The sequence below is a fragment of the Camelina sativa genome, chromosome 11 (assembly GCF_000633955.1).
Source record: "Camelina sativa cultivar DH55 chromosome 11, Cs, whole genome shotgun sequence".
Lineage (NCBI taxonomy): Eukaryota > Viridiplantae > Streptophyta > Magnoliopsida > Brassicales > Brassicaceae > Camelina > Camelina sativa.
Window position 1 is genome coordinate 14,902,448 of NC_025695.1, and position 56,260 is coordinate 14,958,707.

The following is a 56,260-nucleotide window of genomic DNA, read 5'->3' on the forward strand; positions in this document are numbered from 1 at the left end:
TTTGACATGGTATAACTAAAAACAATAAAAAATTCGGAATTGTACAACTTGTCAAGATCGGTACAATCTGAAAACTTGGAACAACTAGTGCATTTTGGCGGCTACACATGTGTAAATTGGCGGCTACACGTGTGTAAATTGGCGGCTACACGTGTTTTTTATGTGTCCCAAACAAAATTTCAATTTTTGAAAAATTAAAATTGAAGCCAAGTATGCTAGGGCGGGTTTGCGATTTCTGGGTCAAAAAAAAAATCATTTCTCTCCCTCTCTTGCGATTTTTGGGTTCCTACAAAAAAATCATTTCTCTCCCTATCTTGCGATTTCTGGGTTCCTCTCAAATCTTGAAATGAGCTACGATTCTGGAGCATCGAGGACCTCATGTGGCAATTCCTCTAATCGAGTAAGGTTTCCAGGCATCCAAAAAAAATGTCATTGTGGTTCGGCAGTAGTTGAGATAANTCCAAACGCAAGAAGCTACACGCAACACAAGAACATTCAATGTTTAGTTGGATCCAGTTATACTAAGTTGTATATTTTGAAAACTAGTAATTACCTCCAAAGGAATGATGAAACTAGGAAAGACCCACTGTGGACCCACAACTCCATCAAAGTGTCCCATCAAATGAAAGATGTCTTTCATGTTCTCATCAAATGCCATTCGACCCCAAGGGAATGTTCTACACAAATCAAGATCATCCACAGCTCTAAGAAAGAAAGGCTCCACAGAGGGTGCATTCTTTCCACCCTTTTTCTTCCCTATGATGACGCTAGATAAAAAATACAGTACGGCCATCTTCAAACGATCCTCTGAAGGTTTCTTCATCGAAAGTAGCTTCGCTTTGACATCTCCATATTGTATTATTTGTCCACCTTTAAATTGCTTCCGAGCAAAATTTAAACTGCCCAAACCATCCTTGAATTTTGGATACTGATGGCAATATAACCCAGAAATGATTGCCATTTCTCTGAGAGAATACCGGATGGGAGTCCCATTAACAATGAACCAGCATTCATTTTTCTTCTCCAAATGCGCTGTGCGAAGCAACAACATCCACATACCCATCAACTTATGATTCGAATCCTTAGGCATATGGAAGAAATGCTTGAACTGTGGGTGCCCTAAGAACCAATCCAACTCCTCTTCCTTAAGATGACCGCCTAATAAGTTTACCGCCTCTGAAATATAACACTTTCCAGACATCTTGAAAGGCTTCGTATACTGGGAGTAATCAAAGTACATACTCAAAGGTTGCATTACATCGGATTCATCCTCAGATTCCTGCAAGACACATATCTAGTTATACCAAGTTTTTCTAAGTTATACCTTTTCTAAGTTATACCAAGTTATACAGTTATACTTTTTAGAACGAATTCTTATACGGTTATACCAATATAGGGAGAGATACTTACCGATGAATCCTTATCATTTGACTTCTCAATTGAGTCCGTTTTATCGGAATCACGTTCTGATTCATCTCCACGAGTTGCTTCTTCTTCGAGATCTGCTGGGGGATTCGATTTTTCCACATAGCTTGGGTTCTTTGTACGAACCATTATGATTCTTCCACACATGCACACAAAAAACAACAACTGATTTCAACTTCAACTTCCACAAACCAAATTGAACATAATCTGATGAAACAAACGTTTTGAGGACTTTGTTTCATCAGAATTGAACATAATCTGATGAAACAAACGTTTGTTCCAAGCTTTTCCACAAACCAAATTGAACATAAAACAAACGCCCCAAAATCTGATGACTTTCAACGTTCTGAGGAATCAACACATGAAAAAAATCGACAAAACCCCAAAATTGAAAACCAAATTATCGAAAATCGAAACCCATATTACCCGATTTTGAAAAACAAATAACCCAAATTCGAAAAACCCCAACCTATTTCAACTTACCCAGAATCGAGTTATCCTTAGTTGCACTTGAGGGAGAAGAATAATTAACGGGAATTGAACGAGGGAGAGTGGAGTCGTGAATGAAGGAATTCGAAAAGTTGGGTAGTTAAAGGAGAGATCCGATTTCAACTGGATTATCCGAATTTTGTGGGTTTAGGTGGGTATAAGGTGGTTGGATCTGTAAATAACAGAAATGATATAGGTTTATTTGTCTTTAACCACATTTTTGATTTAAAAAAAAAAAATAATTTGTTATTTTCGCAGGAGAATATGAGAATAAACTTTTAATTGCAAGGGTATACTAGATTTTGGTCCTTCTTCCATTCTCAAATATAACATATTTGATATTTTCTCATTTTTCATGAGAATGAAATCTTATTCACGTATTCTATACGTGGCCTCTGTTAATGAAAATATATATTAAAAAAAATGTAATTTATAGAGAATTCCAATGACAGCTTGCAGTTTTAGTTTTTTCCTCTGGTTTGTCTCTTGTAATTTTTAGGAAGCACATTCGTTTTATTTTATTTTTATTTTTATCGGAATAGTATTATTTCTGAACATTAGGGAGATTGTGTGTTTTGGTTCTCTCTTTTCTTGCGATTAATATACATCGATATCATCAACTAACAACGTACGAGAGGTAGTATTGATCATGTTGTGTTATTCTTTTTGTAATGATATATTTGTCCTATGAGGCTATGATTACGAATATAACGTTCCGTGACAATATAGATAGAAGATAAGAATTTACATCACATACAAAGTCTCTCTTCAACTAGAATTGACGATAAACTTATTAAGCAAATAATGCAAACAAATGTCTGAATCGTACATATCAAACACAAACTCAAATATGATAAAATGACCAACACTAATAATAATTCGTGAGAAAAAAATGAAAATTACAAGGACACGAGACTGACCAATTCAATAACCATCTCAAACGAGGAGAAAGTGTGCTGCAACAACTCCAACAACGTACGAAAGTGTTACGACGTTGTTTCTAACATTGAAAGCTCCGGAATCAGGCGAGGCCATGGCCGGCGGCGTGGGTCCCGGAGAAGGTGCGGATTCCATTCCGGATGGCATCGGCGGGGAAGCCATACCGGGAACTGTTACTGGGCTTGGGCTTGCTGCCATTGGGCTGGTAGATGGAGTCATTGGCATCATTGGTGGTGAAGCCATAGGCATAGGTGGTGGAGCCATGGGCATGGGTGGTGGAGTCATCATAGGCATGGGTGGTGGAGTCATAGGCATAGGTGGTGGAGTTATCGTAGGCATGGGTGGTGGCGTCATAGGCATAGGTGGTGGAGTCATCATCATTGGCATCGGAGACATCGCCGGAGGAGAGACCATGCTTCCACCGCCGCCGCTAGACATAGGCGGCATGGACATTGAGCCAGAAGGAGCCATCATGGGAGCTTGAGCTAAAGAGAAAGGAATTAAAACCATAGACAATGCAAGCAAGAGGAAGGTATGTGAACAAGAAGAAGAGGCCATGGTTATGTGTGTTTGTGTTGAATGGTGGTTTAAGTAAAGTGATATATAGAGAGAGATATGTGAAAGTAGTAGTGAAATGAAGAGTTGAATGAAAGAGAAAAGTGAAGGTTCTTTGTGTTATAAGGATATATATTATGAGATTATATGTTTTGATTTTTAGATCGTTGGATACATTGTGTGATACGTATCAGTCGATGGATAGGTATCATGAGATGCTGATTTAGTTTCCTCCACATATTGGAAAGAAAAAAAAGATGAAAATTCCAAAGTGAAATCTCTTTGTAGGTACAGATAGAATAGTCAATATATATGCAAAATGGGGATATTATGATTACAATGCCTTATATTTTTAAAGATTCTTTATAAATTTATATTATACAACTTATCTTGGAACGATCAATCGCATTCACGGGTTGGTTTTTGAAGGGGCCATATCATATTTGTCAGAACAGGTCATTAATGATGTTAGCCATTGATATGCTAGAACGATGTTGTTTTCTTGATAATTTAACAGAAAATTATAACCATATCAAGTTATTTTACAGTAGTATCAGAAAGATGACAAATTTTTCATAGGAAAAGATAAAAGAGCATAATGCTATGTTACAAAACAAAAGACAGAAAACAAAAAGGGACCATTGCTGTTGTATTTGGTCACACAGCCTAATAAAGCTCCACGGCCAATATTATGTCCGCACCCACTAACCGACATTTTGGTTAACCCCATACAATTTCCTTTGTCTCTCACGAGCACTCGGTGTCCCTCATTTACTATTTATCCATCTTTACAATATACCATCACAAACGCACATGTTCTATATATCCATCCCCACCCACGTACATAAATATTATATACATATATCATGTTCGTATCTTACATGCATGCATAAAATAGGATTGATTTGAATGTCTAATCGACGAGGATTGTTGTCTTATATTACCACAAACTCCAGCTTTCTCATTGTATATTGTTGTAAACCGAATTGGTTTTAATTTGCAACAAGGTTGATCCTCTTGAAGAAGCAATGCTCTAAAATATATCTACAAGACTACGATCAATTCACAATAGTCTAGTGGTTGAAAGGTTTCATTATGTTAGTTTGAGAAGTAAGGTTTGAGCTTGTTTTTTTTCACACTATAACCTCAATGGCTGACCACTATAAAAGCATTAAACAACAAGATTACCATTTTTTTAATCTTGTAATTACTTTATGTTTTAGTTTGAAATTTTCCGAATATAAGATGAATCGAGATCTAGACCTAGCCGTCTAAGCACACACTAGGCGGCACCCGAACGCCATTAATCAACTAACTACACATAGTCCAGAAAAATCACGGGAAAATAACTTGAATTCACTAATATCATTAGCCGTGTTCATAAAAAAATATTTCAAGAATTACGTTTGGTATACTTTGGTTTACAGGTGTGCGTATAAAATAGAGACCGTGAGCTCATTGTATATGGGCCTAAAGACGCATAAGGCCCATATAAACGAGCGGGAACATTTATGTGCGAAAAACTCGAAACAAACATCACACGTACCGCACGTGCCATTCTCCCGCTCCTTCTCCATTTGCGCCCCCAAATCTTAAATTATCAAATCCCTAGCTTCTCTCTCTCTCTCCACCCTCAGATTCACAGCATTTGCAATGACTCGGAACCGCGTCAACTCGAGAGTTCTACAGCCGTAAGAGAGCTCATAGCTCTAGGTCTCTCCGAGTCAGACGGCAACGACGAGCTTCGGTATTATCGGCAAGCCTTTGAGCTCTGTAGTCTCTTACTCTCTAGTGGCAATCCAGAATCCGTTATAGATCTCTCTTCAAAGTGTACATACTTCCAAGGTTCTCCTAATCTCGTACAATTTCTCTGCTCGGTCCCTAATTCTCCTATTTCCCTTGCTGGAGATGGCTTCACTGTGACTCTCTCGTGTGAGTTTCTCTCCGCTCCGGCTAGTTTCGCCTTTCCTTTGGGTCTGCCGGAAAATGTTCTGTTTGACCAATTAAGGCGTTTTATGGATCCGAGATCTCCGAGGCCAAAGCAAATTAGTGTTGGGCATATGAGAGGTACTAAATAGTGTTTTGGTATCTGCTATTGTGGTTTTAGTAGTCGTACTTTACATAGAGATCTTAATTCTCAATTATGGGTTTATCTATGGAAATATTTCAGAAAATGAGGAACAAGAAGAGCTACAGTTAATGCCATTGCTTAAAAGAAGCCGAAAGGATGAAGATGATGTAAGTAAAATCTCTTAATAAATATGAAGTTTCTCACGATTTAGTTTAGTTTCAAACATTTAGGTAGGGATTGAGTTATTCTGTTTTTGTTTTTTTTTTCTTTAGGTGAATTACTCTGTAATTGATAGCAGAACTGTTGCTGGTGGATCTATGCTTGGGACTATTATAGCTTTAGAATCCCAAGCTTCGTTGAAGTTAAATGCACATAACCGAGAAATAATGGCTTTTGATCTTAACGCTCAGCCTGGTCCGCAGACTGAAATTTTTGGTAGTGAGATTGTTGCCAATGCTTTAGTGGATGTCAATCCTACGCGTCCCTTGGAGCAAAGCAAGGAAGATTTGCCATATCCTCAGGAGGGTGGATATTGCGAGCAACTTGAAACTGAAGATTTTCAAATTGCTGACAACGAAGTATCATTCCAAGACGGTGATGATAAAAACAGGAAAGATCTCTTCCCTAAGGAGGAGATACAAACTACCTGTTTGCAGATTGTGGAGGATACTGAAGATCGCACTGTGGACATCTGTAGCACCCCTGTCAGAGATCTACCGTTGAAGCCTTCTGCTACAGAAGCTAATCAAGATAAATCTTTGGTACAGAAAACTCAGAATCAATGCAAATCGCCAGGAAACAGCAAAACGCACAGCTCTTCCCCTGAGAAAAAACACACCAGAAAAAGTAAAGCTATCCAGAAGTCGAAGCAGAATTTTAACTCTCTTCAACATAAAGATCAGAAGGTAGACATGTCTGTTTCCTCTAGCGTGAGTCCCTTGCAATTTCACTTTTATTGTGGCCTTTATATAAAGCTTTCTACGTTAACACTTTGGGACTGACTTTTAGCACTAATGCACACTAGATTAAAAGTTCTCATATTTGTGGTTTAGGATCAGTCAAGACATAACACAATTCCAGATTTTGATTCTTACACTATTGTAGAGGAAGAAGGTTCAGGTATGTCTTTCCATACTCTTGCATCTACATTCCCCATTTGTTGAAACAACTTGACTGGTTATCGACTAATCATTGGTGAAATCCAAATGTAGGTGGCTACGGGATTGTTTATAAGGCGAAGAGGAAAACTGATGGAACATATTTTGCCATTAAATGTACGGGAAAGAAAATGATATGTAGCTAGATTTTTTCACTGCATGAGTGTTTTTTGTTGGAAGACTTGCCTCATGTGTTTTCCTTGCAGGCCCTCATGCTGGTGCTCAGAAGCACTATGTAAATAATGAAATCAGAATGCTAGAGCGTTTTGGGTAAGTAACGAAGTATGATTAGGCATGAAGGACCACATTTTTCAACATACAGATCTGAAATTGCTGAAAATGTTGTTTCATTTAGGGGGAAAAACTGTATAATAAAGCATGAAGGCTGTCTCAAGAATGGAGATTCTGATTGCATCATCCTTGAGCACCTTGCACATGACAGACCTGATTTATTGAAGAGGGAAATAGACGTGTATCAGCTACAGTGGTACGGCTACTGCATGTTCAAAGCTCTATCGAGTCTGCATAAGCAGGTAATGCAGATTTTGGACTGAATTATTTTAAGCATTCAAATTTCAATCACGCAACTAACTAGTTCTATTGTTTCTTTTCTGCAATCTTGAAGGGTGTTGTTCATAGGGATGTTAAGCCAGGAAACTTCCTCTTCTCTAGGAAGACCAATAAAGGCTATCTCATTGATTTTAACCTTGCCATGGTTAGCATTTTATTTAGCACCCGTCTCTTACCAAAATTTTACTAGCAACTGTTTTTGGTTAGTGTTTCTTACAATAGAATTTGAGGTAACGAAAAGACCTGCATATTCAATTCTAAGGTCAGTGTCTAACAGAGACACTGAAAAACTTGAGGAGCACAAACGTTTATGTTGATATTTACCGTTACGTTCCCGTCCCCACCCACCGATATTAATCTCTCTTTTTTTTTTTTTTTTTTTTTNTATGGCTTAATTAGGATTTGCACCAGAAGTACATCAGAGCAGGTAAACTTCGCCTCTCATGCATATCTGTCGTACTTGGCTATAAATATGGAAACTAAAGCTATCTCTCTTAATCTTCTCTAGATAAATCAAAAGAAGCTTCAGATCTTCCAACCGCCAGCAAGAAACATCATACATTGGTTAAATCACTTGATGCGAGAAATCGAGGGACCAACAAATCTTCTCAGAGAACTTTAGTGCCCAATAGGCTCATGAAAGCCGTGGGAAAGATCCTCAATAGCCAAGGGGCAGAAGGGTCTGGCTTAACTTCAGCTAAAGATGTGACCAGCATAAGGAACAACCCTTCAGGCGAAAAGAGGAGAGAGCCTTTGCCATGTCATGGAAGAAAAGCGCTTTTAGATTTTCTGCAGGAGACAATGTCTGCTCCAATTCCAAACCATGAAGTATCATCCAAAGCTCCTACATCTATGAGAAAACGGGTAGCTGCTCTTCCTGGGAAAGCTGAGAAGGAACTTCTTTATCTGACCCCAATGCCACTGCGCTCTAACGGTCGGCCTGAAGCAGGTGAGTTCTGGTGTAATCATTGACTCTTGTTTTTATTTCAGAGTTTAATTTTTACCGCATGTATATATATTTTTTATGACTTTACTAGGGGCAGTAATTCAGAAGAAAGACGGTCCTTGCTCAGGAACCAAAGGCTTCCGAGCTCCAGAGGTACATCAACTGTAACTATAGCTCACTTCCTTTAATACTAGTTAAATCCATATGAAAATCTTGTGTTCCTTGAGACTAAAGTTGTAGGCCTGAGCCACTCATTAGCACATCTAAGATGGGAAAGCTAATTCTCTGGTGCTGTTCTTGGCTGAATTGGTTTGTGCAGGTTTGCTTTAGATCTTTGCACCAAGGAACTAAGATAGACGTGTGGTCTGCGGGAGTTACTTTCTTATACCTCATAATGGGAAGGACACCTTTCACTGGTGACCATGAACAGTTAAGATCTGACTTGACTGAACACACCATCTCTCGATTCCACTCTTTTTTCTTTCTTTCTTGCTGTCTTACAACGACCTTGGGATTTTCAGGAATGTAAAGGACATTGCACAACTACGAGGCAGTGAAGAATTATGGGAAGTTGCCAAGCTGCACAACCGTGAATCCTCTTTCCCTGAGGTAACATTTCATCTTGCCACCCTTCTAAACTCTCCATTCATTGATTGCTGCATTTGTTTGACATAATATGCATGCTCTGTTCTTCTTTACCGCCAGCATTTGGATTAAAATATCACATGAAAGGGTTAACACTTTTAGCGTTCTATTGCTTCTATACTTCACTCCCAGAACATGATATATCTTAAAAATGTAAATTACTGACAAAGTGATTAGATAGATGATCGTGAGAGATGAATTTAGGAAGAGTTTTGTGTTGTTGTTTCAGGAATTGTACGAGTCAAGGTACTTGAAAGGTATGGATTTGAGAAAATGGTGCGAACTCAACACAAAACGCAGAGAGTTTCTAGAAGCAATTCCACAGTCGCTCCTTGACCTCATTGATAGATGTTTGACAGTTAACCCGAGGCGACGAATCAGCGCAGAGGATGCTCTCAAGCACGAATTCTTCCAACCAGTACATGAAACCCTAAGAAACCAAAGGCTCCTAAAACAGCAGCAAACGCAACCGCAGCCTTCAGTGGTTGCTGACGCAGTAGCCAGTAGGCCAAACTCTAAATTAACATTACAATTGTAAAAGTACATAACAAAAACATTATATGAAAATCTTCACTCCACAGTTAGCTCCACAGACCACACCACACAACTCTAAAACTGAGAGAGTATTTTAGCAAAGTAGATAGTTTTGTATGTTAGTGTTTTCACTGTATTATTGTTTGTGTTAAAATCCTCACAATCACAGTATAGGGAAACAAGACCTATGTATTGCTCATCTTATCTCTCTCACTAAAAAGGACTGGTACAGGAAGGCGAAGTTTCTTCTCTTCTCTCGCTCTCTCTCACTCTCTCACTCTCTCACTCACACTAATCACTATGTATTGCTGATTTACTTCTCTTAAAATAAAAAACCTTCGACTCTTCCCTCTTGGTCTTCCATGGCTGCTTCTTCTTCTGGCAGCCGGAGATACGACGTTTTCTCAAGCTTCAGTGGGGAAGATGTTCGCAAGACGTTCCTCAGCCATCTTCTTAAGGCTCTCGACGGCAGATCAATCAAAACATTCATCGACCACGGGATCGAGAGAAGCCGCCCAATCGCCCCCGAGCTTTTATCGGCGATTAGAGAATCGAGCATCTCAATCGTCATCTTCTCTAAGAACTATGCTCCTTGCTGCATTGAGAATATCTCCTGGCTGCGTGTACTAACGATGCGTGGTTGCCAGAGGTTAAGAAACATCTGCCCAAACATTTTCAGATTGACAGATCTTAAGAAGCTTGACTTTACAGACTGTGGAGGTGTGGTCACGGCATTGAGTGATACCCCTGTGATGGGAACAATGGAAATCACTTTTCTTGTAGACCAATAGATGGGAAATATTTTAAGTTCCTGAATCTCAAACTGGATGTATTTGCGAGTGGACTCATCCTGCGATCATGCTTCAAGCCTGCGGACTTACTAGGTGGGAAAGTGCCTTCGTATTTCCAACATCGAGCTTATGGAGATTCCCTAACAGTCACTTTACCTCAGAGTTCTCTTTCTCAAGTATTCTTCCGATTTAAGGCTTGCGTCGTGGTTGTAGCCGAGGGCAATGATTGGTATCCATACTTGGAGGTAAATGTTGGGTTCAATGGCACACAGTATTGGCACTCATTTTTTGAAGATGCAAAACCGAAGTTGTGTAAGACGGATCATCTGTTTTCGTGTTCCTTCAAGTTCCAGCCTACAGATCGTCCATCTAAATTAGCTTTCAACGATGTAAAGTTTTAAGTTTTCTTCCTCCACGAGGATATAAGAATGCGGTGTACGACTCTTGAATGTGTTTCCATCTCGAGATGATAGTGATGGAAGCTCTGAAACAGAGTAGAACCAACAGTCTGGTGAAAAAGGTGGTTTTGTAGAGACTGGGAGAAGCAAGAAGCGGATGTGGGTACGCCTTTTGCCATAATTATAACTGAAAATTATAAAGCTATGTCTTGACTCATTTTTCTTCGAGGATCAATACCACACAGACTATTTAACAGAATTAGTCGTTTGATTTATAATGCAGATGGCTTTGGGAGCATCTGAAGAATGTATCAACTTACCCTGTGGCCATATTGTAGCGAACACAGGATTAGACGCTCTAAATCTGGAGCTTTCGTTACGGCAGGGAGACGCATCATCAGTTTCCCTGGAGGGGGAAGCTTTTTATGTTGATTCCGTGATAACTGAGCAACAAGATGCAGTTATTCCCATCTTGCATAACTTGTTTTACCATTCTGGTAACTGAAGCATCTTATTATTATGTTTTGTGCTGTTTTGTTCATAGTTTTTGACACAAGCCATTTTTGTTCTGCAGTTGCTATATGGAGAGATTTCAGAGAACCAAAATCTTAATTCTCCAACTCTGGAGCCTGAAAGTGTTTGTAGTTTCGTCTTTAGCTGAATGCAGAATCACTATGTGTTTGCTTTGTAAATTTCGTTATTCGTGAAAGAATATATGTCTCAAAAAGCCACACTTTAGCATATCTTTGGCATGCTTTTTGTATTGTACCATACATCTATCTATTTTAAAACGAAAAGGACATTGAATTTGTGAGCTTAGGGTTTAGCAAATGTTGCTTATCTCTTTAAAATAGTCTTGCTGTTTTAAAAACATAGATATCAATGTGTATATTAGCAAATGTTGCTTTTCTCTTTATTATCAGTGAACAAATCAGGCTTTGGGTAAACAAAAATGTGCATGTGCTGACACTAATTTTAAATAGCAAGATCCCCGTCATCAGCAACAATACCAGAAGGTCAGATGCGTTTTTAGCTTAACCAGCCAGGTATGTGACCAACATAAGGAATAATCTTTTAAGTGAAGGAAAAAGCTTTAAAACTTTCTGCAGGAGACAATGTCTGGCCCAATTCCAGACCATGAAGTATCATTCAGCTATCCTACCTCTATGAGAAAACATGTCGCTGCTCTTCCAGGGAAAGCTAAGAAGGAGCTTCTTTATCTGACCCCCATGCCGCCGCACTCTAAGTCTCTTGTCGTCGATCTAAAGCAGGTGCATTTCTGGTGCAATCGTTGTTGGCTCTTGTTTTTGTCACAGAGTTTAATCCTATTTGTTTTTTTTTCTGACTTAACTAGGGGATGTGAATCAGAAGAAAGAAGGTCCGTGCTCAAAAACCAAAGGCTTCAGAGCTCCAGAGGTATATCAACTGTAACAGTCACTCACTACTCTTGAAGTTTTAATTATATGGTAAAGAGTGAAAGTGGGTTTTTCCTTCGGAGTTACTAGTTATTATATAAATCGTGTACCTTGACTCCTTGAGATGAAAGTTGTACGCCTGAACTACTCACTAGAACATTTAGCATGGGTAGCTAATTCTCTGAGGCTGTTCTTGACTGAATTTTCTTCAGATCTTTGCACTAAGGACCTAAGATAGACGTGTGGTCTGTGGTAGTTACTTTCTTATACCTCATGATGGAAATGACACCTTTCACTGGTGACCCTGAACAGTTAAGATCTTACTTGACTGAATACACCATCACTTGATTCCACTATATTTTTCTTTCTTGCCGTCTTACAACGACCTTGTGATTCCCAGAAATGTAATGGACATTGCACAACGACGAGGCATTGAAGAATTATGGGAAGTAGCCAAGCTACACAACCGTGAAACCTCTTTCCCTGAGGTAACATCTCATCTTACCACCCTTCTAAACTCTTTATTCATAGATTGCTGCATTAGTGTGACATAATTTACATGCTCTGTTCTACTTTACCGCCAGCATTTGGATTCAAATATTACAAAAAGGGTTTTCCTTGTTAGCGTTCTATTGCTTCTACTCACTCCCAGAACATGATATATCTTAAAAATGTAAATTACTAACAAAGTGATTAGATAGATGATCGTGAGAGATGAATTTGGGTAGAGTTTGTGTTGTTGTTTCAGGAATGTGTAGAGAAGATTTCTGGTAAAACCTCAAAAGAAAAAAGTGAAAGTATAATAGAAAATTATTGTTTTAAAAGAAAGAAAAGCTAAATAATTGTAGGAGTATATATTTGTGATTGTAAATGAAAAGAAAAATAATTATGGTCATTTTTTTTGATTAAAAACTATGGTAATTTGAATTTCTTTTTCAAAGGTTTGTTATTAAGTGGTGTTCTCTAAAATAATTTGAAGAACAACTCTACTGTCAACCACTAAATTGTCTGTATATGCAAAATACGCATGTACGTACCTCTCACTTGCTGGGAAATGAGCAACGGTTTTTTTAATTCATTCTACTGTAGTTTACTTTAGTCCAATGGCTAAAAGTCATAAAATATTATTAGAAATTATAAATATTATCCAATACTCACAAATGAAAGCTCGGTCCTCTCTGCGAAAGTAAGACGAACTTTCTCGTGGCTTTCGGCCATGTATTATTACTGATTGACTTCAGTTTGCTTTCCCTTGAGAATTTTTTTTTGTCTCTTCACTCTCCTCATCATCTTCCATGGCGGCCGCTTCTTCTTCTTCTCGCAGCTGGAGATACGACGTTTTCCCAAGCTTCAGTGGGGTAGATGTCCGCAAGACGTTCCTCAGTCATCTTCTCGCGGCGCTCCACGGCAAATCAATCATCACATTCATGGATCACGGGATCGAGAGAAGCTGCCAAATCCGCCCTTCACTTTCAACTGCGATAGCTGAATCGAGGATCTCAATCGTCATCTTCTCTAAAAACTATGCTTCTTCAACGTGGTGCTTGAATGAATTGGTTGAGATCCACAAGTGCTTTAATGATTTTGGTCAAATGGTGATTCCAGTTTTCTACGACGTTGATCCGTCAGAAGTTAGAAAACAGACCGGTAGATTTGGCGAGGCCTTTGAAACCACGTGCAAGGACAAAACAGAAGATGTGAAACAAGGATGGATACGAGTTCTGTCAGATATAGCAAGTATAGCTGGAGAGCATCTTCAGAATGGGTACTTTTTGATTTCTTAAACAAACGGTTTATTGTTTTAGGAGTATTCATTCGTTGTTGACGTTTGACTATCCCTTAATTTTAGGAGTGACGAAGCAAGCATGACTGAGAAAATCGCCAATGATGTTTCAAATAAACTGGTTACACGATCTAATGATTTTGGCGGCTTCGTGGGGATTGAAGCTCATTTAGAGGCATTGAATTCAATGTTGTGCTTGGAATCCAAGGAAGCTAGAATGATAGGGATTTTAGGAACTTCAGGGATTGGTAAGACTACCATTGCAAGAGCTCTTTTCAGTCAGCTCTTCACTAGCAATTTCCACCATCGTGCTTTCGTAGCTTATAAGAGAACCATCCGAGATGACTATGGCATGAAGTTGAGTTGGGAAGAACAATTTCTGTCGGACATCCTAGGCCAGAAGGACTTTAAGATATACCATTTAGGAATGGTGGAGCAAAGGTTAAAGCACAAGAAAGTTCTTATCGTTCTTGATGATGTTGATGATCTAGAGCTACTAAAAACCTTGGTTGGACAAACTCGATGGTTTGGATCAGGGAGCAGAATTATTGTGATCACCCAAGATAGGCGACTTCTCAAGGCTCATAAGATTAATCTTATATATGAAGTGGAGTTCCCATCTAAAGCTCTTTCTCTTAAGATGTTATGCCGATCTGCTTTTGAGCAAGACTCCCCACCCCGTGGTTTTATGGAAGTCGCAGTTCAAGTGGCCGAGCTCACGGGTAATCTTCCTTTGGGTCTCAGTATCTTGGGTTCGTCTTTAAGAGGAAGGGAAAAAAAAGAGTGGATGGAGATGCTCCCTGAGCTACAAAATGGTTTGGACGAAGATATTGAGAAAATATTAAGAGCTAGCTACGATAAGTTAGATAAAAAATGCCAAGAGTTATTTATTTACATCGCGTTTGCATGTTTGTTCAATGGTGCGCAAGTCAGTTACATCAAAGACTTGCTCGAAGATAGGCTTAGCGTTAGGCTTACAATGTTGGCTGATAAGTCCTTCATTCGTATAACATCACCATATGAAACTATAGAGATGCACAGTTTGCTACAGAAGTTGGGCAGAGAAATCGTTCACGCAGAGTCCATTGATAATCCTGGAAAACGTCGATTTCTGGTGGATGCTGATGATATTGTCGATGTATTTACCCATAATACTGTAAGTTATTTGCGTATTCTCATAATGTGTCGTGACTTTTATACCAGTAGTAATTAATCTGTCATTTGTTCATTGATCAATTTTTACGCATTGTTTCCACTTCAGGGCACGGAAACTTTGGTTGGAATATATTTCAACACATCAGATATCAGTGAGCCATTTTTCATACATGAAAAGTCATTCGAAGGCATCCATAATCTCCAGTTTCTAATAGTTTGCGATTATGGCTGGGGGAGAAAGAATGAAGCCAGATTGTATCTACCTCAGGGCCTCGTTCATTTGCCCCGTAAACTCAGATTGCTAATCTGGAATAATTATCCACTAAAGTGTTTTCCATCTAATTTTAAGGCCGAGTTTCTCGTTGAACTGGAAATGGAGGATAGTAAGCTTGAGAAGCTGTGGGAAGGAACTCAGGTACTAAATTCCAAATTTTATTTCAAAGTTTCAAATGGTGTTTGCTTAGTTGTTAATGTTTTCATACTTTTTTGTTAGAAAGCCTTAATGAATCTGTTTGTTTTCAGGCACTTGGAAGCCTCAAGAAGATAAATATGCGTAATTCGAGATATTTGAAAGAAATTCCAGATCTATCTTTAGCCATAAACCTTGAGAAATTATATCTTTTTGGATGCAAGTCCTTGTTGACACTTCATTCCTCGATTCAGTATGTCATTAAACTGAGGAGGTTAAATATGGGGAATTGCACAAAGCTAGAGAGTGTTCCAACTCATGTCAACTTAAAATCATTGAAGTCTCTAGAGTACCTCAATCTCAGAGGATGCATCCGGTTGAGGAATTTCCCTCAGATTTCGTTGTACAATTCAACCGGTTTCTTTTGGTCGGAATTAATATCAACCGTCAGTTATCTTGAGCAGTAAGTCTTCTGAGGAAAGGAAAGTAAAGCTCCTTCTCCTCTCTCTCTCTGTATGTTTTTACTGATTTACTTCAGAGTGCTTTCTCTTATGAATTTTCATCACTTCTCTCTACCGTCTCCCAGGGCGTCTTCTTCTTCTCGCAGCAGATATGATGTTTTCCCGAGCTTCAGTGGAGCAGATGTTCGCAAATCATTCCTCGGCCATGTTATGAAGGAGCTCGACTACAAATCAATTAAAACATTCAAAGACCACAGGATCGAGAGAAGCCGCTCAATCGGCCATGAGCTTTTATCAGCGATTAGAGAATCGAGGATCTCAATCGTCATATTCTCTAAGAACTACGCTTCTTCCACGTGGTGCTTAAATGAATTGGTGGAGATCCATGATCAGTCTTGTAAGACATTGTTGGGGAGGAGATCAGTGATTCCGATTTTCTACGACGTTGATCCTTCGGAAGTTAGAAAACAGACCGGTGAATTTGGCGAGGTCTTTAAATTGACATGCGAGCGCAGACCAGAGGAGGACAAACAAAGATGGATACAAGCTCTCGTAGATGTAGCTAATATGGCTGGAGTGGATTCTCGAAACTGGTATATTGTTTTTTCTGTTCCATTATTGGTTTATTTAGTACTATATATTTGCATAAACTTCCGCTGTGCTTTTAGGGTGCCTCTCTAATGACGCGTTCAACTATTGTTATTAGGTGTGACGAAGCAACCATGGTTAAAAAGATAGCCGAAGATGTTTTAAATAACATTATTACACCATGGAATTTTTTTGACGAATCGGTCGGACTTGAAGCTCATATAGGCAACGAGTTCAATATCAAGAAGAGAAGATTGTAGAAATTGCTGGATCTTCAGGGCAATTCGAGATGACTATGTCATGAAGTTGTTGCACTGGGAAGAACACTCAAAATGGACATAAAAATAGAGCAATTAGGTGTGGTGGAGCAAAGGCTTAAAGCACAAGAAAGTTCATATATATCGTTCTTGATGGTGTTGATCATAGGTCTGTTTAAGACCTTCGTGGGAGAAACTGTATGGTTTAATTGTGTTAGGAAGCAAAACTATCATGTGAACTGATTACGAATAAGTATGGACGAAATGTTGATATTTTTAACTTTGTAAATTTACCTTCAAACTAGTCGATATCAAAGATAAATAAACAAAATACGGCAAAAGATTATCTTAACTTGTTAACATTTGTTTTTTTTAAACTTTAAAGAAAAAACATACTCATACTTTTAAAAAATCTCACCAGTCAATACGAAAAGGCGCAAAAGCAAAGCACAGTCATTTTAGTGAATTACAGACGAAATTATATTAAAAAAAAAAAGTCTTCGCGCAAGTCTTCTTCTCCGAGTCTCACACTTTTACGAAGTTTCTCTTTTTATCTCCTTCTCCATAATACTGATTTTTTTTTTTGAAATTAATGTTAAATTATATTCCAAAAGAAAAATACTCTATTACAACTAGTGCAGCGGTTTCATAGATAAAAGAAAATTGATACAGAACAATTAGAACAAACAGTTTGGAGAAGTCTAAATCCTAGACTGCAACCACTGCGGGAAAGCATCATCGTACCGCCTGTCTCCCAGGATGCCAACCGCTAAGAGCTTATCTCGAATTTGTCGATCAATCAGGGTAATCAAAGTGCCAGCTGAAGTAGGTGCCTCCCCATGTCGCCTCCTATTTCGTTCCCGCCAGAGATTGTAAACCGTAGCCTGGAAAACATACTTTAGGAGAAACCCCTCCACACGATTAAGTAGTGGATCAGAAATGTAAGCAAGAATCGTAGACCAGTCAGTTGTGTATCTTGTCTTGAGAAAACCCTTCACAAGAGAGGACCACACTACTGAAACGAAAATGCAGTAGAAAAACATATGGTCACGAGTTTCTAATGCCAGATTACAGAATCCACAAGTCCCCGCAGCTTCCCCATTCCAGGTAACCATACGAGCACCCGTAGATAGACGATCCTGGACAGCCAACCATACACAAAAGGAAAATTTAGGTGTACCGTGTGTAAACCAGACCCCCTTATGCCACGCTACTGTAGTAGAGATCGTTCTAATATGGTTTCAAGTGTCTTTTGTAGAAAATGATATGCTCAAATTTACCCTAGAGCTACTCTCTCAAATTAAGAGATCAATTGTAGTACTTATGGATCGTATCCACAAGAACTATAGATCACACAATAAATTTAATAATCTTTTAATTATGCTAAACAGAAATATTAATTTAAAAGCAATGTAAAAACAAAATTCAAAAGTGTTGTAAATTCAGGAATTAAAAACACTAGGCCTAGGGAATTTCTCAAGAATTTATGAAATATTAAATCAATCAATAAATTAGGATTCAAGCAATTAAGATCAGATCTAGAACTCTAAACTTTTTTGTAAAATAAATCAGTTCTCACTGCAAATATTATCTAAATTTAAAACCAGAAAGTCCAAATCTCTTTGCAAAATTCTAGGTAGTAAATCAGCTTTAAAAACAAGTTTAGATTGTTCACAAAATCACTAAATCAAATCTCTTTGCAGAAAGTAATTTTGCTCATCAAAAGGTTTTATCAGGAAAATCAATTATATTCTCATATCAATTTATTTTCCTAGGTATTAATTCTAGGTGATCAATCAAGAATTAATATGAAGAACAACCTAAGATGAAGATCTAGAAAGATAAAGAATCCTAAAAATAACAGATCTAATAAATCATAAAAATCCTATGAAAAAACCCTGAACCTAACAAGAGATCTACTCAGACATAATTGCAAGAACACAAATCATGAATAAAATAGATAACACTAAGAGATTAAAAGAAGTAGAAAATGAGTTCTGAATCTTCTCTAGGAGTCTTGATTCTTCTCTCCAAAATCTCTCTAAAATCTTTCAGGGTCTTCTCTCAAAAGTTGCAGGAAAAATAAAGCTTAGGTCTAGACAATGACCATAAAAATCCTATATATATTCCTAAAACACGAATGGGGACTAATGATGCAAATATGGAAACTTTGGGCAGATTTGTAAATCTTCAAAACTTGTGGGAAAACTTCCAATTTATCTTGTGGATACTGCATCGATCGACACCATCACTTATATCGGTCGATGCCTTCTCTGAATTCGTCTCCCAACTTTGCAGCTTCAGCCTCAATGCTTGATTAAGCTCCAAATCTTCCTATTTTAGCTCCATTAAGCTCTCATCCATGCTAATTCCTATAAAGACTCAAAAGACTCTAAAAAAACCAAAAAAACTCTATAAATAAGACTTATATCATGGCTAAAAACACCTAAAAACCATGATATATCAACTCCCCCAGACTTAGTCTTTGCTTGTCCTCAAACAAAACATAAACTTAGACCTGTGAAAGAGGTTTAAAAACACGGAAACTCATTTTCTTTTTAAAGTAATGCCATGATCATCCTAACCATAATCCATATGCTTAGCAGATAAATCCAAATCGAACCACCATGTACTTCTACGTTGACTTTCATAACATCCCAAATTCAAACCAAATTCTAGTACTTCCTCCATTAAGCCTTCATCGGTGGGACTCATCAATTTGATCAATGTCAAGAACCTTCTAGACTCATTCCCGTACAATGCCATAACAAGCAAGATAATATCTTTAACACATGTGGTACTCTTTCTCTCTCCCAGACTTATTCTATTTAATCTTCCTTTGAGCTTTGCTTTTCTTATTATCCTTTTTTTTTTTAATCAAAGGTGTAGGCGAATAATGGGGTCATCGGTAATTTACCTACCCCTCGTTTCCAAGCTTTGTGTGATCATTTGACTCAAGAGTAGAATAATGAGGTCACAGGTAATTTACCTACCTCTCTAAACTGATCAAAATCATTTCATCTTTTATTCACTCTTTTTTTTTTTAACAAAGCTCTCAGGAAAAATATTTTAGACTTTAAATAAGGGAGATGAGTACCAATTTTTTTTCTTTTGAAATCTTACTTGTCAGGTATGAACAAGGAGTCAAGTTCTATGAACATCAATCTCTTTGATGAGGTAAAAATAAAAGTATGGAAATTACCTCAGGCTTTTATGGATTCTGTTGGAAATTTGGATGTCTCTGGTTCATTGGTCAGCCTTTCGATTTTTCATTAGTTGGATTCTGGATTCAATCTGCAGCATTAATCAACCAAGGCAGTACACTAAAAACAAAAATCATAGTTCCCAACAAAAATTTTGACTCAATAAAACAATTTTTTTTTTTGAATAAATACGTAGTTAGTAACTGCCTCCCCCAGACTTAAACAACACTGTCCCTGGTGCTATCAAGTAAGAGGTTGGCGAAGAAAAATAAACAAAAACGAATAAGTATTGAAATTGTGAACAAAATCGTGTTACCAATCTGAATGTTATGTGTCGACAGATGTTGATGGTGTGTCGGTCGATGCACTCTGCAGATGTAGAGAGTTCGAACATTACTCCTGAGTTAGCTGCGGTTAATTTGTGTTTTTCTCATTCCTTAGATGTTAGCACTGCTAAGAATCACTCAAACACAAGATTAAACGCAACATGATAGATAGAAGTTCATAATTCAATACAAATTTAAACTGACTCAAAGCAAAAATAAAAATGACTCAAAGTGGAAAAGAAAAACCTAAGAGTGGGTTGCCTCCCACTAAGCGCTTGTTTTCAGTCATTAGCTTGACTGTGTCGGATCTCAGGCATCCGGTGGATCAGAACATGGCAATGAATTCTTCCGGGAGAATGTTCTCTTCATCCAAGGTGGTGTATAAGCTTTAGGTGCATGAGATCTGCCAAGGATGTGAGGAACAAGACCTGGGCAGGACTTAGGAATGGGTGGCTTTCTTTTAAGTCCTGCAAAATCATCAANGAATAAATACGTAGTTAGTAACTGCCTCCCCCAGACTTAAACAACACTGTCCCTGGTGCTATCAAGTAAGAGGTTGGCGAAGAAAAATAAACAAAAACGAATAAGTATTGAAATTGTGAACAAAATCGTGTTACCAATCTGAATGTTATGTGTCGACAGATGTTGATGGTGTGTCGGTCGATGCACTCTGCAGATGTAGAGAGTTCGAACATTACTCCTGAGTTAGCTGCGGTTAATTTGTGTTTTTCTCATTCCTTAGATGTTAGCACTGCTAAGAATCACTCAAACACAAGATTAAACGCAACATGATAGATAGAAGTTCATAATTCAATACAAATTTAAACTGACTCAAAGCAAAAATAAAAATGACTCAAAGTGGAAAAGAAAAACCTAAGAGTGGGTTGCCTCCCACTAAGCGCTTGTTTTCAGTCATTAGCTTGACTGTGTCGGATCTCAGGCATCCGGTGGATCAGAACATGGCAATGAATTCTTCCGGGAGAATGTTCTCTTCATCCAAGGTGGTGTATAAGCTTTAGGTGCATGAGATCTGCCAAGGATGTGAGGAACAAGACCTGGGCAGGACTTAGGAATGGGTGGCTTTCTTTTAAGTCCTGCAAAATCATCAACAGAAGAAACAGGCGCTCTACGATAATCTTGTGGCTTAGTTAACTACAAAACAGTTTTTGTACCTTTGAAATTCTTATTGATGATAGGAGAGAGTTTGGGTGAAGAAGATGCATACCTTTGACTTACATGTGGGTTTTTGGCTGTGGAATGGTGAGGTTTCAGCTTTACAACCGGTCTAGGACTTGCAGCTAAGGAATCAACTCGAGAATCTTTGGTTTTGGACAAGTCCGGACGTTCTCGTGAAGGTGTGTCGATCGATGCAACAGCTGCATCGATCGATGCTGAGCCTGCAACTCGTGTCTCTTCAACGATTCTGCAACTTTCCTCAGCTATCCGTGTTTCCAGTACAAAAACATCATCTACCAGCGACTTGCCATGGATCAGAACCTCATCATGGTCTCTAGTACTGATTATATGATCTCCACTCTAGTATTCAAGCTTAACAACTTGCTTACTCACTTTCTCAACAGTCTCCAACTCTTTGACATACCCAACAGTAATGTCTTCATGAAGGTCTGTAATCGGATCATCATCAGATGCAATTTCCACAGAAAATGTCTGACCATCAATAGTGGGAACCCTTCTCAGCTTGTCCATCTCAAAGTTCATGACCAAATCATCTACATTCAAGGCTATGTGTCCCTTCTTAACATCAATGATAGCACCAGCTGTAGCCAAGAAAGAACGTCCTAAGATGAGAGGATCACTAGGCTCATTGTCATAATTCAACACCACAAAGTCAGTGGGAATCATGCAATCTCCAATCTTGATTAGAATATCCTCTAAGACACCTTCAGGAATCCTTCTGGACCGATCAACTAAGATAAGAGATCATAGTTGGCTTGAAATCTGTCATCCCAAGTCTCACAGCAACAGAATGTGGCATCAGGTTAATACTATAGCCAAGATCGCAAAGAGAGTGACCAAACTGTGCTGCAGAGATAGAACAATCAAGTACAAAGCTTCCATGATCTGGTAACTTCTGAGCAGTCCTGCACTGAATTACTGCACTCACTTCTTTAGAAACAACCACTTGCTGCTTCTTTTCTTTCTTTCTCTGTGGAGGCTGCTGCAACAGAATTGAGCTGACATCCTTTGTAAGCAGTGCTCCTTCCTCAGGACTCAAACCATTGGTGACCATCCGCTTCACATACCGCTTAATCTCAGGAGAAAACTTGACAGCATCAATCAAATGCATCTCAATCATTACCTTGTCAATCATAGCCCTGCATCTAGCTTCTTCAATCTCCTGTTTGGACCTCCTAGGCTTAGGAAAAGGAACCTTAGGCTTATAGGCTTGCTCTGAAGCAGGTGGAGCTTGAGGAGAAACTGGAGCTGGTCGTGGGGTGTGTCGATCGATGCTGATGTTGTGTCGATCGACACTTGATGGTGACTGCATCGATCGATGCTCTTGTGAAGTGTCGATCGATGCTCTTGTGAAGTGTCGATCGATGCTGGCTCAACAGACGTATCTTCGTCTCCTTCCTTCACCAAAATCGCATTACAAGCATGGTTGGGGTTCTCAGTTCTTCTAGAAAGAAGTTCCTCTTGTCTTTTAACAGACCCAGCAGTCTGAATCACTTGATTCTCTTGCTTCTTGACATGAGTGTTTAATGCTTCAAACTTTCCATTCAGCTCCGTGTATACAGAATCAATCTTTCCATTGAAGTCCACTGTTAACTTCTGTTGACCTTGAAGAATCTGCTGAATCATTGATTCCATCTTGCTCTCTGAATTGGGTGGAGGGAGGGGTTGGTAAGAAGAAGATCCATAGGTCCTTGTGAAGTTGCTGTTTGGATTTCCTGAGAATGAGTTCTTCTAACCAAATCTCTGATTTTGATACCCAACTCCATATAAATAGTTGACATCTTCTGTAATCTCTGGCTTTGGCTCAAAAGTCTCAACATCTTCAGCAAAATGGACAGATTTCTTTCCCACAAGAAGATTGTGCACTATATCCAACTTAGCATTCACCGCAGCAAACTAATTTGAACCATTGCCTTCATGTGCTCTTTTCCGCTATAAGTCTACATTCTTGGTACTCTTGCTTGATGCTAGACTCTCTATCAACTTTTCAGCCTCATCTGGGTACCTTGTCTTGAAGTTCCCATCATTAGCAGCATCCAAAGACATTTGATACCTCCAATCAATCCCGCTGAAGAAAATACTAATCAGTTGCACCTCTGAGAACCCGTGATGCGGACAATCTCTCTGGTATGATTTGAACCTTACCCAAGCAGCTTTGTAAGATTCAGCTGGTCCTTGTCTAAAGGTGGAGGGCTTAATCCTCAGCTCATCAGACATCGCATCATCATAGAAGTAGTTCAAGAATGTCACCTTGATGTCATGCCAGGTTGTCAGAGATCCCGGTTTTAGTTGCCTTAGCCAATGAGAAGCTTCCCCAGCAAGAGAGTAGGGGAAGAGCTTGCAGTAGAGATAGTCCTCTGTGACTCCATTAGCCTTGATGCTTGTGACTATATCCTCAAAGTGTTCAATATGGTCTAGAGGCTTCTCATGTGGCAGGTTCTGGAATGGTCTTTGGCCGAAAAGAGCGAAGTAGGCAGGCTTCAGCTCAAAATCATTCCTTGGGAATGGAGGAGGGACAATTGCGGAGCGGTTCTCATAGAACAAGTCTGGTCTGTTGAAGTCCGCAAGAGTTTTGACAAGCTCTCCATTGTCATCCCGTCGCCTTTGGCATTGCATCGATCGATGCCAAGGTTGCGTCGGTCGATGCCTTCCTGGTTGCGTCGATCGATGTCGTCGTTGCGTTGCTCGACGCCACATGCATCATCCTCAACCACGACAAGTTCTTCCTGAATAACTCATCCGTCAGCATCAAGTTTCTGGCCTTGTTCGTTGTACACATGACCCTCTTGATCTCTCAAAACTCCAGCCTCATCAGGTCTCAATATGAATGTTTTGACCATCTTCACTGACTTGGCTGCTTTTGTTTTATCACGCTCTAATTGTCCTAACTCTTGGTTTGTAAGCTTTACAACTGGACCAATAGGATTTTTCCTGGTGCTAGGCCTAGGCATGTACCTGAAACACACAAGAGAAAAGAAACAAAAGCGTGTGAGTAAAATAGAAAAATAAAAATCTAGACAAAATCAAAGACTTTAATCTAATGGTGAATCAAAAGAGTCCCCGACAACGGCGCCAAATTTTGATATGCTCAAATTTACTCTAGAGCTACTCTCTCAAATCAAGAGATCAATTGTAGTACTTAGGGATCATATCCACAAGGACTCTAGATCACACAATAGGTTTAATAATCTTTTAATTATGCTAAACAGAAATATTAATTTAAAAGCGATGCAAAAACAAAATTCAAAAGTGTTGTAAATTCAGGAATTAAAAACGCTAGGCCTAAGGAATTTCTCAAGAATTTATGAAATATTAAATCAATCAATAAATTAGGATTCAAGCAATTAAGATCAGATCTAGAACTCTAAACTCTTTTGTAAAATAAATCAGTTCTCACTGCAAATATTATCTAAATTTAAAACCAGAAAGTCCAAATCTCTTTGCAAAATTCTAGGTAATAAATCAGCTTTAAAAACAAGTTTAGATTGTTCACAAAATCACTAAATCAAATCTCTTTGCAGAAAGTAATTTTGCTCATCAAAAGGTTTTATCAAGAAAATCAATTATATTCTCATATCAATTTATTTTTCTAGGTATTAATTCTAGGTGATCAATCAAGAATTAATATGAAGAACAACCTAAGATAAAGATCTAGAAAGATAAAGAATCCTAAAAATAACAGATCTAATAAATCATAAAAATCCTATGAAAAAACCCTGAACCTAACAAGAGATCTACTAAGACATAATTGCAAGAACACAAATCATAAATAAAATAGATAACACTAAGAGATTAAAAGAAGTAGAAAATGAGTTCTGAATCTTCTCTAGAAGGAGTCTTGATTCTTCTCTCCAAAATCTCTCTAAAATCTTTCAGGGTCTTCTCTCAAAAGTTGCAGGAAAAATAAAGCTTAGGTCTAGACAATGACCATAAAAATCCTATATATATTTCTAAAACATGAATGGGAACTAATGATGCAAATATGGAAATTTTGGGGCAGATTTGTAAATCTTCAAAACTTGTGGGAAAACTTCCAATTTGTCTTGTGGATACTGCATCGATCGACACCATTACTTGCATCGGTCGATGCCTTCTCTGAATTCGTCTCCCAACTTTGCAGCTTCAGCCTCAATGCTTGATTAAGCTCCAAATCTTCCTATTTTAGCTCCATTAAGCTCTCATCCATGCTAATTCCTATAAAGACTCAAAAGTCTCTAAAAATACCAAAAAGACTCTATAAATAAGACTTATATCATAGCTAAAAACACCTAAAAACCATGATATATCAGAAAACGTTGGTTTGAAAACATCATTTTTGCCAAGCCAAACCATTTTGTCTGCTCCCTGATTCAGATTCCGCTGTGAATACAAAGCCTCCTCCACCTCATTAAGCAGAGCAACCCGGTGTCTCCGACGGCGACGACAGGCCCACTCTTCAGCCAGAGTACTCCGCCGTGAAATCCCCAAATCAATAAATCCCCTTTCCCCCACCACCTCATATAGTTTGCCTATATCCGACCATCTATGAAACCAAAATGATGTAGTCTCCCCATTCCCTACGACAACCTTACAAAAAGAAGCAGCCAAACCCTGATATTTAAGGGGTTTTTTCCAAATCCATGAACCCAGACTTGTAGTCTTTATTAGACCAAAAAGATCCCTGTTTTAGTAAGTTCGCCCGAACCCACTGTACCCACAGTGAGTCTCCCTGAGAAACTAGCCGGCCATATACATTGTTGATTTCTCCATACTAATCTGTAGTCCGGAATACTTAGCAAACTCATCAAAAACGTCAATGATGCCTTTTATTCAACGAGGACGACCATCAGTAAGAACCATGAGATCGTCCGCAAAGCTTAAATGAGTTAAACCAAGATTCTGACAACGGGATGATAACCAAAAACCCGTTCGATAAGACATCCATACAAATCACGAATAAATACGGCGATAGAGAGCAGCCTTGGCGAAGTCCTCGTGTACTTCTGAAAAAGCCAGCAAGTTCACCGTTTACCTGGACCGAGAAGGAAGCAGTAGTAACACAAAGCATTAGCCAATGAATAAACAAAGGCGGGAACTGCACATCCGTGAGAGTTTTGGACAGAAACAACCACTGGACATAATCAAATGCCTTAGAGATATCAATCTTAATAGCACAGCGACTAGATATAGAGTCATTATGATAGTCCTTCACCAATTCTGTTGCCAACAACACATTTTCGAGCAATAACCGATCCTGAACAAACGCCGACTGATTTGGAGAGACAAACTTCAGGAGAACTATTTTAAGTCTATTGGCGAGGATCTTAGAGATAACCTTATACAACACATTACAACATGAAATAGGTCGGTAATCCTTCATTTGCCTTGCTTCCGAGGTCTTTGGTATGAGAGCAAGAATAGTGGCGTTTAGACCCTTAGGCAGAAAACCTTTTGCGAAAAAAGATTGAACAGCTAAAACAACCTCTTTACCAACCAAAGACCAGGTTGCTTTATAGAACTCAACAGTGAAGCCATCAGGGCCAGGAGATTTATCATTAGGCATGAAAATTCCTCAACCGGATGCAGGAGATTTATCATCAGGGCCAGGAGATTTATCAGTTTGGTTGTTTGTTGGAGACTCATGTGAAAGAAGGTAAGGCTCTTACGCTGGGAAATAAATTGTTTCCGGACTGGTCGGTCATGAAAAACTATGAACATAGTAGTCGAGGTCGCATATGGGTGCTTTGGAGAGGAAACGTGAAGGTGGATCCGTTTTACAAGAGTGAACAGATAATTACGTGTTCGGTGAAGTTAGAGGATCAATCGGAAGAGTTCTTTTGCTCTTTTGTGTATGCTTTGCATACGATGGAGGCAAGGAAAGCATTATGGCAGGAGCTAAGAGATCATTTTGCTTCCCCTTTGTTCTAGCATAAGCCATGGGTTCTTTTGGGTGACTTTCATGAAACTCTTGATATGGCAGAACGTTCTCGAGTTGATAGTAGTCCATTGATCACAGCGGGGATGCGTGATTTCCAAGCTGTTGTCAATCACTGTTCGTTGGTGGATATTGCTTCTCATGGACCCCTTTTCACTTGGTGCAACAAGCGGGAAAATGACTTAATTCTCAAAAAATTGGATCGGGTCATGGTGAATGCAGTGTGGGACAATTTTTTCCCACATAGCTATTCTGTGTTTGCTGCAGGGGGCTGTTCGGATCATTTGAACTGTCGCCTTAAGGTACAGGGAAGGGTTGAGCCTATTCAAAAGCGTAGACCGTTTAAGTTTGTTAATGTGTTGATTGAAATGGAGGAGTTTCTGCCACTTGTGAGTAACTATTGGCGCGAACAGAAACTCTGTTTTTGTCTACATCCACATTATTCCGTTTCTCAAAGAAGTTAAAAGGGCTCAAGCCCCTGTTGAGAGGTTTAGCGAAGCAACAGGTTGGGAAATCTTGCGCGTATGAAGAAGGAGGCTTTCGACAGCTTATGTCAGAAACAACAAGCTAACTTGCTGAATCCTTCTCCGCAGACTATGGCGGATGAAAATGTGGCTTATACGAGATGGAATTTTTTAGCTAGTCTGGAGGAGAAGTATCTTAAATAGCAGTCAAAGCTGCATTGGTTGCAGGTGGGAGATAGTAATAACAAAACCTTTCACAAGGCGGCTTCATTGAGGAAAGCACACAACATTATCAAAGAAGTGCAGTGTCCGGATGGACGTGTGGTAGTGAAAGAGGATGACATTAAAGTAGAGGCAGAACGGCATTTTAGGGAATTTTTACAAGCTATCCCCAGCAGTTTTGAGGGGGTTACAGTGGAAAAGCTGGAGAGTTTGTTAGTGTACCGTTGCTCTGAGGGTGACAGTCACGCACTTACGAGAGAAGTTTCGGGGGATGAAATTCAAAAGGTCTTGTTCTCCATGCCTAATACTGATTTATCTCAATGTTGAGAACGATTGCTATTGAGAATTTGAATTTTAGTATCTCTTCTCTATGGCTTCTTCTTCTGGCAGCCGGAGATACGACGTTTTTCCGAGCTTCAGCGGCGAAGATGTCCGCAAATCATTCCTCAGCCATCTTCTCAAGGAGCTTAACCGCAAATCAATCAATACATTCATCGACCACGGGATCGAGAGAAGCCGCCCGATCGCCCCTGAGATTTTATCGGCGATTAGAATCAAGGATTTCAATCGTCGTCTTCTCTAACCAGTATGCTGCTTCCACCTGGTGCTTGAATGAATTGGTTGAGATCCACCACTGTTCCAAGGAATTGGATCAAATAGTGATTCCAATTTTCTACAACGTTGATCCTTCCGAAGTTAGAAAACAGAGCGATGTATTTGGCGAGGTCTTTGAAGAGACATGCAAGGGAAAAACAGACGATGAGATACAAAGGTGGATAAGAACTCTCACTGATGTGGCTAATATGGCTGGAGAGGATTCTCGAAACTGGTATTGTTTCGAATATTTTGTTTGATTAGGCTTAAGACTGCGATTGTAGAGTGTTCCTTGTTGACTATTTGAGTATTGATTTTTTTTTTAGGTGTGATGAAGCAAACATGATTGAAAAAATTGCCAATGATGTTTCCAATAAGCTCATAACACCACCATCGAGTGATTTTGGTGATTTTGTTGGTGTTGAAGCTCATTTAGAGAGATTGAATACATTGTTGTGCTTGGAATCTGAAGAAGCTAGAATGGTTGGGATTGTAGGACCTTCGGGGATTGGTAAGACTACCATTGCAAGAGCTTTGTTTACTCAAATCTCTACTCAATTCCACCATTGCGCTTTCGTAGCTTATAAAAGAACCAACCGAAACGACTATGGCATGAAGCTGTGTTGGGAAGAACGGTTTTTATCAGAAATTTTATGTCAAAAGGACATCAAAATTTTGCATTTAGGTGCGGTGGAACAAAGGTTAAAGAACAAGAAAGTTCTTATCGTTCTTGACGATGTGGATGATCTTGAGATGATAAAGACCTTGGTGGGACAAACTGGATGGTTTGGATTAGGGAGCAGAATCGTTGTGCACTCAAGATAAGCAGCTTCTCAAGTCTCATTGTATTGATCTTATTTATGAGGTGGAGTTCCCATCTGAAAATCAGGCTCTGCAGATGTTTTGTCGATCTGCGTTTGGTGAAAACTCTCCTCCTAGTGATTTCATGAAGCTAGCTGGTGAAGTTACAGTCCTTTCCGGAAATTTTCCTTTGGGTCTATCGGTCTTAGGTTCTTCTTTAAGAGGGAAGGACAAGGAGGAGTGGGTGCAGATGCTGCCTAGGCTCCAAAATGGTCTAGATGGTAAAATAGAGAAAACTTTAAGAATTAGCTACGATGAGTTAGATAGCAAAGATCAAGACTTATTCCTTTACATTGCGTGTTTACTCAATGGTCACAAAGTCAGTTATATCAAAAAATTGATTGGAGATAGTGTTAACATTGGGATTAAAATGCTTGCTGACAAGTCCCTAATACGTATAACACCACTGCATAAAACAGTTCAGATGCACAACTTGCTACAGAAGTTAGGTAAAGAAATTGTTCGTTCAGAGTCTATTCACAATCCTGGAAAACGTCGATTCTTGGTGGATGCTAAGGATATTATTAATTTATTTACGGAAAACACTGTGAGTTCTTCTGCATATGATTGACATGTCTAACTCTATATGGAAAATTTCATAGAATGTTTCTTAAGATATTGTCTTTCTTTTGGGGGGATTTTTTTCAGGGTACAGAACATGTGTTAGACATATATTTTAACACATCAGAAATCCATGAGCCAGTGTTGATAGATGAACATTCTTTCGAAGGAATGCGTAATCTCCAATTTATAAAAATTTACAAGGAGTGGTCACGAGAGACTAGTGAAGGGGTATTGGATTTACCTCGAGGCCTCGTTTATTTTCCCCGTAAACTCAGATTGCTATATTGGGACGAATTTCCATTGAAGGGTATACCTTCTAACATTAAGACAGAGTCTTTGGTTAAGATTGGACGGGTCTAGAAAGTTGAAAGAAATTCCAAATCTTTCAAAGGCCATAAATCTCGGGAAATTGAATCTTTGGGGATGTGCATCTTTGGTTACACTTCCTTCCTCGTCTATTCGAAACCTCATTAAACTTAGGAAAGTGACCATGGAGGGATGCATAAAACTCGAGACTCTTCCAAATGACGTCATCTTGGGATCTTTTGATTACCTCAATCTCAGTGGATGCTTAAGGTTGAGAAGTTTTCCAGGGATTTCAAGAAACATCTCGGGCTCATTCTTAAAAGAACTGCAATAGAAGAAGAAGATTCTGTCAGCATTGAGAATATCTGTGGGATCACTAACCTCGATTGGAGTGGTTGTCCCATGAGATGTATGCCTTCCAACTTTCATCCAGAATATCTCGTTGAACTCACAATGAGAAATAGCAAACTTGAAAGGCAATGGGAAGGAGTCCAAGTATTTTTCTCTAAAGTTTCATAATTAGGTTTTGTATTCAAGTTTGTCTCTTTTCTTCACCTCAAATTTCAATTAATGCATTCTTTTCTCAATTCTGCTTTCAGTCGCTTAGAAACCTCGTGTATATGGATTTGTCAGGAAGTGAAAACCTGAAAGAAGTTCCAGATCTTTCAGAGGCCATTAATCTTGAGAGATTGGAACTCAACGATTGCAAAAGTTTTGGTTTTTTTCCCTTCCTCCATTGAGAATCTCAATAAACTCAAGGTGTTGCGCATGAGTGGATGTGCAAAACTCGAGTTTCTTCCTACTGATGTCAACTTGGTATCTCTCAATTATCTTAATCTCAGTGGATGCACAAGGTTGAGAAGTTTTCCTCGGGTTTCAAGGAACATATCAAGGCTCTTTCTAGATGGAACTGCCATAGAAGAGGACCAAGACTGTTTCTTTATTGGTGAAATTTGTGGGCTCACTGAACTTGTTTGGAGTGACTGTCCAATGAATTATATGCCTTCTATTTTTCACCCAGAATATCTCGTTGAGCTCACAATGCCAGGTAGCAAGCTTGTGAAGTTGTGGGTAGGAGTCCAGTTAAAGTTATCGTAAAATCTTTGCTAATATTATTCAGCTATATGATTTGTTTGACCAGCAGACTTAGTTAAGAGTAGATTTTTTTTAGTAAAGCCTTATACTATGGCAAGTTCAATAACCTTAACATAATTGCATTACAAAAATCAATTAACACCAAAATTTGCTAATTGATAACAGTATGTTTTATTTCTGTTTCAGTCGCTTAGAAATCTCAGGAAGATGGATTTGTCAAGAAGTGAAAACCTGAAAGAAATCCCAAATCTTTCTAAGGCCACCAATCTCGAGTATTTGGATCTAACCGAATGCGAAAGTTTGGTGATTCTTCCTTATTCAATAAGGAATCTCAACATACTGAAGAAGCTGAACATGAAAGGATGCACTAGGCTCGAGGTTCTTCCAAATGATGTTAACTTGGTATCTCTCTATCACCTCGATCTCAGTGGATGCTCACGGCTGAGAAGTTTTCCTCAGATTTCGACAAGCATTTCACTGCTCTATCTAGACTACACTTCAAATGAAGAAGTTCCTTCTTGGATTGAGAATTTCTATGGGCTCACTACTCTAATGATGCGTGGTTGCAAAAGGTTAAAAAACGTTTCTCCTAACGTTTTTAAATTGGGAAGTCTTACGGTGGTAAACTTTTCAGTTTGTGGAGGAGTCACAGCATTAGGTAGTGCAAGTATGGTTGCAACAGTACAACTAAATCCTCGAATAATATATCTATGTGGCGAACGCTTTTACTCGCCGTATTCAATCTTAACAGTGTGTGCAAAGAATTGTGAATCGCTCCAGATTGTATCTCACTCCTTCCTCAATCCAATGAGTGGTCTTGAACTCTATAATTGCTTTAGTTTGGATCACGATACGCGGGAACTCATCATACAATCGGATTTCAACTATGTCATCTTACCTGGTAGAGAAGTGCCAACATATTTCACGCATCAAGCTGGTGGAAGTTCCCTAGATATCTCTTTACCTCAGAGCTCTCTTTCTCAACAAAATTGGGGATTCAAGGCTTGCATCATGCTTGAACCTCCTACTGAGCCCAATGATCGTTCTGGAAACATCGGAGTGCGCTGGTACTTCAGAGGCAAAAGCAGTGTACATCATTTTTACGTTGACGTGGACTCATGTAAGGTGGATCATGTTACATTTAAGGTCTAACATCCTCCTGTGCTTTTTCACTACCAAAGGAAGACGAAAAGCCCAAGTGGCTAGAGATTCTAGCAGCATCATCTGGAGATGGAGAAACATTCAACAGTCGTACACCGCATCCTTTTATCCTCTCGAGCGACAAGGGACAAGTTTGCGTGCAGCGGTTAGTAAGAAGCGGAAGCTGGTATGCCTTTTGGATCAAAATTATGCCAAAATCAATACCATAGGGTGAACTATTTAATAGAATGCAGATTACATCAGGAACATCTGAAGAATGTTCGAACTTACCAGACCAAATAGTAGCAGACAGGGTCTTTGTGGCAAGAACCTTGGGCTTATCACAGGTTCTGTCTGAGTCATCTGCGTTCTCAATTCCACGATGTTTTTCAAGACTACTACTTGGAAGCGGGCTGGATCCACGAGTCAGAAGGAAGAATTTGATTCCTTCATGAAGGACATTGAGAAAGACAACCCCGAAGCTCGGAAATGGTTAGACCAATTCCCTCAAAATCAGTGGGGACTAGTGCATGATGATGGTCAGAGATATGGAATCATGGAGATAGATACAACATCTCTGTTTGCAGTTTGCAAAGCATTTGGTCTGGTTGATCATGTAGTGACAGGTTCCATGTTGCTTCTATTTGATGAGCTGAGATCCTCTTTTGACAAGTCTTTTAGTTGTAGACGTAGTTCACTTAACTGCGGCGATGTGTACACCAAACCTGTCTTGGACAAGTTGGAAGAATTCAGGACATCTTCCGTGACTCACTTTGCAACGCGTTTCAGGTGGCAACTCCATCACAAAAGGATGAATGGATAGTTCTGCTGAGCAACTGCACCTGCTCGTGTGGCGAGTTTCAACGCTGCAAGTTCCCATGTTTACATGCTCTAGCCGTCTGCAAGAAGCTGAAGTTCAACCCTTTGCAGTATGTGGATGACTGCTACACTCTTCAACGGTTAAACAGAACTTGTGCCGCCACTTTTTCTCCTGCTCCAGAAATATCAGCTTGGCCAGAAGCTTTTGGAGTTCCGAGATTGCTTCCTGCTGTAGTTCGTGTCGTTAGGTACCAAACGCAAAACAACTCCCCACGCTACTAAGAAGAAGAGCTGAAAGATGGATTTGAGTTGAACCGAGGAGGGCATTTTGGTTGATTATATCAACTGATCAGTTATTATGTAGTATCTTTTGATGTCTGAGAAGTAAGAGTAATCCAGCTCAGGTTGTATAACGCAATTTGTTATCTACTTTTTCCTTGTTGGATAAGCTTGAAGAGGAAGACTTCCTAATCAAGTTATGATTAGAGAAGATAAAGTTCAAGAGAAGATAAGCTCAAATAATATTTAGGAGTTATCTAAATATTGGTGTTTTCCTGATAGGATTAGAATATGTGTTTTGATATAAAAAGCTAGGTTGAGTTGTGTTGAGTTGTGACATAAGCTATGAGTTTTGAGAGAGAGTTTGAGAGATTGTGTTTAAGAGATTGAGAGACACCAAAGTTTTGAGTTATTTTCTTTGGTGATGAATAAAGAGAGTTATTCTTTATTATAAGTTCTTAAACCATCCTTACAAACTAGATTTGGTATCAGAGCAACATGTTCGGTGATCGTGAGAGAGAATTATGATGGAAGTTGCCATTGTGACTAAAAGAAGAGAAGGAAAAGCTTCTTCGATTACAATCAAAAGTATGAGAGATATTAATGTTATCAAAAAAACAAAGGAGGAAGGAAGAAAAGATCTTTCAGAAGGAGAAGAAATTTCAAAATCTGATTTAGAAGAAGAACAAGAAGACGACCTTGTTGAAAGCTACAAGGAAGTTCGTGAGGCACTGATTAATATTGGAAAGGAGAATCAAGTTTTGGTAAAAGAAAAAATCCGCCTTGATTCACTTGTTGAATCACTGCAGAATGAGTTGAAGGATGAGAAGAAAATCAATCAAAGGAGTCTGACATTGATGCAAGACAAGCTGGCTCTTGCTGCTAAAGTAGACAATCTAGAGAAGGATTTACGTAATGAAAAGGAAAATATAGCCCGACTACAATCAGAGCTTGATCAACAATACAAGAAGATTCACATGTTTGCTAGGACTAAAAAACTTGATAAAATCTTGAGTTATGGAAGAACAGAGAAGTCTAACCGAGGATTAGGTTATATTGGACAAGAAGGATCTAACACAGGACAAATCAAGTTTGTGTCAAGAGGTGTCGCTCAACAAGTACAAGACAAATCAGAGAGTAATACAATAAAAAAAAAACTGGATGTTACTTTTGTGGACAGAAAGGACACATAAGAGCTTACTGCTACAAGTACTGGGAAAAAGTATACAAACTTAGACGTCAAGGAAAATTTTCGTAGAATGGATATCGTAGTCAAATATGGGTAAAGAAATCTGATCTGTATGCATCAAAAGGTATGTCAAGAAAATCTGATCTGAATCAGGATACATCAAGAAGGTCAGGAAGTACAGGAGATTTTGGATTTCGGTGCAATATGACAATTGTGACAAAAGAACATGGGGCTACTAGTAGTGGATATTCTCGCTATATGACAAGAACTCCTACAGCAGCACCTATAACTGCAGCAAAACCTGCAATAGAAAATGAGAGCATGACAGGAAGCATCGGTGATGAAAAATTTGCTGGAAATTACAAAGCATTGTATGAGCATTGGCTTAAATTGATTGAGGAAAATTCAGTGCTGTCTAAAGAGAAAGCCATGTTAGAGATTCAAATTGTTAAAGCACAAAAGTATGCAATAGAGAAAGAAGAAGAAGCATTACAAGTTAGAATCGGACTTCAAGAAACTCAAAAGAATTTCTTAATAGTGGTACAGACAAATTGGATCATCTTCTGAACATTGGGAAAACAGATGGACATGGTCTTGGATTCAAGGGAAAGCCTTCAAACTCAGATTCCTATTTTGTTTATGGTGGAAAAATCACATCTGCAACATGAGCTGCTACAGAGACTACAACTGGTACAGAGACCGTGAATCAATAACAGATGAAGAAAGGAAGGAGATTTTTCGATTGCTTGGAAATTTGGGTCAATGTCTGTTGAAATTAAATCAGTCCCGGAAAGAGTACAAAAAAGAGGAGTTAAAATTATTGTGTAATGATGCTTCTGAGAGACAGAGGATCTCAAAGATCCTTTCGGAAATTGATGGGAACGTGTGTTTGTGGACCACTAATCCGATTGGAAGGCTTCAAGAAGAAATTGTTCGCAAAGTTCATATAAGCGAATAAAGAGATCGTGTTCGTATCTTGAGTCTACAGCTGCTGAAATAATAAGAAAAAAGAGAAGAATTTGAGGCTTGAAATTCATGTTGTGTCATTGCTTGGATTAATGTGTTATTGAGACACACAATCAATGATGATGAAGAAGAGAAAGATATGCGTGATGGTGATAAATGTTTGATCAAAAGAAAAGAAGAAAAATCCTTTCGGAGATCATTACAGAAGTGTTCTATGGTTACTAAAATGAGATTTGAGATAGAACAAAAGGAGAAGAGTTTTTCACAAAAAGGACGTGACACTACCAAAGTTTCACACAAGCGAGATTCGAGAAGTTGTTCAGAAGGAAGTGGTACCTAGTATGAAGTTCCAGCGTGGTTGTGAGCTTCTTAATATCCACTAACTGAAGAAGCAACTCCAGGTAACTCCCGTAAGTCAATGACCTCGCAGAAAAGAGAAGAAAAGATTTAGGTGAGTTCATTATGTGAGGTAGATTCATGTGAAAGGAAGAAAAACAAGTTGTTTACACAAAGAGAAGGAGAAATGGAGTTACCTGTGGAGTTCTGAAGCTTATGAGAAGGAAATTCTAAGCTTCAGGTGGAGTGTCTAGTGGTAAAAGAATCCGAGGAAGTGGATTAGTTAAGGTTCTGGAATTGCAATAAGGAGATATTGGAGCAGCAAAAGAACACGGATGGTGATTCAACGGAGAAGCTGCCGAGAAAGAAAATCAGGGAATCAAGAGTCAATATTTCATACTTTAAACAAAAAAAAAAAAGAGCTGGTAAGAGGAGCTTGAGAATACCTGAGAGTACAGAGGGTAATGGTGATAGAGGAATCACCGGAGATACAAGGATTTGTGGTAGAAACTTGCATCTGATTTCACTAGCAAAGAAGAAGATAACGTGTCGTATATACACCGCAGGTACCATTTTAATGGGTTCATGGAGTTACCTAGAGGAGTTTTTGGAGCCGTGAAGGAGAGTGATCGGTTCCAGGTGAGTTTCTGTGAGGAGGATAGTGAAATCAAAGACATGATTTCACGGGTTTATGAAATCGTAAGTGATAAAGTGTGAAGGAGATGATCACTGTTTCAAAGGTTACCAAAGCTCATCAAAGAAGAAGAAGAAGACACGTTTGTTCATCCGAGAAGCTGTCAAATGAAGAATCAAAATTCTGAAAAACTTCAGAAAATTTGTAATCTCAGAAGAAATCAAACTGAAGTCGTCATAGTAGAGATGAAGAAGAGTTTGATAGGTACCGGAGTTGCAGAGATCAGTATTCGGTTTCGCCATGGAGGAAGAGAAAAACGGCGGCTTCGTCGGGTAAAGAGAAGCCTTAGAGGATTCTTAGGTGTTGGGTGTAGAGTCGGAGAAGTCTCCGGTGAACATGGAGGTGACCGGAGTTGTCGTCGTCAGAATAGCGTTCAATTTTTGGTCATTGGAGAAGAAGAGTCTCGTCGGGTCGTCTCCATCGTTGGAGAAGAAAGAGAGGAAGAAAGGTTCATGGGCTGGACTTGTGAAGAAAGAAGTTGAAGTTGACAAAAGCGAGATTGTGAAGTTATGGGCTTTAATCACATTTCCTGGCCCATTCAAATTAAGCTTATGGTATTCTCTTCTTGGACTAAAGAGATGTTCGCCCAATTCTGAAGCATGTATCCAAGTCGGCGATGACTTGATATTAAAGGAAGAGGGACAAAGCAAAAAGACAAAACGCAAGCATAAGAGAGAACAGAGCCGTAAGAAACACAAAGAAAGAGACGGTGACATTTTCTGGATGAGAGATCTCATTGGTGTTGAAGGTTTGAAAAAGATAGACTTCAAGGTTAAGAGGGAGAATGTTGGATAAGCTTGAAGAGGAAGACTTCCTAAGTTATGATTAGAGAAGATAAAGTTCAAGAGAAGATAAGCTCAAATAATATTTAGGAGTTATCTAAATATTGGTGTTTTCCTCATAGGATTAGAATATGTGTTTTGATATAAAAAGCTAGGTTGAGTTGTGTTGAGTTGTGACATTGTGTTTAAGAGATTGAGAGACACCAAAGTTTTGAGTTATTTTCTTTGGTGATGAATAAAGAGAGTTATTCTTTATTATAAGTTCTTAAACCATCCTTACAAACTAGATTCCTCTCCTTCTTTACGAACTCTTTCCCAATTAACGTCTCTGAGGTATAACTTCTTTAACAAAGTTTTTTATCTGCAAATTGAAGAAATCGAATAGAAAATAAAAATTTGATTTATAGATTTTGTAAACAAGAAATATAGATTTTGGGACATGAACGTTAAGTTTAGGCGGGAATCTTGAACTTTTGTTTTGAACGGACTAAACTCTAATGGGCTTCGTTCTTTCGGCCCAATTGTACTTTTCGAAATGTTTATATTCGTGAGCGAGTTTTTTTACTTTCTCTGAAAAATCCAAGCTTTTGGTCTTCATCGGCGTCACATCACCGGAAGAAACGGTGAAATTACTGCTTTTTTCTGAGAAATCCAAGCGTTCCCATTTCGAAAAATTCCCCCCTTTTTATTTTCCAGGTGCGCCATTAGCTTGAGTATCAGTGTTTAGGGTTCATGTTTTCTGAATGGGTTTATCTGTTTCTATCCATAAAATGCTTTAGCCTTCCTTTTAGATATGGAGTTTTGGGTTTTTGTATGTTACGAGTTTAGGCCTAAAAAGTTTCTTTGAATTCACTGCAGGACTGTTGTGCTCATGGCGATGGAAACCTTGAGAGAAAAGGTTACGGTGTTGTGTTACTCGAATGGTTCTATTAAGTATGGTCCTGATGGCGTATACTATGAAGGATCTACGCCTAAGAAGATCAGAGTTAGGGGTAAGACTGAGTTAAGCACATTTTTGAATGGCCTTTATCCAATTTTTGGATTAGATGAGCAGAGATCAAAGATTGAAATCTTTGGTAGGTTTACCTGTCGTTGTTACACTACATATCTCTACGTAGTACCTTTCCCCGTGGTGAACGACTCTAGTTTAGAGGCTATGCTTGAGGTTCCAAGCAATCATCATTCTATTAAAGATGTGGAGTTGTATTTGGAAGTGAAATCGACATCTAATGGAGTTAATGATCCTGCTGCTTGTTCATCTCCATTGGAGAGTCCGGTTAGTTCCTTGAAAAGACAGAGAACCCAACATCCGCAAGTAGCTACTGGTTCTGTGACACATCCTCCATCTGTTTAATTATACCATGGGTTAGAGGTTCAGGGATTGGATACCAATAACGGGTGAGCAGATGCTGCTTTTAGAAACGGTAGCACTCATGGAGATGAAGATAGAGAAATGATGGAAGCAAACTCAGGTTTGGATGGGGTGGAGCAGGTTGTTAATTTGACAGCAAATAATGTGTCAGATTTAGAGGCATCAGCGAATGCGGGCTTAAGTAAAGGTGAGGAGTCAAGTGCTTCAAATCCGTAGCCTCTGTCCAGTTTGTGGGTTGATGATCCTGAGTTGCGTGTAGGGTTGTGTTTTAAAGACAGAAGTGTGTTTTGGAAAATTTGGCGACATGCTTGAAACTTCAGAAATGCAAGCAGCAAAACAGGAAGTGATCAAAAAAGTCTTTGGAGATTGGGATCGGAGTTTCAGAGTATTACCCAAATTGATGGATGCGTTTCACTCATCTTATGGGCTACTTGTGGACTGGCAATACGATCTTTTTCCAAATCCTGAATTTGCATCCTTTCGTGGTGTGTTTTGGGCGTCCATCGAAGGTTTTCAACACTGTAGACCTCTGATCATAGTGGACACTAAAGACTTGAACGGTAAGTACCCTATGAAGTTGATGACTGCCTCAGGAATGGAAGCTGATGATTGCTCTTTCCCGCTTGCATTTGCGGTTACCACAGAACTGTCTTCAGGTAGTTGGCGTTGGTTTCTCACTGAAATCAGAAATCAGAGAGAAGGTGACACAAAGGAAAGACAGTCATTTGGCCTCATCTCCAGTCCCCACCCGGACATACTCGCTGTTATTAACGAACCTGGGTCCCGTTGGCAAGAACCCTGGGCTTATCACAGGTTCTGTCTGGATTATTTCCGCTTCAGGTTCCATGATGTTTTTCAAGATGACTACCTGAAGAGCCTTGTGGAAGAGGCTGGATCCACGAATCAGAAGGAAGAATTTGATTCCTACATGAAGGACATTGAAAACAAGAACTTAGTAGCTCGGAAATGGTTAGACCAATTCCCTCAAAGTCAGTGGGCTCTGGCTCATGACAGTGGGAGAAGATACAGAGTTATGACGATCGAGACAGAAAATGTGTTTGCGAAAGCTTTCAGTCTCTTGTTCTGCCAGTGACAGCAACCGTACTGCTTCTGTTTGATGAGATGAGATTGCTTTTCAACACGGGTCTTTGTGATAGCAGTGGTTGGGTTATCCGCGGAGTTATGTACACCAAACCCCGTCATGGACAAGCTCGAAGAGTTAATGACAGATTCCATCACTCAGTTTATAATGCCGTTAGAGAATGATGAATGGATCGTTCGGCTGAATGAATGCACCTGCACGTGTGGTAAGTTTCAATCAAAGAAGTTTCCGTGTCTGCACGCTCTAGCAGTCTGCGAGAAGCTGAGAATCAACCCTTTACAGTATCTAGACGACTGTTACACTCTCGACCGATTATACAAAACTTATGCTGCCACATCTTCTCCTGTTCCGGAAGTATCAGCTTGGCCAGAAGCTTCTGGAGTTCCAACATTGTTTCCACCTGTCATTCTGCCACCACCTAACGTAACAGGTAAGTCCAATTGCAAAACTACTTTTCAGACTAGTAAGACGAAAATCTGAACCCGTTAGATGGATTTGGTACGAAACTGAGTCAAACCTGAAGAGCTTTTTTGCATGAATTCTGCTAACTGATTGGTGATTATGTAGTATCTTTTGACTTTCAGGCCTTTCGGCAAGTATGATTGAACCGGTTTTGGTTATACATCCTAGTGTCTTAACAAAGACATTTGTGTTGCTGCTTTTGTTTGTGAAAATCAACGAGAGTTTTGCGTTTTGCTAGTTTTGCATTTTGCTGTGCCCTGAGCTAACACTCGATTCATCCTGAATTTGATTTGACAGTCTTAATAAACCAAGAATCATGAATGAAAACTGAACTAAAATCGGTATAAAGATTAGTAGTTGCATTGTATTGTTTCTAATTTCAATATTAACTTCGAATTTACCAAAGGCAAGGATAAATTCAATACAAAAGATAGCTTTAGTCAACGCTAGAATTCAGAGCAAACTCAATTACTTATTAAAAGAAGGTTCCTTAGATTCATAAACAGGAAGTATTGTAGTGTCGTTATCAAGTCTGATATATCTTTCTGACGCCATTTGTTTATCTGTGTTTGTTTGATCTAGTAAATGACAAAACCAAGGAGCCTCCTAGTGATGAAGAGTTGAGAAATGCAGTTGTTGATATCTTGAAAGTGGTGGAATTTATGTGTCTCAGAAGATAAATTGATATCTAAGTCTAACAATAGCTTTGCTATTTCCCTGCCAGAATGCGTTCGCTGACATCCTCAAGCGTCTTGGTATGAGTTAAGATCAGATCGTTTTATTTTCTTCACCTATGAAGTTGTCTCTGCAACTTGTGTTGATTTAAACTGTTTTTTACAGCTTGCAAGTTCGAAATCGATCTCACCCCACAAAAGTTATCTATATAGGCGATGATCCAAAATGAGTTCCAAACCAAGCGGATGAGGAGTGGAGTGAGTAAGTGAGAAGAGATATGGGAATTAGCATGAGCTCCTTGGGATTCATTCATTCATGCCCAATTTAAACACCCTTTTTGGCTCTAGTAGGAAGAGTTAGGAATGAAGTTTGGTTCAGGTTTAACTGCGTTGCTGCTTTTGTATGTGAGTATTCAGTTATGTCAGGCTGCTTCAAAGGAGACAAGACAACTATCGGGAACCATTCCCTCCTTTAAGCGAAAGACGAAGTTTAACGAATTGCTTGATCATCTGTATCAAGTTGCTGGAGTAGATAGCAGGAGACTGAAGTTTGATATCCCACACAAACAATTGCAGAGTTGAAGAAGTGGTGGAAAGAGTAAATATGGCTATGAGCTTGAAACTTCAGATGTGCGAGCTGCAAAGGAGAAAGCTATGAAAAGAAATTTTGGAGATTGGGATCAAAGTTTTGAAGAAAAGTAGTAGGTTAGAAGTAGGTTTGTGTGAAGGAAAGCCCGAGTGGCAAGAAAACTCTGGGTACTTTGGTATCTCGAATGATGTATGGATGGAACCTCTGTTATTATCTATTTCAAGTTGTTCTAATTTATGATGCTCTCGTATGTTTAAATTGTGTTGTTTGGGACCAGGAAATGTTCGGCTTAAAGCCATAATCATGAACAAAATAAATAGTTCACTTGTTGATGTAATGCCTAATATCACGGGCACGTCCCAGTTGTGTCTGTTCATTGAACTTACTTATATAGATTTGTCTCTTATTCGACAACTAAACATAACAAATCATGTTTAGTTGACACAAATCTTTTGTTTTAAGCCGAACCTAAAATTCTTTAATTCAGTAATCTAATATTCAATATCCAACGGTATACAAAACCTAAAAGATTTCATATATAAATTTTTTTTTTTTGTGGTTGTGTTTTTGTTTCTTTTTTGTATATATTTATTATTATTTCAAAGATAATTTTACTTTTATTTGTAACCTAAACTTTCAAATTATTTCACTAATTTCAAAGCATTCCATAATCTTATTATATAAAGTTTGATATCAAAATTACTCATTAACGAGATCGTGACACGTGTCAATTGTATCAATAAGATATCGACATATGTCCAGATTACTGCTTAACATGATTGCGACATGTGTCAAATTAATGATCTTAGATTTTGACGCATGTCTAGGTTAATCGCTAGGAAAAAAAGTAAAAAAAAATATTTGCCAAACAAAAAAAACACTAATCCAAAAGCAAAAAGAAAATATTTACCTATCACCCGTAAGGAAATAGAGCATATATCTTATTATATAAAGATGTATATTAAGTGGTATCTCATATCAAATCAAAATCTTAAGTACGCTAGAAAATCATGAACAACAAAGAAAAAAATACAGACCATGATTTTAGTTATATTATTTAGTTAAATTTGATTTACTTATTAAAATTTCGTGATATTTTAAAATAAAATTTTTACTCATTAACGAGATCGTGACACGTGTCAATTGTATCAATAAGATATCGACACGTGTCCAGATTACTGCTTAACATGATTGCGAAATGTGTCAAATTAATGATCTTAGATTTTGACAAATGTCTAGGTTAATCGCTAGGAAAATAAAGTTAAAAAAATATTTGCCAAACAAAAAAACACTAATCTAAAAGCAAAAAGAAAATATTTACCTATCACCGTAAGTAAATAGAGCATATATCTTATTATATAAAGATGTATACTAAGTGGTATCTCATATCAAATCAAAATCTTAAGTACGCTAGAAAAACATGAACAATAAAGAAAAAAATATAAACCATGATTTTAGTTATATTGTTTAGTTAAATTTGATTTTTTTATTAAAAATTCGTGATATTTTAAAATAAAATTTTCTATATTATTTTGAGTTTCTTTTTTATTTATCTTTCAATTAAAGATATGTAAGATCTTTATTTATTTATTCCTTTTAAAATAAATATTTTAAATTTCTTATGTTGTAATATTTTTTGATTTTTTGATTTTAGTTTATATTTTATATCTATATATTATCTAATACTCCTATATCATCGTGGTTATAATTTTTTATTCTTTTAACTGTCGTTTAATTTCTCAAAATTTGTTGGGTTGGTCATAAACCTATGGCAATCGTGTGGATATTTTTTCCTCAGTTTTTCATCCAAAATATTTTTTTAATAAACAATTTTAGTGGTTAAACAAACTGTCACTACAAATTTTAGTGGTGAAAAAAACTACATCAAAGTGAAAGTAAAGAGACAAAATTTGGTTTAATTTGCTTACCGAAATATTTTATAGGTGGTGTCATGGTGATAAAGAGTATATTTTAACAATAAAATATTTTAGGGTGTAAGAACATATTATTAGTGGTAAAACATAGAGTAAAATTATATGTGGATGCTAATAAGATGATGCTTTGATGGGTTGATTGCATATAAGACATTTTATGAATAAGTTGTTCGCAACTTAGACGATGATAAGGACTTTTATTCTATTTGTCTTATACAATTTTGGATATGAATCTACGTACTATTAATATTTGTTTATTTCTTCTTTTTAATATTTTAATATAATTCTTCTGTAGCATTTTTAGATTTTAGTTATATTATTTAGTTAAATTTGATTTTCTTCTTAGAAATTGGTGATATTTTTAAAATAAAATTTTCTATATTATTTTGAGTTTATTTTTTATTTTTTAGTTAAAGATATGTAAGATCTTTATTTATTTATTCCTTTTAAAATAAATATTTCAAATTTCTTATGTTGTAATAATTTTAGATTTTTTATTTTAGTTTATATTCTATATCTATAATAATCTAGGACTCCTATATCATCGTGGTTATAATTTTTTATTCTTTTAACTGTCTTTTAATTTCTCAAATTTATTGGGTTGGTCATAAACCCATTGCAATCGTGTAGATATATTTTTCTCATTTTTTCATCCAAAATATTTTTTGAGTAAACAATTTTAGTGGTTATACAAACTGTCACTACAAATTTTAGTGGTGAAAAAAAATTACGTCAAATTGAAAGTAAAGAGACAAAATTGATTTAATTTGTTCACAGAAACATTTTATAGGTGGTGTCGTGGTGATAAAGAGCATATTTTAACAATAAAATATTTTAGGGTGTAAGAACACATTATTAATGGTAAAACATAGAGTAAGATTGTACATGAATGCTAATAAGATGACGCTTTGATAGGTTGATTGCATGTAAAAAAAATTTGTGAATAAGTTGTTGAACGTTTTTAAAATTTGACAATAATAATATTCATAATGATTAATTTTTAAAAAATATTTTGGTGGTCTATAATTTAGCTTTAGGTTATTGTATGAATTGTAATAATAATTTTAAAATAAAAAATAGAAATTAAACTTCTCTCTAGCTAAAACTATTTATCTATTTATTTTCGGAAAATTTATTTCACTTACAAAAAATTATTTCTATATTTTTTAATTTTTTAGTTTTATTAAGTAATTTTAAAACTCGCACGATGTGCAGATCCTAATCTAGTATAATTATAAATTGAAATTTAATTTTGAAATTTTAATATTTTTAGATTATTTTATTTCATAATATATACAAAACAAAACAAAACCACTCTTGAACAAATCGTTTCGCTCCACTTCACTCCAAGCCAAATGGTGGTACTCAAGGCCGGCACCTTATTCAATCCACATAGAAAACCAAAAAAAAAAATATATATATATATATATATACATATTTGGTGAACTTTATTTTTAGTGGCCCATTAATATTCTCCTTAACAAAACACTTAAACAATTCTAACTAAATAACACAAAACTCTAACCTAATAACACAAAGATTACGTGAGAAGATTTATTCTTCTTTTGCCTTCAACTTCTCTTTCTCATCGTCGTTGTCATCTTAATTCAACTATTCAAGTCAAATTTTCAGATCGATTTTTTGTTTCTTTGATATTGTTCTAAAAATATATTTCATATATATAATTACATATTTATTATATATCCATGTTGAAAACTGAATAAAATTTATTAAAAAATACTAATTTTCCCAATCAGAATTCCTGAATTAGTATCTAATATTTGCCATTGCTATGAACATGAACTGTTAATTATTGTTTATGTAGATTTCAATTTTTTTTTTGTTCTAAGGCAATCAAGCAAACGTAGATTCCAGTACTTCTAAGAAGGCCATTGCTTTTGATAGCTTATTAGCAAGTGGATTGAAGATCAATTTTTTTAATGATTGTTTAATTTGTTTCATTGAAAAAATATATTTTTATCTATTTCAAATGAAACTGTGACGAAGAGATTTCAATATATGAAAATTCATAAAGTGGGTTTTGTAAGATGTTTTTATATTTATGTTTAAAAAAAATTTAGTTATGTTTTGATCCTAATAAAAATAATTTCTAGATCCTGTCACTGGTGGTACTCACTCAAAACTCTCACAGATCACCCATGTTCAATCTTCCTGGTTTTGGAAGGTAACACTGATGTTACACGTGAAGATTTCATGCAGAAGGCCCTTAAAAACATAGATGCACATCTGACTGAATTTGCTGGGAGGTTTTTGAAGAAGAATCACGGGTAGCTTCACTACTTCTTTATCGTTCCATGCTTTTCCTTTAGCATTTCTATGATAGAACTATTTGAATACATATATTAGAAACCAGTCTTATCAGTGTTATTTTTGCTTTGGATGTTAATAATTTTGAATGACATGCTATAATCGAATCCTATCCTTAATATTCTAAAATGATTTAGGTTAAGTCATTAATTTTTGCCCAAAAAATGTTTACAAATTATCCTATTAAGATTTTACTAGTAAGATACTTTGCCTACCGTCACTAGCTAATTAATGACCCTAATCCTAGTAACATAGATCGTATTTAATCGATTATTCAATATTACTCTCCACATAACTCTACAGTCTACACTAAAGGTTTTTTTTGAATCATGCATCCTAATTGGCCCGTTTGCTATTTGAATTATATTACAAAATTTGATGTTAACGGTCAGTTACCTATAAATCTTCCCTTCATTACGAAGTCACTTTTTCTATATATAAATTCAAAGATAAATATATTCCATATTCAATTCTCCATAGATACATTCATTTTCTATGAATCAAGTACATCATTTTCTAACCCAAAATTACTAGTGGGATTCACACCGATCTCACCCGGAAAATTAAGAATTAGAAACAAAATTATTTTCTTTAAAAGCGATTTTCATTCTTAATCACAAACAAAACTTATGGGAATCATAGATGGGCTTTTAACGAATTTTGGAAACAATTAGTAAATGAACAATTCTTGGGTTCCTTAAACATGAATCTCTCTTATTCACTCCATTAATTTTAAGTACCCAATCAAAATTTACCATGTAATTAATCCAAACTAACTAAAATAATTAATATTATCTAAATAAGATAATTAAAATAAATCAACATAATTTAATAAGATAAAAAATCTTACGTTTGATTTTTTAATAATTAACCTTAACATTGTTTATAGTTTTTAGTTATAAAATCTAAATTTTAACCATTCTTTTATAAACTCAAACCAACATATAATTTCATCTAATTGTAAAATCTAAACCCTAACCACATTTTTAGAAAACTAAACAAAAATATAATTTCGTTTAATTGTAAAATTTTAACCTTAATCCTCTTTTATAAACTCTAACCAACATATAATTTCATCTAATTATAAAATCTAAACCCTAACCACACTTTTATAGAACCAAACCAAAATATAATTTCGTTTAATTGTAAAATCTTAACTTTAATCCTCTTTTATAAATTCAAACCGACATATAATTTCATCAAATCCTAACATTAATCCTCTTTTCCATCATTCTTTTCAAAAATACTCCTCCATGTTGATCATCTTCAAAACTACCCATCTCTATGTTCAAAATGATCAAATTACTCTTTCTTTAAGTGACAGCAAGAATGCACAGTCACCAAAATCGAAACATTTTCCCGCCAAACTCAAATAATTTCCCACCAAAATTACAAAACTGGATTTTCTCGCCAAAAATTATGAAATTTATACCTTATAAAACCCGTCTTTACAAGGTATTTATAAGGTTTTTATAAGATTTTAATAAGATATTTATAAGGCTTTTTTATAAGGTTTTTATAAGGCATTTACAAAGTTTTTATAAAGTTTTTCTAAGATTTTTAGAAGGTTTAATAAGGTTTTTCATAGGGTTTTTTTTATAAGGTTGACTAAAATATTTTTCATTTGGTTGACTAAAATATTTTTCAAAAATTTTGTTTTTTCCATTTGGTTGACTAAAATATTTTTCAAGTAGGGATAAAATGATCATTAAAAATTAAAGGAGGGAAAAACTGAAAATTGCCAAAACGAGACTATTTTTGAAAAGGGGTCTACCAAAAAAGGTATTTCTAACAACTTCCCTAAATTATACACCTAAACCCTAAGCATTTTAATTATAAACCCAAATCGACATATAATTTTGTTTAAATATATACCCTAATTCTCCTTTATAAATCCAAACCGACATATAATTTTGTTTAATTGTAAGATATAAACTCTAATATCTATTTTATAAATCCAAACCGACATATAATTTTTTAATACTTATAATTTCCTTAATAAAAAATCAACATGTTTCCTTAATTTGTTTTGTTTTCTGATTTTAATTTTGATTTATTTTTTAAATATAATATGACATGATATATTCTTTTATTTTGATTGACTAATTAAGAGGGGGTGAATGAGACCCGAGAATTTTTCATTAAGAATGAATCAAGCGTGAAATCCCATTAAAAAACTTATTAGAAGAATCTTAACAAACTTTTACAAATTGCCAAGTATGAATGATAAAATGAGCTTGAGCTTCCTCTTTTTCCTTAAGGTATAGGCCAAGAAGAATTCTTCTAAGTTTAAGCTCGCTAGGTTTCCTTAGGACCACTGTCAGCCATATGATTCTAGAGAACGTTGCATTCATCCGATGAATGTTGCAATACAAGTTCTTGTCCTACACCCAGGTTCTTGGTGGCTGCCCCCAAACCTTGCCTTGCCTTGGAAGGTTTTCCGACGCTGTTGCTCCCCGGGTTTACTCTGAAGCATTTATGCTCCTTGTTTTTGAACTTATTTGAAGAAAGGTTAGCCGGTGGCTTGACTGGTCGATACATCTGAAAGCATCTGTAAACACCACGTAAGGTTTATCCTAGGATTGCTGGTTCTTTGGTTCATGCTCGAGTGGTCTAGGATGCTTCAGTTGTAATAGTTTGGAGCATAGAGTGGCGAGCTATCCACATAGGAACACTGCACCGACTACAGCTCGAGTGTGCTACCAATTCGCTGCAACTGCACCATCATCCTGCTGTAGGATGGGAGCTCCTCAGTTGGCCAAAGCTCTTGGCTCCACACCCGCCTGCACACCAGCCATACGAAACATCTACTAGAGCCTGCAATGCCACAACTGCTGTCAACCACTCCAACAGTGATGTTAGCAAGTCCGCACCTGAGGCAACACCAACATTGATATCGAGTTCACCAGCCTTGTCGATAACACCACAAGCCAAGTCTCCAAGTCCCCTTAATGACCATGACCATGAGCGTCTTTACTACCAAGACTAGTAGCTCCAGCTCCTCTAACCATCTACACTTACGAGAACAGAGGCTAAGAAACCACACAATCGATACACACCAAAACAACTTATCGTAGAATTTCATTGAAGGCCTGAATAGGTTGTTACTAGGACTCCAAGCCACACAATTCATTAACGACTTAATTAATTACAACACACAACAGAAACACAATCAACCCATTAAACCCGCCTAAGAACCGTAAGGGTTCTGATACCAAATTAAAACAATTTGTCTCGTTTGTATTAAAAAATTACATAGCAATCCCATACATGCTAAAAACCTAACAACAAACAATACAACAAGCATAAATAAACCAACATAAACATAATCCAATAACCAATATTAAATAACCACAAATCCCTTAAATACTTGAGCCCTAGGCTTTCTCAAACCCAAAACACAACAAAACAAGCGTTTTATCTTAAGTCGGTGTATTTGAGAATTTTTGGTGTGTGGTGTCGATCGAGACTTAAACGATGGAATTGTTGAATAGTGGTATGAATATATCTCACTCGATAAAAGAGGAGGAGGATAATTAACCATTGAAAACTCTATGATGATCTTTGAAACTTTACAATCATGTTGATAGATTATTGTAAAAAAAAAACAAGGAACTAGAACAAAATAAATGGAGATAAGGCTGACCGACGCTGGAGAGACCAACGTGACCGGATTCAAAGAAATTAGTGAAAAACGGTTGGTTGTAAAAGAAGAATCGACAAGCTGAGTTCTGATGTTGTGAGGGGCCTTTTGTGGGTAGGCGAGAGTGGAAAAGAGGTTGTTGTGGTGTGGTTCTTTGACCTCCCTGGCCACGCTTATATAAGCTTTTGCAAGCAAGGGGATACTCATTGCACTGACATTCCTCTATTTCATCACCGAGACTCACACTGGTTGGATGGCTTATCTGAAATGGTACTACAGGGTTACCGTCTTTATATCTCTACAAATCGTCGTTATGTGCGGGTCCTAGATCTATCTGGACAGCAAGGTTTCTACAAGGACATCACTGATGGTACACCATTCCCAATGCTTTCTCGTCATGGATCATGCGATTCTAGCATTGTTGTTACTACATCAGGGGAGGTTTTGTTGGTTGAGAGTGATCCATCATCCATGCAATAGGACCTTCTTCCGCCTCTACAAGAAGAATCTTAACATGGAAAACCCAGATGCCTCCAGCCACACTGTTCTTGAGGTTACTTCTCTTGGTGGTGAGGCCCTGCTTCTTGACTTGGGTTTCACTTGTTAGAATTGCGGAATGTAATGTGTAAAATAGGAAGATAAGAGAGTAACTTAGGAGAAAAGAATAGAATGAATAAAAGACTTCATTAGTATTTCTCAAATGTATGTTACAATGCTTCTTATAGAGGGACATAGAGCATATAGCCGTTTGATAGAAGAAGAGTATTGATAGTGACTCTATGTTGATTTGTCTTGTGAGCTCTTAATGGTGAGAGCGACTTGCCTGTCCCTTGTTTGACTCGCACCAACTCGTCCTCCAAGGTACACATGTGATGCTTGACCACCTTAGATATTTCACAACACCTATCTTCTAAATTCTTCTTCTTCTTGGGCTTCAATATCCTCCAGGCCTCTTCTCCTTATTCGATTCATGGCCTATTGATCACGGTTGTACGGACAGTCGTACGGACACCATCTCCTTGATCAATGTTATTACCCCTGATCAATACTCCCCTCAAGTTTAGCCGAATGCAATGGTTAAACTTGCAACCCCGTGAGACATCATCTCATTAAAAACCTCAATATATAAAACCACTTGGGACAAAATTATATTGAGGGAAAAAGAGTGTGATGACTCCGAGAGAGGGAACGTGAGATCAAGGGCGAGTCAAGTCCACAAGTCCTAGTTTGCTAAAGATATGGGAGCATACTTGACGACTTGCGGCCTTGGTGAATATATCAGCAAGCTGATCCTTACTTGGTGTAAAGTATGGAAGAGTGACACCTTCTTCAATCCTTTCTCGAACCTTGTGGCAGTCTAACTGAATGTGTTTGGTTCTCTCATGAAACACTGAGTTGGTAGCAATGTGTATGGCTGCTTGATTGTCACAGTGCATAGGAATAGGAGTGGTTTTCTTGATGCCAAGATCTTCGAGTAAACTCTTGAGCCATATAAGTTCGGTTGTGAGCTTCCTCATTGCACGATATTCAGATTCTGCACTTGACATTGACACCACCTTTTGCTTCTTTGTCTTCCATGTGACAAGATTACCTCCGATGAATGTGCAGTAGCCCGTTACAGATCTTCTATCGGTTTTATCACCACCCCAGTCCGCGTCGCTATATCCCACTAGGTCAGTATTAGAGTTCTTTCCCATCCAAATACCTTGTCAAGGGCTTCCTTTAAGATAGTGAAGAATTCTCTCCAAAAGACTCCAGTGATATGTTGTGGGAGCTTTCATGTATTGACTTACCTGATTCACAGCATAACAAATATCAGGTCTGGTGAGAGTTAAGTAAATTAGCTTACCTACAAGCCGGCAGTAGCGAGAAGGATTTTCGTATGGTGGATCCTTTCTCTCCCCCTTTCGCTCAACTTGGTATCCATCTGGAAGTGGTGTGTCTACAGGTTTGGCTCCTAGCTTCCCTGTCTCACACAATAAATCAAGAGTATACTATCGTTGTGATAGAAATAAGCCCTCAGGAGAGCGATATACTTTAATCCCAAGGAAGTATTTAAGCTCTCCAAGATCCTTTATGTCAAAAACTGAATTTAAATGAGCTTTGACATCTTTAATACCTTCTTGGTTGTCTCTGGAGATGATTAGATCATCAACGTATATGAGAACAATAACTATACCTTTGGCACTTTGGAGAGTAAAGAGGGTGGTGTCCGAATGAGATTTCTTAAAACCATGGCTTATGAGTGTGGTGTTCAATTTGTGATACTAGGCCCTAGGAGATTGTTTTAGCCCGTATATAGTCTTTCTCAGTCGCAACACCTTTCCCGGGGCGATGGTGTCCTCAAGGCCTGGTGGGGGTGTCATGTATACTTCTTCCTCTAATTCTCCTTGTAGAAAGGCATTCTTGACATCCATCTGCCACAACTCCCAAGATAAGTTAGTAGCAAGCGAGAGAACTACCCTTACTGTATGGAGTTTAGCCACCGGTGCAAACGTGTCTTTGTAGTCTTGTCCATAGGCTTGTGTGAATCCACGCGCCACTAGTCGAGCTTTGTAGCGTTCGATGTCTCCATTGCTTAAGTATTTGATTGTGAATACCCACTTTAAACTCACTGCTTTCTTTCCTGGCGGAAGATCAGCTTCGTCCCAGGTGTGGTTGCAATTCAAGGCCCTAACTTCATCATCTACCGCATTTAACCAGTCTTTACTTTCTTTTGCTTCTTCATAGGTGCTTGGTATGTGATGTTCATCTAACTTCCCAAGAAATGCTTGATGATCAGCTGGTAGTAATGCCAGGGAGCACACGGATTGAATCAGATGAGCAATGGCTTGATTGTTGTAGTATAGCCGTTTATCTTTCCAGATTGATGGATACTTGATCCGTGTACCTCTCCTTACTGGTGGTGGTGTCGGATCATGATGTGATGACATCGGCTCTTCTTCTGTTTGAACTCTGTTTTGAGCATCGTTTTGAGCTTGAGCTTTGTTTTGGGCTCTGTTTTGAGCTCTGATCATTTCCTCCTGCATCACATCATCATCGTCTTCCCCCTCTGACGCCTGAACCAGAACCTCAATCAAATCATTGGTCTGCTCTTCCGGTAATGACGAAGTTGTTATCGGTACTGCTTCACCAGTGGAGTCAGGTTGAGGATCCTGGGACATTCTTTGAGTTTATTCGGAGGTAGTACCAAGATGATCGAGTAGAAACTTGAGACTTGCAATCCGATCAGTCAGAGTTGCCAAGTCTTTCAAGGCAGACCAGTCTTTCTTATCGAAGTATCCTTGCTCTTCAAGAAACTTGACATCTCGAGAGACAAAAATACGATTATTGATAGGATCAAAACATGTGTACCCCTTTTGAGTGATCGAATAACCCATAAATATACACTTGGTACTCTTAGCTTTTAGTTTGTTCCTTAGTTCTCCAGGCACTAGAACAAAACAAACACATCCAAACACTTTTAGGTGACTAATTGATGGTTTGAAAGTATTTAATACCTCAAATGTTGATCAATCTTCCAAGATTTTGGTTGGAAGTCGATTGATTAGATAGCAAGCTGTCATCACTGCGTCGCCCCAATATCTCTTAGGTACATTAGTGTGAAACATCATTGATCTTGCCACTTCCATCAGATGTTAGTTCTTTCTCTCGGCTACTCCATTTTGTTGAGGAGTGTATGGGCAGCTAGTTTGATGTATAATGCCATGTTTTGCTAGGTGTTCTATGAAATGATTGCTTGTGTATTCTCCTCCATTATCTGTTCTAAACACGTTAATCTTAGCATTAAACTGATTAGTAACATAATTTTGAAAGTTCACAAATGCATCAATCACTCGATCCTTAGATGGCAGTAAGGTGACCCATGTGTATTTCGATTTCTCATCAATGAAAGTCACAAAGTACTTGTTGTTGTCTCTAGAGACACACGGTGATGTCCACACATCTGAATGAACCAAGTCAAAACATTTTTCATAAAGAGTAGTAGACTTAGAAAATACGGTTTTACAGTTTTTACCAAGAATACATGCTTCGCAACTTGAATGATCAAAAGAGACATTAGGTATTATTAATTCAAGTGCACGAGAATGAGGATGACCTAGTCTAGCATGCCATATTGCCATATTGCATTAAAGGAAACCCCTAAGTGAGAATTAAACGAAAATGATTTAGAAGAACTTGGTGAGATATCTTTAATAACATAAAGATCATCTTTGCTTCCACCTTCTCCAATCATTTTCCCAGTCTCAATATCCTGAAAATAGACATCATTAGGACCAAATATAGCATAGCAATTGAGGTCATTGGTTGCCCTTTTTACTGATAGGAGATTAGAAGTGAACTTAGGCATACAAAATGCCTTAGACTCATTGTTAAATAGTTTTAGATTACTGATCCCTTGAACTGGTATCTTATCACCATTAGCTATTATGACATTTCCTATAGCTGGTTCAATATTGTTTAGGAGACTAGAATTACTGATCATGTGATGTGAAGCTCCTGAATCAACAATAAGAGAACTCTTAGGACTAAAGGTTAAGAATGTTTTACCAGACTCCTTTAGAGCTAGAGACTTAAAGAGAGCTTCCAGATCAGATTTCTTCACATATTCTCCAGATGCCACCTCTCCACCGTTCTTTGATTGGCAGGATTGACCTTGTTCATCCTTGGTGTGGGTTAGGTTGGCTCTCAGATCTTTGTTGTTGACAGTGCAGGTCGCAAGTGAGGGTGGAGAAACCAACATTTATCTTTGGTGTGGCCCTTCCTCTTATAATGTTCACATCCTCTCTTTGATTTCTGATCTTCAGGTTTGAACACTCCTTTGTTAGATGTGGCTAACTCTCCTTTACCGCTGAAGAGACCAAGTGATCCTTGCTCTTTCTGAATTTGAGCGCACACGTCATTGAGGCTTGGAAGCCTGTCAGACCTTAGGATGTGTTTGATGAGATCGTTGAAGGTCGGATTGAGTGTTAGCAGTAGAGCAAAGACTTTGTCTTGTTCTCTTCGCTCGTTGAGCACAGCAGGATCCATGGTGTTTGGTCGAGCATTTCAAACTCAACCCATAGGGATCTGAATTTGCCGAAATGTTTGTTAAACTCCATATCTTCTTGGCTCAAGTCGGTTATAGCTTTCTTAACTTCAAAAACACGAGTCAGGTTGGAGATGTTGCCAAACACATTCTTGAGAGTCTCCCATAGTTCACTCGTCGTTTCACAGTATGAGTAGGCTTCTAGGATTGGAGCTTAAAGAGAGTTTTGGAGAATGGAGAGGACAGTTTGACCTTCTTGAAACCATTTGGCTTCTTCTTCGAGTCTCGCCTCCTCTTCATCTTCTTTGATGGTTTCTTTCCCATCTTCCTTGGTGGCTTTATTTGGAGCCTTTCCACCTTCAATATGGCTCCAGAGTCCGCGGCCACATAATGCGGTTTTGGTGGTTCTTGACCACAAGAGATAGTTTCCTCCTTTGAGGACGGTAGGTAGCACGAGAGGTTTAGAGTTTTCCATGGTGGTTTGCTATAGACCGTTGAATAAAACTTTTAACGGAAGAATAAAAACGTAAACCCAGAACTAAAGAAGAATGAGAGATTGAGAATGCAGAGAATCCAGAGAATGAGAGATTCAGATTGTCAAGAACAACAACCTGACTTTGATACCATGTTAGAATTGCGGAATGTAATGTGTAGAATAGGATGATAAGAGAGTAACTTAGGAGAAAAGAATAGAATGAATAAAAGACTTCAATAGTGTTTCTCAAATGTATGTTACAATGCTTCTTATAGAGGGACAGAGAGCATATAGCTGTTTGATAGAAGAAGAGTATTGATAGTGACTCTATGTTGACTTGTCTTGTGAGCTCTTAATGGTGAGAGCGACTTGCCCGTCCCTTGTTTGACTCGCACCAACTCGTCCTCCAAGGTACACATGTGATGCTTGACCACCTTAGATATTTCACAACACCTCTCTTCTAGATTCTTCTTCTTCTTGGGCTTCAATATCCTCCAGGCCTCTTCTCCTTATTCGATTCATGGCCTACTGATCACAGTTGTACGGACAGTCGTACGGACAGTCGTACGTACACCATCTCCTTGATCACATGTTCTTACCCCTGATCAATATCACTGTGCCTGCTAACGCTTCCCTTGGTATCGAACAGACTCCATCTATTTCACCCGTCACTCCCTGCAATTGCACTCGTCGTGACCTTGACATCTGCGTGTTCAATCTTGCTAACAAGACCATCAAACGCTTTCATCTTGGCGACATGGATCTCATGGATGCTCGCTGGTTTCTCCGTGCTTCTTGAAATTTCCACACTCTGTTTTTTTTTAATTTTCATGAACATCTGAATAGACAAACTATTTATAAAAGACATCAGAAGAAAAATTGTGATGGAAAAATGTGAATAATATACAGTGAAAAATCACAATTCTAAAATGAACTGACTCCATTTTATAAAGAAATGCAATCGTATGCTTTTTTTTCAAAAATAAAATTATTTTACGAAAACTACAGTGAAAAGTCTGTTGTTGGCATTTATTCGTATTGTTAATATTATATAGATTTTTTTTTTTTTTTTTTTTTTTTTTTTTTTTTTTTTTTTTTTTTTTTTTTTTTTTT

General features: G+C 37.7%; 6 protein-coding genes and 3 pseudogenes across 9 annotated transcripts; 6 read left to right on the forward strand and 3 right to left on the reverse strand.

Annotated features, from left to right (window-relative positions):
- Window positions 430-2,138, reverse strand: LOC104727974 (uncharacterized protein At3g43530-like). The gene is made up of 4 exons (XM_010447025.2): window positions 1,909-2,138; window positions 1,411-1,561; window positions 554-1,279; window positions 430-474 (listed from the first exon to the last, which is right to left on the reverse strand). The coding sequence occupies exons 2-4, from the start codon at window positions 1,552-1,554 to the stop codon at window positions 430-432; spliced, it is 915 nt and encodes a 304-aa protein (XP_010445327.2). The 5' UTR covers window positions 1,555-1,561; window positions 1,909-2,138.
- On the reverse strand, window positions 2,614-3,680 carry LOC104723407 (lysine-rich arabinogalactan protein 19-like). The gene has a single exon (XM_010441774.2). It carries the CDS (start codon window positions 3,409-3,411, stop codon window positions 2,851-2,853), a length of 561 nt encoding a protein of 186 aa, XP_010440076.1. The 5' UTR covers window positions 3,412-3,680; the 3' UTR covers window positions 2,614-2,850.
- LOC104723409 (cell division cycle 7-related protein kinase-like) lies at window positions 5,021-9,467 on the forward strand. 2 transcript variants are annotated; one of them, XM_019232480.1, is made up of 14 exons: window positions 5,021-5,475; window positions 5,579-5,646; window positions 5,752-6,384; window positions 6,532-6,598; window positions 6,691-6,753; window positions 6,843-6,906; window positions 6,992-7,169; window positions 7,262-7,351; window positions 7,606-7,633; window positions 7,715-8,155; window positions 8,244-8,305; window positions 8,472-8,581; window positions 8,674-8,761; window positions 9,027-9,467. In XM_019232480.1, the coding sequence occupies exons 1-14, from the start codon at window positions 5,424-5,426 to the stop codon at window positions 9,333-9,335; spliced, it is 2,253 nt and encodes a 750-aa protein (XP_019088025.1). In that variant the 5' UTR covers window positions 5,021-5,423; the 3' UTR covers window positions 9,336-9,467. The 2 variants fall into 2 exon arrangements, with proteins under 2 accessions (XP_019088025.1, XP_019088026.1); XM_019232481.1 differs by having other exon boundaries at window positions 6,538-6,598.
- LOC104723408 (protein SUPPRESSOR OF npr1-1, CONSTITUTIVE 1-like) lies at window positions 9,594-16,877 on the forward strand. 3 transcript variants are annotated; one of them, XM_010441776.2, is made up of 10 exons: window positions 11,702-11,791; window positions 11,875-11,936; window positions 12,148-12,246; window positions 12,336-12,423; window positions 13,260-13,700; window positions 13,785-14,874; window positions 14,980-15,288; window positions 15,396-15,745; window positions 15,869-16,336; window positions 16,450-16,877. In XM_010441776.2, exons 5-10 carry the CDS (start codon window positions 13,363-13,365, stop codon window positions 16,589-16,591), a joined length of 2,697 nt encoding a protein of 898 aa, XP_010440078.1. In that variant the 5' UTR covers window positions 11,702-11,791; window positions 11,875-11,936; window positions 12,148-12,246; window positions 12,336-12,423; window positions 13,260-13,362; the 3' UTR covers window positions 16,592-16,877. The 3 variants fall into 3 exon arrangements, with proteins under 3 accessions (XP_019088024.1, XP_010440078.1, XP_010440077.1); XM_019232479.1 differs by lacking the exons at window positions 11,702-11,791; window positions 11,875-11,936; window positions 12,148-12,246; window positions 12,336-12,423 and adding an exon at window positions 9,594-9,912 and having other exon boundaries at window positions 13,456-13,700; XM_010441775.2 differs by lacking the exons at window positions 11,702-11,791; window positions 11,875-11,936; window positions 12,148-12,246; window positions 12,336-12,423 and having other exon boundaries at window positions 12,460-13,700.
- On the forward strand, window positions 10,080-11,330 carry LOC109127201 (disease resistance protein RPP5-like; the record flags this gene model as incomplete). The annotated part of the gene is given in 5 exon segments (XM_019231709.1): window positions 10,080-10,517; window positions 10,519-10,616; window positions 10,723-10,726; window positions 10,804-11,017; window positions 11,095-11,330. Coding segments are annotated over 5 exon segments (792 nt in total), but the record flags the coding sequence as incomplete, so codon positions are not given.
- LOC109127541 lies at window positions 11,435-11,682 on the reverse strand. The gene is given in 2 exon segments (XM_019232482.1): window positions 11,435-11,560; window positions 11,562-11,682. Coding segments are annotated over 2 exon segments (141 nt in total). The 5' UTR covers window positions 11,660-11,682; the 3' UTR covers window positions 11,435-11,517.
- LOC104723410 lies at window positions 28,211-33,275 on the forward strand (annotated as a pseudogene).
- LOC104727977 lies at window positions 32,565-33,575 on the forward strand (annotated as a pseudogene).
- On the forward strand, window positions 39,483-41,975 carry LOC104723412 (annotated as a pseudogene).

Excerpts from the sequence above, each read along its gene's own strand:
- LOC104723408 (XM_010441775.2), top strand. The coding sequence starts at position 13,231 with ATGGCGGCCGCTTCTTCTTCTTCTCGCAGCTGGAGATACGACGTTTTC. Across the intron at positions 13,701-13,784 it reads GGAGAGCATCTTCAGAATGG|GAGTGACGAAGCAAGCATGA; the intron begins GTACTTTTTGAT and ends CCTTAATTTTAG. Across the intron at positions 15,289-15,395 it reads AGCTGTGGGAAGGAACTCAG|GCACTTGGAAGCCTCAAGAA; the intron begins GTACTAAATTCC and ends GTTTGTTTTCAG.
- LOC104723409 (XM_019232480.1), top strand. The coding sequence starts at position 5,424 with ATGGATCCGAGATCTCCGAGGCCAAAGCAAATTAGTGTTGGGCATATG. Across the intron at positions 5,647-5,751 it reads GCCGAAAGGATGAAGATGAT|GTGAATTACTCTGTAATTGA; the intron begins GTAAGTAAAATC and ends TTTTTTCTTTAG. Across the intron at positions 7,634-7,714 it reads CCAGAAGTACATCAGAGCAG|ATAAATCAAAAGAAGCTTCA; the intron begins GTAAACTTCGCC and ends AATCTTCTCTAG.
- LOC104723407 (XM_010441774.2), bottom strand. The coding sequence starts at position 3,411 with ATGGCCTCTTCTTCTTGTTCACATACCTTCCTCTTGCTTGCATTGTCT.